Source organism: Lissotriton vulgaris, chromosome 5, assembly GCF_964263255.1.
Source record: "Lissotriton vulgaris chromosome 5, aLisVul1.2, whole genome shotgun sequence".
In the NCBI taxonomy this organism is placed as follows: Eukaryota; Metazoa; Chordata; class Amphibia; order Caudata; family Salamandridae; genus Lissotriton; species Lissotriton vulgaris.
The window spans coordinates 1,871,823,406-1,871,895,494 of NC_141693.1; positions in this window are offsets into that span (position 1 = coordinate 1,871,823,406).

The following is a 72,089-nucleotide window of genomic DNA, read 5'->3' on the forward strand; positions in this document are numbered from 1 at the left end:
TCAATTGTTACACATGGGGAGATAAAGTGATTTACTCAGAATCACAGAATGTTGAACTGATGCAGAAACTCAAACCTGGTTCCTCAAATCCAAAGTCGGCAGCTCTGGTCATAACACAATGTCCCTTTTTGCTCCAAGAGTGAAATGGATTGTGAAAAACACAATACACTATTGCACTCTGTAGAAAATGAACTAGCTTGTTCACACTTACTGTGATAGGAGATGTGTATGATGTATTGTTTAAATTCCAATTATATTCTAAAACTTGCCTTCAGTTTCAAGATCACAGTCTAACACCTTTGAAAATGCTTATTTTAATTAAGTAAAAGATGGTAGAACAACATATTATTAGCTATGTTTCTCAGTGGGAGATACTTTAGGATTCAAGACAGTCGGGTTGTTCCATGGGTGTTGCTGGGTTGTTCGTAGCAACATCCATGGCTTTTTGACACAGATTTATGAGAAGCAGAGCCAAAAACGTATACCTCCCAAGGGGAGGTGTAAGGGAGGAACAAAGAAGAGAAATATCTTTCTTTCTCCTTGTTTTTCCTCTTTCTATGTGTGCTAAAGAATGCAGCACACATAGAAAGAGGAAACAGTCTCTTGTGATTGTTTATGTGCAGGAAGGTTTCCCTTCCAGGACATAAATAAAAATCCCCACACTGCAGGCACCAGTGCACCATGGTGCAAAGGTGCCTGCATTGGCATAGGGCAGCCCTTTGCGCGCAGGGGAAAAGGACAGGAATGTGCTGTATCTCATAGTTATGGAACATTCCTGCCCTTATCTTTGTTGTAGGGCAGCGCAGCAGCAAGGCCTGCGGTGCTGCCCTATGTCAAAAACTCACAAAGGAGGACCTCAATTACTGCTTAATTAGCTAACCAGTAGTGGGATGAACTGAACCTACTGCTGAAAACTGTAAACCAGTTTAAGTACATAACTTCGGCATGTGTGGAAATAATAGACCTGGACATGGTCCAGACAAGTAATTTTGCCAGAAATAAGGATATATATTTTACAACAAGATCACTACAAGCAGCATAGAGCAGTCTTACCTTGCTGACAGTTGTTTTACAGTCATGTTGGCTTGCCCTTACAGTCAGGTACAGCGAGTCCACAAGCACAGTATTGCCCCACACAGAGGAAAATATTTAGAGTTGACATTGGTCATAAGTAATAAGCAAAACGGAGCAGTCGCTGAAGTAACACAGTGAAAGAATGGGCTGGTTGTGAACAAGATATATACAGTGCAGTATTGCAGGTTAAAAAGGTCATTCAGGTTTTATCCATCCCTGAATACACGAATCTCCGATCGGCTGGGGAATTGAATTTCCTTTAGGTATGAAGCAGAGAGAAAAGGGTCAGGAATTTGACTAGCTCATCGACGTTTTAACCCACAAATTTGCAGAATGCTAATGGTCACGGAAGGTCTTCCTCAGGATGAAGGGAAAACAGGGACAGCCCGAAAAAGGAGTAATTCGGACTTCAACTGTCTTCACATTATGATCCACTGTAAATCCGATTCATGAAGGATGAATCATGAGGGGTCCTGGTTTGGATAATTTGACACCAGGACAGGGCTGTCTAAGGATGTGATGAATCATATCAAAAGGGCCGCACGGTGGGCAAGATGTGTCAAACAGCGACGGGAGAGCTTGCCCACTGTGCCGCCCTTTTGATGTAACTGTAACAACACAAATGTTTGAATAACTATTTCTTTCACTAATGTTTCTTATTCAACAAGAATAAAAGCAATTCTATACCCAACAGAACCAACATTTCTCCTCATCCCTAGGTACTTGGGCTGCACTGGAGGCATCTGTGCTTGCTTGCATTTGCTTTTCTCTGGCTTAGACCTTACTGTGCTTTTTTTGGTGTGGGGCTCATCGGCTTCTATTATTGGTAGATTTGAATATCCTAATGTAGAGGGAACTGGTGTGAGAACATCCACCCTGCATATGGTGGGGGAGGTGCCGCTGCCTTGCTCGCTATCGGAATAGAAGGGCTATCGGTTTTATCTTCTTCATAGATGGCCCATAATTCTAACATTGTCTCTCTTTTGTCCTACATAGTTGTTTTTTGTGTTCAATTATATTTGTGTCAATTGTTCCTTCCTTAGGCCAGGGAAATATGTTTGCCTGCGTGTGTAACTGCTACTCTTGGCAAAACGTATTAATTATTTTTCTCTATTTGGGGAACCTAGTTTCCAAATGCTTTAAAGGGGAATCCATGGCAATTTTTGTAATCTAGATAAAATACAATTCAAATGTTGTTGTTGTTTTGTAGTTTGGTTTGTCTAATCGTAGGGGCAATTGTATGTAGTGTACTCTTTACAAATTACATACTAGGGGCTCATTTCTTTTACAAAACATTTGCATCCAACAGTTTGATCGAATATTTCAATAAAAACAAGACAATATGCATATGTAGTATTACAGCATAGGGCAAATATGCAATATGTTAGAATAACATTTGCACAGTCTCAGTTTTTACACTCAATACAGTTTTTCAATCAAATAATCAATACATTCTCACTTACAAAATTAGGTTCAATAATGGTTGACAGAAAAAAATGTAACTTTGTAAAAAAAAGAATAAGTACACTGTCTGCACAGGTCGTCTGTCCTCTAAACAGGGCAAATTTGCGTAGTACACCTTCCTAAGTGAACTGGATATTCTGCCTATATCCGCCCGAGACAAAGTAGAAACCATACTGTAATAACTCAGGAATCACCGGCCCTTCTTAGCCACACATGAGTTATGGTCAGTTTCCTGGGTGCAAGTTCTTTCCTAACCCACCCTGTTTTATTGCCCAGAGTGCAAGCTAGATGTAGCTCCCACACTCCTTTCAGATATTAAGGGTGCTGAGAAACCTCTTTAGCACTGGGAAAACTGTGAACTAAAAAATGATGAGGCTGAGGTAGAAACTATGGGGATTCTGCAGAACTTTCAATCAATTGTGGTGTCTGCCCACCTTTTTATTGCGGCTGGGCGGGGTCTCCATCCTTCGGATTCAGTGGGGTTCGAGGTCCCAATTAGCTCCTATCTGGCTCGCCAAAATGTTGCTTGGGTTAGAAATCCCTCGAAAAACTGAAGACAAGAGGCATTTGGCAAAACAGGAACAGTTTGTTTAATTAAACATTATGGCCGGGAGAACAGTTACAGGACTGTCTCAGTTTACAATCTGTAAGCGTCCTTCTTATATACAAAAACACGATGAGTTGTAAAAGTTTCCAGCATACCATATAGTGAGGAATATTGGTTGCTGCCTTTGGAGTCATCACGTAAGGGTCTAATGCTTACAACAGATGGGTGTCGACTTTGCATGGATACATTGTGGCCGGTGGATACCATGTCCAGGTGTCTGGCATGGGGAGCGCGTGATCACAATGTGTGATAGGTCCTGGTTGACTATGTGTTCCTAACTCAAGTGGCATCTGACTTAATGGTGTTTTTAGGAGGGCTTGCATACCCCCTCCTGGCATGTGTGCTTTATCGGGTAATCTCCTTTGACCAGTGTAATTTTGCTGTGCCTATCTATGGGATTAATCAAGAGTTTCTTGCCCTAATGTTTGCCTGCGAGCTACGCACCCTCCCACCTGTGACATATCAATCTGCAAACCCAGGCCTAGGTCGCAGGGCCCGCTTGACCACATATTTGCGAGTCGAGGTTGATGTGGAGTTCAGCAGGGGCGATTTTGTTAATAAGGACAAGATTTAATTTTTATCAATAAATGCATTGCTTTATACATTAACAGTTAAGACCCTGATGCATAGAGAGAAAGACTAGGTAATAAAGCCTTTTCCGTGGTGGCAGGTAAACTGGAATAATGTCCCTCTTTCTTGCAAGAATCTGGACAATTTTCCAGTTTTAAGGAAACAACCGAAAACTTGGCTTTTCCTCCATAGATCTGCTCCTGTAACCCCGTTGGTTTTGGCTCCTAGCACCAAGACACACTTTTTTGGTATTTGCATGCTGTACAAAATAAAAATACATACAACTAGCTGTGCAAAAATTGTCCCAAATTAGAATTGATAATGCGGAGGGACAATACTGCACAAATAACATCGAACTGGTAGGTCTATAGGAAAGGACAGACGTAGGTTAAGCAGAACCTTCACTTGAGCAATGGATCATGAAACAAGTATAACCAAGGGGCATATCAAACACTTTCTCTGGGGATCGAGCACACAGGTCCCTGTGCCAGGTAGCTCTCTAAGAGGCTCTCACCAGAATAGTCATCTTCTGTCTCCTGAATTAGAAGGCTAGGGATGTCAGGTTACAGTGTGTGCACAGGATCCAAAATCATGCTATTCCCTGACTACACACAGCGGATGCATAAACTGCAACGATTATTTGTTATGGTAAAAAATTAGGTGCAGCAAAAATGGCGTAAGAAGCATAGGACTGGCAGGAAGCAGATGACAATAGGAAACACCCAGGAGATCAAACGTCAGACATAAAGGAGATACAATTGATCCAGTAAGCAGGCAAGCAAGCATAATGGGGACCTCAAGTGACACTGGAGAAAATGATGGAAATCTATCCTGAATCTACACTGACTAAAATGAGGAGATCTGAAAGGACATTTTCTGGATGATGTGAGAAGAGCAGAATACTTGACCTGACCGAGCTGATGAGCATCTTCATAAATTCAATAATTATGGGCAGCGAGTGAGTAATAGCTCATGGGCTTGGACATCGACATCCCACCACCAAACCACACCAGACCCAGGTGAAGGGAGCGTAACACAGTGGATTCTTCTTTTTTAGTAAAGATGAGGAGCCGGTAAAATAGCGTCAACTATGATGTTTATTTAGTTCATATCACAGGAGAGACGTCTCAGCCATCCATCAAGTTCTTGGCGCCAGTTCTTTTTCATATCAATACATTCCAATGGAACATAAACATGTTGAGGTACCAAAGGAATGTTCAAGTCTGACATTCTACATAAACAGGGATAACACAATGATTACAAATGTCAGTTACCACAGAGAGTTTTCTAGATGGCGAGTGCTGCCCCACACCAGACTTGGGTCTGCACAAGCACATTAGAATAAACATTGCATATGGGGTTGTTCAGAGTTTATAATATGTGGTTTGATTACTGTATGTTGCAGGAGTAGCAAAGCAATCTACTGTGTATCATAGAATACAACTTCAGTCTCCCTGCTCAGAGTCGCATAGCAATAGTAACCCGGTTATGTTTTTGTCACATTTGTTGTATGTTGGTTTTGTGACAAACATAAGCTATTCTTTGATCAAAAGTGAAACTGATGTGCTGTGGTAGAGGGAGATGATAAATTGGGAAATTTCTCTGTTGGCATAGAACTTAAAGGGCTGAATAAAGGACATGCACAGAGGCAAAGGCGCAACTAGAGCCACATTTCGGGGGGGGGGGGGGCAAGGAGGGCTACAAAAAATTTCGGGTGGGGGGAAGGCAGGCTGATTGTTCCAGCAATAGGAAGCGTGGACTCTGAGAAGGGATGTCAACACAACAAAGCCTTGCTAACAAGTGAATGGTCTTATAAAGACCTGTGAAGTACTCAGGTGCAGAAGTGTGTGCCTAGGAAGCCGTCTCCGCCCAAGCTGACACACAAGATGGGGGGGTGGGGTGGGGTGACTGAAGGCCCTTGAGACCAATGGGGGTTGCGCGCCTGCACAGAAGGTACAAGGACTTATCTGCACAGGCAGGCATGCAAGAGACTTATTGCATCAAGTAGGAAGCAAATATGATTGTTAGGAAGTGGAAAGGTCGGCTATATCATGCAGGATATTTTACACACCATGGACCCTATTTACAAGAAAGTGCTGCAGCACGACACTGGCAGTTCCTTGGCTGCGCAATGCTGCAGCACTTTTAAAGCACAGGGATGCATCATATTTACAAAAATATGACGCTTCCCTGTGAATTCCCCTGTGATGACGCACAATCAACTCCCTTGCGCCAAGCAGGCACTCTTGCCCCATGGTACAAGGGTGCCTGCGTTGCGGGGAGATTGTTTCTGTGCAGGAAAGTGTACCTTAAAGAAGTGTTTTCCTCTTCCTATGTGTGCTGCAGAATGTAGCACCCCTAGAAAGAGGAAAAATTAGGAGAAATGTAAACATCTCTCCTCAATGTGCCTCGTGTAGCATACTGATGCATTTCCAGGTTTATGAATTCTCATAAATCTGGAAATGCGGCAGAATACATGGGTGTTGCGTGGGAACACCCACAGCAACACTCATGTCACACCCCTCTCACGCAAAGTTTGTGTGAGAAGGGGGTATATTTACAAGGACAGCAAAAGCCATGCAGAGTGGCTTTACGTGTCTTCGTAAATATGGGCCAGGAGGTTACGCCAGCACAAGGGACTTGTAAATAAGCCCCCTAGCATTTTATTCAGGTCCACAGTGTTATGGTTTTGAGTTTTCTATTATGTGTTGAATGGGGATTTACATAGCGTGCCTCCAGGGTTGTATATAAGAAGAGAACACGGGACACCATACATAATAGAGTGGTTAACTAGATGTAGCGGATGTTTGACTGGAAAGCCTTTTCATGTTACACTTATACCCACAGGATGCACTCTAGATTGGATTATGAATTACAAACACAAGATAAAAAATACAGCATGTCTCATATGTGTGTTTTCTGGGCAGATTACTACCTCATAAATCCCTGCTACTCTTTTTTAGTTCAAAAATAATTTTATTTGCTAAAAGGAGAAAAGAACAAGGTGTCAATATATAATTCAACAAAGAATATAAAATATAAGTACATCAGTAAGCAATGAACCTAATAAAATTGTAAACAATAATAAAGTCCAATCATGAGCATCAAAAACTAAATACAGTGGAAACAATAATTGCAGTAATATGATTATACAAAAGGAAATCCACACAATTGATAATGAAGGAAAAAAGGAATGAGGAGGACATTTAAGGAGGTTTTAAGACTTCTTGCTGTGTGGGACGCGGGTGAAATGAGCGTTTAGCACATACATTAGGATAAAGCGTAATAGGAAGCCATAAATCCATACGTTTTGCTGCCATATGAGCAGGAAAAACAAAAGCAGTGTCCAGTCTATGATTGTGGCAAACATTATACCACCATGCTTTAAAGGAAACATTAGAGAAGTCTTTCCAATTGACTGTAATCTGCTGAAACGCAACAGCTATCAATAAATCAATAATCTTAGCATTAAGATCAATATTCTCCCAACAAGGAGACAGACTACCTAGGAAAATGTTAGTATATGAAAAGGGAATGCTTGTGTGGAAAATAACATTAATTTGGGCCCAAACTTGCATCCAAAAGTCGTGAACAGATTTACATAGGAACAGCATATGGAATAAAGTTGCTTGCGGGGAGGAAGATGACCAGCAGATGTGTGGAGTGGCTGGAAAGCACTTATGAAGGTCAAATGGCGTGAAAAGAAGTCTATTGTAAATGAAAAACAAGAATTGTGTCAAGGTCGCTGCTCTAGAGGATTTGCAAATTTTATTCCAAATCTTATCCCAAAAAGTAATGGGCCAAGATGTGGCAAGATCATGTTCCCAGCATTCTTCTACTTTAGATTTGGGTCTAACGGTATCTGTGGTGTGAAGGTGTTTGTAAATAGAGGAGGCTTTAGGAGTAGTGCACAAAAAGGAATGAAATAATGAAGTGGGAGTGAGTGAAGGAGGAGAGGAGAGAGGGGTTAGCAGGAGACGATTGTAAGTGGCCACTACTGTTTCTTTCAAAAGAAGGTATTTATGGGCAAAAGAAGCAGGCAAACCATAGTCAGTACGAAGTGTAGGGAAGGGAATGAAAGAAGAGTGTGAGAATAACTGGGAAACCCATATGAATCCTTTTTGCCACCAAGACTTCCAGTAAAATGGTTTGTTGTGAATCAAGAGGGAGGTGTTGTGCCAAATGGTAGAGGTGAGGAAATCAGCAAACGTCGCAGGGGGAGCAGGAGAAGAAGATTGAAGTAATTTAGTGGTGAATTTGTGAATGGGAGAGGGGATAGAAGAGGGTTTACGTGAGAATGAAAGATATTCAGCAAGGGAGAAGGGTGAAAGAAAGAGGCGTTCGAGCTTAGCCCACAGGGGGCAGGGAGAGATCGGGTCTTGCAACCAGAAGGAAGCTTGTCGTAGCAAAAACGCCTTGTGATAGGCTGGAAAATCCGGGAAATTAACTCCACCTTCTGATTTGGGGCATATAAGCCTAACTAAAGACATCCTAGGTTTTTTGTTACTCCAAAGAAAGGATATAAGAATTGAGTTGATCTTCCTGAAAAACGTAGAAGGAATTGAGACAGGGATGTTAGATATAGTATTGAGGACTATAGGAGATAATATCATTTTGATTGTATCCAGACGGCCCCACCATGACAAATAGAGAGGATGCCATCTAGATGTTAGTTCCGACAATTTTTGAATACATTTATTTAAACAGAGGGAGACCGTGCCTGAAATAGAGGGAGTAATGTGTAGGCCAAGGTATTTAATGTGTGAAGAGCTCCATGTAAAATTGGAAGTGCTAAAATCAGGTTTAAAGGTATACTTCGTCATGGGTGAGACCCCACATTTATCATTGTTGAGTCTGTATCCAGAAATCTGGGAATAATCTTTTACTTCGGCAAGGAATGCAGGGATAGATTCAACTGGGTTGGAGATAAAAAGTAAAATATCGTCAGCATATGCGGCGAGCTTGACTTGAGAATCTAAAGCTTGAAAGCCATGAATATTAGGATTTTGCTGAAGTTTAGATAAGAAAGGTTCTAAAGCCAGATTGAAAAGAAAGGGGGACAAAGGACAACCCTGACGTACGCCTCTCCCCAAGTCAAAGAAGGAAGAGACTAGGCCATTGGCGCAAACTGCCGCTCGGGATTAGAATACAGCAAAGAAATCAAAGAAATACATTTGGGACCAAAACCGAACCCTTTAAGAGTATGAAAAAGATAAGTCCACTCAACCCTATCAAATGCTTTCTCAGCATCTAGAGCAATTGCTGCGAGGGGATGGGAGAAATTATGGGATTGTGTTAATACATTAAACAATAGTCTTGTGTTATCAGTGATAAATCGACCCTTGACGAAGCCTGAATGGTTCGTGTCCTAAAAGATCTGGGAGTAAAAGGTCAAGACGTGTTGCAAGTGATTTAGCAAATATCTTATAGTCGATATTGCCCAAAGAAATGGGTCTGTAATTTTTACAATAGTGAGCATCCTTTCCTTCCTTGGGTATAAGGCAGATGTGGGCATCAGAGAAAGAACCTGAGGAAGCACCCAAGGTAACAAAAGTGTCTATAAGAGAATGTAATTTTGGGATGAGGAGTTTTGAGAAATGAAGGAAAAATTCAACAGTAAGACCGTCTGGTCCAGGAGCTTTATCTTTTTTGAGAGTTTGAAGCGCTGTAAGTAGTTCTTGTTGAGAGATGTCAAGTTCTAGGTGAGAAAGATCAAGAGGAAAATGGTCAGGTTTGTGTATGGTAGAAAAGAAATGATCAAGAGATTGGGAAGAGGGTTGGGTTTCAGAGGAGTATAAGATTTTATAGAAAATTGAGAATTCAGTAAGAATATCTGCATCTTTGTGTTTAGGAGTAGACTGAGTGTCGTAAATGGATTCAATGTTCAATTTGTTATCCTTGATTTTCAAATAATTGGCTAAGATTTTCCCAGCTTTATTTCTACCTCCCTAACACTTTGCACTGGATTTCAATAAATATAAGGAAGCATCTTCTGTAGATTTTGTGTTAAATTCCATTTTGGCCTTGAGCAGGGCTGTTAGACTGTCATTTGAGTGGGACGTAAAATAGGCGTGCTCCAATTTCTTAATATCTCGAAGAAGATCTGTAGTAAATTTGTGGGCAATTTTTCGTTTCTTTGCCACATATCCAATTATAAAATCTCTGGCCGCAGCTTTAAAAGCATCCCATACGGTATGTTTGGAAATGGATGGAGTATCATTGAACAGAAAAAATTCTTCAAAAAATTCAGTAAAGGAATCAGTGAATTTGGTATCCAACAAAAGGGGTATTATTAAAATGCCACCTCTTGGGGCCAACAGTCTTAGGAAGTATATCGAGATGCACTAAAGTAGGGCATTAGTAAGAGTCTGGGCAATATTGTGGGTAAAAAAAATATAATCAGTCCGAGATTGGGAATGATGGCATGGGGAATAAAAAGTGAATTCTCTTGTTGATGGATTGCACAAGCGCCAAGTGTCAATGAGCTTGTGTTGGGAGATGGCTTGAGCAAAGAGTTTATGGGACTTATTTGGAATGTAGGGGGGTTTGGAATTTCTGTCAAGAAAGGGATCAAGAGGTTGGTTACAATCACCTGCCAGGCTGAAATTATCATCAACAAATCTGGTGATATGGTGAGACAGGTCATGCCAAAAAGCAGGATCGCCGCCAGTAGGGGCATAGACATTTAGAAGAGAAATTGGAACACCTTTAAGAGACAGTTTAACATGTATCCACCGGCCTTCAGCATCCAATTCCTGAGTAATCAGGGAATGGGAGAGAGTTTTCCGACACAAAATAGCTACTCTATTTTATTTGCCATCACCCTGGGAATAATAAACCTCACCCACCCAGCCTCTTTTAAGTTTAACGGATTTGGCATCATATAAATGAGTTTCTTGTAAAAATGCAATATCCACATTTAATCTAGCTAGATGAGATAAGATTCTTTGTCGTTTGATTGTAGAATTAAATCCCTTAACATTCCATGTAATGATTTTCAATGACATAATATAAAAAATAGAAGAAAATGAAAACGAGAAATAGTTTCAAAAGGAAAGCTCATGAGAAAAGATGAAAAAAAGAAAAAGAAATGGTCATAAATGAAGTAGAGAAAGAATAAGAGAAGAGAAAGAAATGTAAGGAAGAAGGTGAGAGAAGGAGAATAAAGAAAGAAAGGCGAGGAAGTAGAAAAAAATAGGTATAGATATATGTTAGGATATTCTGAGCATAGAGAAAATATATTTATGAACGAGAGGAAAAGAGAAAAAGGAAAATATAGAATCACGAGCAGAGAAAAATAGGAAAAAATGGGAAAAGTGAAAGAAGAAGAATATGAGCAAAGGCAAGAGACAAAGGTAAAGAACACTATATTAAAGTGTATCCAAATAGACAAACAAAAAAGAGAAGCCCGATCAGAGAGCAAGGAAATATATGAATAGAATGAGTAATAGAAATGTTGAAGCAAATAGAAGAAAGGTGACACCTGCGAACCAAAGTTAAGTAGGGAGAAAAACATGGAGAGGGAGAGAAAGGGAAAGGCAGACATGTTAGGCAAAGGGAAGAATGTACATACAAAGGATGGAAGCGAGGGAGGATAATCAGGAGGGAGTACGAACGAAAGGTTGAGGGGGGTAGAACCAACTGAAGAAGGCAGGACGTCCAATGTCAGCGGGCCGTCAAGCCGGGGAACGTCACGGAACAAAAAGCGAATTCTGTGGAGACATGAGGAAAACATCAGGAAATGAAACAATAAAGAATGATACATAATAAGAATGGTACATGAGTAGACATCATAAACGGATATAAGGGAGGGATGAACAAGGGGAATTGCAGAAAAACAGAACTGGTATGACAAAACTAGCATGAACCAGCTGAACTGGAAGAGAATAACAGCAACTCAAATAAGTCACGGAGGAAAAGCGGAGGAGGAACCAGAGGTGTCCATATTGGCTGCATTGCAGGAATTCAGGAAGCTCCGAAGTCACACAGGATCTTCGTAGGTCATTGTCTTATTATTGTGAGTAACTCTAAAGAAACAAGGGTGGAAGAGACCATATCTGGCGCCGATGGAACGCAGCTCTGGCCTCATATCCAAAAAAGCTTTGCGACGGCTGGTTGTAGATTTAGCATAATCCTGCGCAAATAACAAGGTGGATCCCGACCATGTAAGGCGAGGGGAAGCTTTGGCCGCTGAGAGGACTTTAAGAAGGTCAGTATATTCCAAGAAATACTTGATGACTCCTCTGGGTCTTGAAGACGTGGAAGCAGGTGAAGAAGCGCGGCCAAGCCTATGGGCGCTGTATGTTAAGCAAAGTATCCTCTGGTAGATGCAGGAGTATAGGAAGAAAGGTTTTGAAGAAGGCAATAGGAACACTCCCCTCACAACCCTCGGCCAGGCCGTAGAGGTGTAGATTGTTTCGCCAATTACGGTTTTCAAGCTCCTCAACCTGCTTCTGGAGAGAAGAGATCTGCGAGTGCATATGGGTGACCTTGGAGGATGATTCCTGGAGAGAAGAGACATTGCGCTCCACCAACGTCACTCTGGTGTCCATCTGCGACCAGCTATCAGTTAGAACTTGCAGCTTAGCATTGGTTTCTTCCATAAAAGGACGAAGGGCTCGTATCTCCTCCAATAATAATTCCATAGATACGGTTGAAGAGGAATTAGACGGTGAAGGAGTATCTTTTTTTAGCCTTTTCGTAGTTGCTTTTCCTGAGGGCTGCACAGCATGTTTCGCGCTGGACTGCAACATGTGGAGAGCAGATGCCTGCGAGGCTTCCAAATGAGCCAGTTCAGAAAACACTTTTGAGTTCTTGATAAAGGTACGTCGTGGAGTCTTGGTAGCACGGCCCGTTGCGTCTCTATCCATGAGTTGAAGACCCCCACAGGTGAGAAAAGTTAGCACTTGGACCTCTGAAGCCGTGAGGATGTCAGCAAGTAACGTTAAAAGTCAATGAGGGCTGCACAAGTACTCAAGAAAAAGAAATACCATGGGCAGGAACGTTAGAGGCAGATATGATGGTCACCCAAAATTAAAGGAAGCAAACCTGGTTACAACATGAGGGCGTGAGGCCAGAATCCCTAAAAACCAATGAGAAGGAACGAGAGCCAGCTTTATGTGAAGAAAGGGAGGTTCGGCATCAAGTTCAGCTGGTCAAAATATTGAAGCTTCATAGAGTAACATGCAATTCAAAATGGCTGCTGAATCAAAAAACACCACAAAACAACGTGCTGTGGAAGTGGTAAAAGTACAGTAGTTAATGGAGGCATTGCAGAAAGAAATGAAGGCCAACCTTGTTTGAGGAAGGAAGAAACATGCAGCCACAATCGCAATCGTCAGGAGAGCGCCGCTCGCGAAACGCTCCTCAGAGCCTCAAAATGGCGGTCGCGGCCGTCATGACACCACGCCCGAAGGAATTTGCCAAAGGTAGAGAAGGGAGTCACCAGAAGCGGCGAAATGGTCGTCAAGGCATTCATGGGCCCCTCCGAAGGCTTTTTCCGTCGTCTCCGGCAAGATACAGGTCAGTGAACCGCTTGTTTACCCCAGCGGCCACGGAGCGCTCACATGAACGCCGCCATCTCCGCCGGGGGCTTAACCACGCACCCAATCCCTGCTACTCTTAAAATTACAGGTCCCTGAGAATTAGGCTAAGCACACATAGGTGCCGATGTACCCTATTCACAATAACAGATGCTGACTGTAGAGAGTGTGACAGAAGAAATTAACTAATATCTTCTGTCATCTGACAATAGGGTCTCAACTAGGTTGCAATGAAAGTTGTAGTGTGCAGATATGAAATGTCTAGGGTGAGATGTAAGAAACTGGAAACATAGATATGCGATAAAGAACGAGAAGTAGCTGGGATTGAATCTGCTGCCATGCTGGGCATTCCACCTACACAAGAAGTCTTGGCCCTCCGATCAGGCTTGTTCAGCCAAATACAGGAGCTGGATTTGTTCCAAACAAAACTTACAAGGCAAAGGTTTTACTGTGAGGGAGATGTATCTCACAGAATGCTGGCTTCTCAAAGAGGAAGCCATGGCTACACATATCTTTTCAGTGGGAGATGATACTGGGGCAGAGCAATACCCACCGGTGCGAATAAATGTTGTTTGCACATTTACAGTCTCAGTTCTCCCAATGGCAGGAGCTACCCAGACAGGCTATACTTAAGAAGATGCAGGACAAGTTAACTTTAGACCAGAGGAACCTACCGGGCCAACCGATAATTTTACCTGAAAATATGTTTACTATATGGCAACTAACTACAGGTCAAACGCTGGCCTGAGCTTTATAAGACTTGTGAGGAACAGCAACCTCCTCAGGTATTGACTGAAGCCATTGATCTGGACATACTGCCCAAACTGTCAAAGTTTTTCAAATGGAATGTTTCAATCAGCCAATTCAAACAGTGTTTCCAAAGTCTTTTCCCCTCTCAAATGGATCTGATGTTATTCATCAAGAATTTCAAGAGTTGCTGACCTGGAGATCATTAGAAACATCTCTTCTTGGTCCTCAGGGTTGTATGAGCAAAATCGTGATCAAAAGAAAAACAAGGAATTGAGACCGGTGATCAATCTTCCTTATTTCAATTCCTTTCAGTTCCTATTGATCATTTTCACAGGAAATTTCTATAACTCATATGATGGGACATTGTTTATCAGATACCGCATTTCTATTTGGAGAGGTGTGGCACCGCGTCCAAGGTGACTGACTCCAGAATCTGGGGATCACGGTTCGATCCCCGGGGCCGGCGGCAGATTAGCCCAGTACCATGTGACTCTGGGCAATAGCTTGCTTAATCTTCCCGATGGCCCCCAGCGCCTAGAGACCCTAACGGGTGATGGTTTGCGCTTTACAAATGTGGATTATTATTATTATTATTATTTAGCTCCATAGTGTTTCATTAAGCTTCTAAAACGCATAATATCTATTCTCTCAGAGAATCAGAACTCTGATTTACATAGATGACATATTAATATTGGCTCAAATCATGCCACCTGTTCTATCTCATCTTCAAGCAACCATTTCTCTACTGGAGTATTTGGGATTTGTAAGAAATATAGAAACATCAATTTTAGTATATAAGAATCAACAGAATTTATGGGTTTCGTTGTGAATTCTTCCTCCTCTACTCTACAGCAACCAGAATCAAACAATTCTATCCATCAGAAAGGAGCTGGCTATGGGTCTCCTGTTGTTTTCCATATATGAGGTTTTTCTGGGACCCCCTAATTACCAAGCTCTCCAGAGATTAAAGAAGCATCATCTCGGCAAAGGTCTCAGGCATTCAGATCTGAATCCTTTGGATTAAGAGTCAAAAGAAGAAGATGTTTAGTGGCTAGAACATCTCAAAGTCTAGAACAGAACAGCAACCTTCAGTTCTGCTCCTGATCTTCATTTGCAGTCTGACGAAAGTTCATCAAGATGACAAGCTTGCTGTGGCCAATTCTTGACTGGCGGGGCATGGTCATCGCAGGAGTGTTCTATGCACATCACTTGTTTAGATCTTCTTGTCGGCTCATTTGCAATTCAGATAGTCAGAGAATAACACCAGCTGTTCAGTAATTCTTAGGGATATCTTCACTGCACTTGTTCAAAGATTGGACCCTCTCTGGTCAAACAGTTGTGTGAATATTGCCTTTTTCACCATATGTCAGTTTGGCAAAATACTTTTGCAGTTATCTCAACAAGATCACAGATTGGAAATGTTATGTTATGTTATGTTATGATATGTTATGTTATGTTATGTTATGTTATGTTATGTTATGTTATGTTATGTTATGTTATGTTATGTTATGTTATGTTATGTTATGTTATGTTAAACAGTTTTCTATAGCGCACAGCTGCCCCAGCAAAGGGGCGTCTCGGCGCTGCAAGAGGTCGAAAAACACACACAGCAGGTCAAGTCGTAATGAACGTCACCAGACCAGTAGACTATGCTGAAGGGAAGAGGAAGGTTTTAATAGCTTTCCTCAAGGCGAGCAAGCAGTCCAAACCCCAAATTTGTACAGGCAGCGAGTTCCATAGCCTAGCGGCCAGACAGCGGAACGAACGCCCACCTACACGGCATAGTTTGACCCGAAGGGCAGAAAACAAGTGTTGCCCCAACGAGCGAAGCTACAGGGGGGGACATAAGGAATCAGAAGGTCGCTCAGTATCTCAGGGCTGGCCGTTTTCAGGATCTTGAAGAATAGACATAGCGATTTAAAATGAATCCGCTTCTCCATAGGAAGCCAATGCAGCCCCGAATAGTGGCACCCACAGGACAAGATCGCGGAAGACCCACCAACATTCTAGCTGCAGAGTTTTGAACACGTTGCAGCTGAAGTATCTCCGCCTTATTAGCCCCTAAAAGAAGCGAACTCGCATAGTCCAAGCGCGATAATATAGTTGCCTGCACGATTAGCTGTCGTACTGACGGATCAAAAAATTTCAGAAGAGATTCAAGACCTCGTAGCAGACCGACACAGGTGGCGGCTACTTTCTTTGTGTGGGTCTGGAAACTAAGGGTATAATCCGTCCAGACACCAAGATTTTTAACCAAGATCTGAAAGATTACAGCGATTGAAGGATTCATGAACCATTCTCCCAACACATTGAGGGGCTTATTTACAAGCCCATTGCACCGCCGATGCGTCCCTTTTTTGACAAATTGATGATGCAATGGGCTTTCCCATATTACAAGGCCACACAAAGTCACCCTGCGTAATTGTTCATGTCCTTGTAAATATGGGTCCTTTTCAAGGATTACTCTCTGTGGAAGGGGTGTCCCATGGGTGTTACTGTGGGTGTTTCCACACAACATCCATGGAATTTGTTGCATTCCCAGATTTATAACATTTTGTAAAACTGGGAATGTGTCAAAATCCCATGCCTCCCCAGGAGCGGTGTAGGAGTGGCACAACGAAGAGAAATACTTTTATTTTTCCTTGTTTTTCCTCTTTCTATGCATGCTGTATTTTGCAGCGCAAATAGAAAGAGGAAAATAACATTCATGATTGTTTTTGTGTAGGAAGGCGCCCCTTCCTACACAAAAGCAATCATTTCTGCAGCGCAGCACCCTTGCAAAATGACGCAAGGGTCCCTGCTCTGGCGCATGACAGCCAATTGTGCGCCAGTGCAGGAGAAAGCACAGGGATGCATCATATTGTTGTTAATGAGACGCATCTCTGTGCTTTGAAAACGACACAGCACCATAGCCGGGCTGGCAACAGAAACCCGTCCTGGCAATCCGCTCGACCAGCTGGTCCCTGCAACGGCCAGTCTGACCATGCACAGCACGGCACAGCTAAATGACTTGCATTGCCGCACTGCATCCTTTTTTTGTAATGAGGCCCTTATTCTTTTTGGGGGACATTTTCAGTCAACCAATTCCATCAAGAATAAACAACCAATTACCTTAATTTTCCAGTTGGAGACAGGATCCATCAGTGGTCGCATTGGATCTGTTCCTACATCCTTGGAACAAAGGCCTTTCTTGAGCATTGTCTCCTTTTCCAAGGATTGCTCAATATCTGTCTAAAGTCAGAAGAGAATCAACTACCATAACGATAGTAACTCACTGTTGGCCATCACAAATATGGTTCCAGATGTTACAAATGCTGGTAGAGTCACCTCTACTCCTACCCAATATAGAGTATCCTCTTCTCAACTTATTGAACCATTCTCACAAGCGTGTTCTGTCAGGTCAGTTTCAGCTCCTGGCTTTTGTTCACACTATGGCAAGAAAGACAACTGAGGGAGCGTTCCAATACCATTGGATCGTGCAGAAAAAACTAAGCACGTAATGTGTATGTTTTAACAGCTTTTTAAGAAATGCATTTATTTCTGTGCATGCATTTTAGTGTTTTTTGTGTATGTGTACAAGGAAGAAGGCTTGAAAAAAACAAGTACTCCTATGGAATACTTGAAAACAAAGAACAAAATAGCTCTAAAAACCGGGAGTAGTATAAGCAGGGCCGGACTGGGAACCACAACCGGCCCCGGCAAAGTGCTCGGCTGGCCCCCCTTCCCCACTCGGGGGTTGGAGGGGCCGCCAAGCACTTTGCTGGGGTCAGTTTTCGGACGATTTTGGTACAATGCCGATTTTGCAACTATGCTGCAAAAGCGGCCCTGTAACAAAAACGGCCCCCACCCGTACGGCGCATCGGGGGATGGGGGGGGATTGCCCGGTGCCCGCTAAGGCCAGTCCGGCCCTGAGTATAAGAAGGCATATATCTGGCCCAAGCGCTATGGGAGGGGAAAACGTAAGAGAAGGGCATGATGTCCGCATGCCATGATAAATGGCATCGATGAAAACCAGAGCGATGCTGAAGTTTACCAATGGTAGGAGATGGGTGGCCTGTAAGCCCATAGACAGAACACAACACGTCTCTTCGAGACAGCGTATGCGCTGTCTAGCCAAAACCTAAAAAGTAGTGCATGAAAATGTAAATGTAAGGTGTTTTATAGCGCGCTCAAATACTACCAGAGTATCCTGGCACGAATGACCGCTGGGGAACCCGTCCTGGCTTTCCCTGTGAGATGGTCCCATGCTGGGTATCTCCAAGGTGAAGCCAGGCATCCCCGGCGTCTGTGGGGGGCCGTTGTGGAGATGAGGCAAGCTTAATGCCCAGAGTTACCGAGTGTGATCACTGCCCAAAGTGGGCACCGAGGCGAGAATTATCAGTCCGCTGACCCTGGTCCTCGACCCTGCCGCGTCGGGAATCGAACCCTGGTCCCGGGCCGTTCTCAGCCTCCGGGTCTGCCGCCTCTAACCAGTGAGCCACACCTCTCCAAACACAAAATGCGTCGAGGCTCCATTGGAGCAAAATATGTTACGTTTTTTCAATTTACAAAACAGAAAAGTGATGTGTAGTATGCTTTAATCTTGGTCACTGGTGATTACTCAGGGCCGCATTCCAGTACACCAATTATTTTGCCCATTATCCCACTCCAGGCAAACTAGTCTGGGGTTGCTTGTGTTCCCATCTAGAGGGGACCTTTGCTGGCAGTTCTGGCTGGACTGTTGCTATTGGAGCAGGGCCAAGTCACAAGATGAGAAAGTAAAGCCTACAAGCTGACAAAATAAAAGCAAGCTAATGAGAGTGACAATAAAGCAAATCAACGCTAAGCAGTGGTCGGGCTGGGAGCCCACAGTAAGCTGACAATTGGTATTTTCACCAAAAGACAACATTCTTGTCTGGTAGGAGGGACCTACAAAAGGGGTTAATCAGAGAAGGCCTAATGATCCATATGGCAGCCTGCACAATGCAGAAAGCCTGTCAGGTGACAAAGGTTTTGGAGTTGGCCACATGAGCAGTATCTGTGCTGATATTTAAAGAAATACTGTCTATTGCTATATAAAATACACCTCATGAGTTGAGTGTGGAACAAAGTGAAAGAGCAATGAGGGTTGGAAACCTCAGTTGAAACTACACGATTTGCATAGCCCCAGATTTTACTTAGTCCTGCTAGGCTGAAGGAGGCCAAAACATTTCAGCAAGAGTTCATGCCGAAACCTCTACAGTGCATCCAAATTCTTCCAAAGGTGGACAACCACCATTGAGGCGATCCCTAGTCAGGTCATGGCTCAAACCCAAGCCGCCCTTGACAACCTACACTTGCAAGGGTGAGAGATGGAGCACAGCATAGCTAATCAGCTAGCCCTGTGTTACTCTTCTGCCCTCACTCCTCCTTACGAGCACAATGTGTTTCTTAGTTCCTAGAGGCCCTTGCTTCTTCTAGTTTACATAATGAAACATCCTCCTGCCATGTAGTAGTGAATGACATTTCAGAGTGAAATCGATTGAATGTGGGGAAAGGACACAAACCGGTCTTCCATCATTTCGGCTGGCCACTAGCATGGCTCTTATTTTATAGGTCCCATTTTATTCAGTCTTAAGCTAGTTCTTCTCTGATCCCGGAGCCTTGCGCATGCTGATTTTAAATATCTATGAAAGGAAGCCTTTATTCTGATCTCCTCTGCCTCATCCCTTTCCACCTTCCTTCTGCCCACTCTTACCTCCAGCAAGTGGCAATAGTAGCCAAACACATGTCATTTCCTGTTCAAGACAAATCGTGGCTAAGCATCTATGAAAATGGGCTGCAGCCAGCAAGTGAGTTGATTGGATCTACTGAACACTGTAGCTCACTTTGGTCGCCTTTGTTTGTCCATGAACACTGCCCTTTGAGGCCTGTTGCAACATTTTAGGAAAAAAATCGAACCCCTGCTACTTAAAGGCTGGTAGCAATGGCTCAGGTTAGCTTACCTGATTCCCTGGCATGTGGTCTGAAGATGCTGACCCATATCGTTCTAGAGCTATCACCCACAACATGCGCCTGGATACCCCCATGGTTGACTAGTGCACTACACAAATAGACATACATGTGTTCTGCAAGTCCTGAGTAATGATTCCTAGTTTCTAATATTCTTTCAGTTCATTTCCCATGCTGACTGAAACAGTGTTATTCCCCTCTCAAGGGGGGGCCCTCCTTTGTTTGTCTACTCTGCCCTTTAGTACCCCCAGATTTTTTACCAGCAGCCAACCACGTTGGAACTCCTGGCAGCTGCATCTGGAACAGAACTGGGGAAGTGGGGGGTGGGCGGTATAGGGGCAGATTAAAGAAAAAAAGAAAAATCCCACCTACCTCCTCTGCAGGGCCACCATCTCCGTATTTTCTCAGGAAGCACACAGGCTTCCCTAAAACAATCACGATGCTGCTGTCACCAGGTTGACAGCAGCATCGTGATTGGTCTGAGCACCATTGGCTCGGAGCTCAGAGCGGGACTGACAGCCTGTGCTGGGTCTCCACCTGGGCTGTGCACTGCGGCCCGGTGGAGAACATGCTAAGTGCGCATGACTGTTTGGCCGGCCCAAGACGGCTGGCCAAACCGTCATGCGCACTTAAGTGCATGAACGACTCTTCCCCCTGCTGGCTGTGAGACATCTCAGCTTCGCCCACCCCAAAAAAACTGCCTCAGTAAGGAAAAGGAAAATGATAATAACAAGGCGTTATAATAATTTTATTTTTCATTTTTTTCACTGCCGAAAAGCAGTGATGCTCCTTAGAGGAGGAACCACCACGGCCTCCAGGCCTGCTGCACCAGGTGTCTCTGCTCTGACTCTAGTCTTCCTTCTCCTTGCTCCCCTTCTATCAAATGTGTGCTTCTGCGCACTTAGGGGTATATTTACAAGGAATGGTGCAGCATGGCACTGCAAGCAATTCAGCAGCGCCCAGCTGCATCGCTTAAAAAATGCAGGGATGCATCAAATTTATAAGATTATGGTGCACCCTCTTGTTTTCCCTTGCACTGGTGCTAAATAAAGATGCCTAGCGCCAACACAGTTGCCCTTGCGCCATGTTGCATGGGTGCCTGTGTTGCAGGGATGATTGTTTATGGCTCAATGGTTAGAGCGGCAGACCCTGATGCAGAGGTCTAGCCAAAGGACCAGGGTTCAATTTCCCGCCTCGGCGGGTCTTGGGCTCAATTTCCTCGGACCTGATAATCCTCGCCTCGGTGCCTATTCCAATCATGGAGTCCCACTCTGCAACTCTGGGCAATAGCTTGCTTAATCTCCACAATGGCCCCCACAACGCTAAGGAGGCCTGGCCTCCACCTTGGGGGTGCCCAGGAGTGGACGCCTCACAGGGAAAGCCAGGATGGGTTCCACAGCGGTATTCGTACAAGCGCCTTGAGACCCTTACGGGTGAGTAGTGCGCTATACAAGTATCAATTTTTTATGTGAATTTAAAGGTGATTTGCTCTTTCTATGTGTGCTGCAGAATGCAGCACACATAGTAAGAGGAGAAATAAAACTATTTCTCCGCGCGCTAATCTAATCCTGCTTTTCAGGAGCTTTAGTATTTGCCGCTGCCTCAGATTTACACATCATTGTAAATCTGGGACAGCATCAAAAAGCAAAGGGCGTTGTGGTGGAACGTACACAGCAACACCCTTTGCACCCCCCTTTCACGCAGAAAACTGCATGAAAGGTTATGATATTTACAAAGCGATGTTAAGCCATACTAAGTGTCTTAAGGCTGCTTTATAAATATGAAGCAGGGCATTGTGCCACCAGAGCATCATAAAAGGTCCGGTGGCACAATGCCCTTGAAAATATGCCCCTTAATCTGGCCCTGCTGCTTCCTGTGGTCTGTCTTGGGTACTGCCCCTCATATGCCACATAAAAGTGTCCCCAGGTTCTTTTGCTTATCACTCAGGACCCCACTTCCTCTCACCCAGGATTAGTTTGTTTTAAGTCAAGCCTGGGCAACGCATGCGCTGCTCTGCGAGGCATGCTGTATTGAGGTAGGGACTTGAATCTCCGCCCTCGGCTTTTCAATCCGTTTCTGTTACTGTCCTTGCAAAATCATTGCTTTTCATTTGTGAATAGGCTTTTTAGTCCAACCTTGGTACCGCCTTGTCTGCATTTTTCACCTACTGGACCTTTTACTTGTCTTGTTACACGGTCTGCTTTATTTTGGTTGTGAGTACTATTTTGTTTAAGGATTTACCCCTATTCCACCCATTACGTCGCAGCACACCGCCCGCTTTTATTTTAATGACTATGGTGGTCCACTTAGAAGCCGTGCTTATTTCTTTATTTAATTATTTTTTATTTGTTTACTAGCGCCCATGCGGCTCTATCACATTAATAGAGACCGCACCCCTTTCTTTAGGCAAGCCGCGTTGAAAGAAAGGTGCACCTCCGCTATTAAACTGAAAGCGCAGCATGGGGGTCCTTTAATAAATAAAGCATTTGTTTGTCAAGTTGACAAACAGATGCATTTTTTTTGGTCAAAGCTCACATGACGTGGTTTCACTTTAATTAACTTTCACTTAACGTGAAGGCGCTGCATGGGTTACTTTGACACAAAAAAATATTTGCAATGCAATAGGTCTCGCATTTGCGAGAGTTTGAGCTATTGGCATTGTAAAAGCCAATAGCTCAAACTCTCGTAAATGCGAGACCTATTGCATTGCAAATGCTTGTTTATTACCAGTATTGTGTCTCTGTGCTTGCTGTCCCCTCACAAATCCCAGTCCCAATTCATCCGTCTGTTCCGATGTTTTTTTTAGCTTTAATTAAGCACCCCTACCTTGTTTCACTCAGGCAGTGCTTAATTTGAGCAGGTGCTTTCAGGTGCTCAGCACCGGCACTTCTTTCACAGGGCCGGGGTTACGATTTCTGGTCCTGCAGTTGGTGGTCTCAATATTATTTGCCCAATTTAAAATAAAAAGAACCACATACCTTGCATGATGACGGGCTGGTATGTTTTCTTAGGTAGGCATACATCTGTTCAGGCAAGCATGATTATGTATCATCACTTTAGTGATGATGTCGTCACGCCTGTCATGAATCCAAGACATCATCATTACCGCATAGCTTGCATTCTATTCCCCGAGTCTGCTGCTATAGAGTCACCTGCAGTTTCCATGCGCTGCCTCCAAGCATGCTAATTGCTGAGTGTGCTTGAGCCCAGTAGGTGCAACAGCCATACTCCCATCTCACAGGCATTGCAGCATTGCGGCTAGGGACAGTGCTTTTGCTGTAGCAGGCAGGGTCACAGCAAGCTGAGCAGTGGATGCCAATGCCGTTGTCATAACTCGACCAAACTAATTACAGGCAGCATTAGCAGTGGCATGACCTGCTGTGCTCAAGCAGCCTCCTGACCTGCAACAAACCCAGTCAGACCGCACTGATTAATATGTTAAAAAAAACATTTTCATTTTGTTTACTTTTTGTTTTCGCAATCATCTGTCGGTGTAGGTAAAGAAGTAACTCGCATGTCTTTTGGGACGGACAGCAAAGCATGGTTACAGGATAGAGACTGAGGCAGTGCGGGTGTTGAAAGTTGGGCACACCGGAGGTAGAAGTGGGCTGTAGCCTCCTTGGCAGCATTTTCAGCCCCGGCACTTCATTTTTTATAAATTAAGCACTGCACTCAGGCTTCCCCTTATCTACAAGGTCTGTGTCCGCCAGACATATTCCACCCGCTCCTGCTGCTTCTTGGACCATCCCACTTCGCAGTTCCCATCCATGTGTCTGCTCCCCGTATTCTGTCAGCTATTCCTTAATACCCCAATTCTCTCTGAGCCTGCGCCATGGTGGCTGTCCTCAAACACCCCGGTCCCCGTGCACGTGCCGCTCCCCGTGTTCTGTCAGCTGTCACTCAGCATCAGCGCCTCCTCCCACCCAGGCCCGCTCCCGGACTTCGCCTGTCCTCTATTATCACACACTGTGCTAGTACAAACAGAATCAGTGTAATTAGCGCCTCCTCACGCTGCCCACTTAAGCCATTAAAGCTATTTTTACCAACAACATTGATGAGAAACAAGCAGGCCTGCCCTGCCTCTCTCCCCACAGGCCAATCTCTGCCCACTGTCCCACTCACCCGCCACACTTTCCCTTCTCTCTCTAGTAACACATGGAGGTCGATTCACCAAAATGTCGCTGGCATGACACGTCAGGCAAGCACTGTCAGAGAAAGTACAGGCAAATGATATAGCTCCTTCCAAAGACCGATATGGTTTCAAAGCGCTGTCTGATCCTTGTTGTGTTTGTGGCAACCTTGCCTCGTGTGCATGTTTGGTGGAGTGTGCGTTTATGGTGTGACCTATGTGGAAGCCATGTGCTACTACAGATCTAGTCCCACAGCAAAGGCCCTGAATCCAAGTGGGGTGGGTGGAGAGAGTTGACGGGGGATTTAAATTGCAAATCTTGAGACAAACAGTCATTTGCGAGGCATGTATCGATTTTTTTTTTCATTTTTAGCGAAGATCTCAGATTCGGGCAGAATTCAGAGTGGTAAACATTAATTCCCCACGTACCTATCCGTTTTTGGAGTGAAATCTTAGAGTGAGTTATTTACCACACCATAAAACCACCTCAAACTTCTGTTTTTGTAATTATCAGGTGCATGAAAGATATGGGGTGGGTGAAATGTTTCATTCTCTTGTAACTTGGAGTTCTGGCCAAATTCTGGCAATCACCGCATGGCGGAATTTTTCCCTGCCAGGCTCCAGAAACGCGAGCTGACAAATGCGAGCAAGATTTTGGCAGCAAAATCATCTCAAACGGAAGCACGCTCTTGCGAATTGCTTGGTGCTGTTCGCACTGATTTTTCAGCACTACTCCCACTACCAGAGGTAAATTGCAGCACGAGCGACGCGACCTGCATATTTTTTGTCCATTAGCAGAACTCTATAGAATCTCGCAGTTTTTATGTAACTCCACGCAATCCTGCGGAGTCAAATTCTGCAAGTTCTGCTCACTCCTTGTAAATATCTCAACCTTTACCCACCCACACAAATTCAGGACCTAAGCACGATGCAGAATAGTGTGAGGCAGGCAGGGCTCATTGGTCAGTGCTTACCCTCTGCAGTTGGGGTCTGCATCAGTGCATTGTGTGTTGGTTTACCGTGCGGACATGTTATTGGCAATCTTGTTGGTGCTTGGTGTCCTTTAGCTGGGCACAGCCAGCTCTTCTTTAATCCTGGTGATTAGAATGGAGTCTAATTGGAACTGGCAGAAAGTTCCATAGGCTGGCAGACTGTGCCACAATGGAGGCCTCACCAGTGGCGGCTACCCCGTTAAGGCAGAGGAGCGTTGCTATTATCATTTTATGGATGAAACACAGCTGCCTACAACTAAACACCAACAAGACAGAAGTACTCATCATGGCCCAAACCCCGACGCCTAGAAAGACACTTGGTGACCCCCCGCCGTCAGAAACCAGCCCACCCGCATTGACCATGTACGCAACCTGAGAATCATCCTGGACTCCAAGCTCAAAATGGACCACCAGATCAACTCAGTCTCGTCCTCCTACTTCCACACCCTCCACCTCCTACATAAGACCTTCAAATGGATCCCCCTCAAACACAGAAAGACCTTTACTCACGCCCTGGTGACCAGCAGATTCGACTACGGCAACGCACTCTATACTGGAATAAACAAAAACCTCACCCGCAAGCTACAGAACATCCAGAACGCCGCCGCAAGACTGGTCCTCAACCTGCCAAAACACTGCCACATCTCCCAGCACCTGCGCACACTCCACTGGCTCCCCTTCGAGGCAAGAGTCACCTTCAAGATGCTCACCCACGCACACAAGGCCCTCCACGGCACCGGGCCAACATACCTGAACTGCCAAATTAATTTCCACGCACCCCAAAGGACCCTACGATCAGCCGAACTCTCCTACGTCGTGGTCCCACGCACCACAAATACCAGATTGGGAGGCTGCTCTTTCTCCTTCCTCGCGGCCAAGGCCTGAACCGCCCTTTCGCTCCACCTCAGACAGACAAAAGGCATTACAGCCTGCCTGGAGAACGTGCCCAGTCCCTGGCTTTACAGAGTTGGGATTGGTCAGGGGAGCGTGGCTGCCTGCTTCCTGTTTCAGAGGAGAGACAACGGAAATACGTGGCGGCAAGGTACGTTTTTCTTCTTTTTTTAAATTTATAATCCACCCCTCCTGCCCTGCCACCCAGATCCGTGCCGGCCACTACTGGACCCCACTAATGTATTTTATGCACCTGGGATACATAAATGAAACTTTTTGCATTGCAATGAATGTAGATGCAGCTTTTTGTCAATGCGTCTTCATCTTCATTTAACCTGCAGAAACATTGCTGAGTTCTGTTCTGCTTCTGGTATTTCTCTAGAGGTGAGGCAGAGTTTTGACTTTTTGGGTTTTTCTCAAGGAACTTCAGAATATGGTGAAGTAAGTGCCCTGAATGTTTTTGCATGTGAGGCAGCTTAGAACAAAGGGTCTTATTTGGGGTTTGTGAAAGCAGATGGAATGCCCTAAATTGGCAGTCCTCACGCCTAGCTAAACCCCGGACCTCATGCTTTAGAGTTGGGGGAAACCCAGGTTACCATCTTTGAAGCCTCCGTAGGCTTCATCGAAGGTAACCATTGATTCAGTGGGCCTTCTGCCACCAGACTGCTTGGTCACAGTGACGATCTCCCTGCACTATTGAGGATGGGACTCAGGACCGGGCGGGGCGTAGTGGGCATCAGGCATTTTCCCGGGAGGCTGGAAGGGTGGGGGATGGTTTTGCAGAACTGTTTTTTTTTTTTGTTACTATGGGCCATTTTGCAGTGCTATTGCAATATAGTCCCCATGTAACAAAAGCAGCAGTACTTCACACTTGCACCTCCACCAGCCCCACCTCCTCCGGGTCGAGAGGCTGGTCCTACAAATTTGTCAGGGCTACTTTGGGTTCTTTTCGAGGAATGGAGGAAACAGACTGGGAAAATAATAGAGGCCCGACTAGTAGGGGAAGAGCTCCTTGTGCACAAGAGCCGTTTAATTTTTGTTCAGAGAAAACAAACTCCAGATTTGGAACAGTTTGCCGAGGTAGTACTTTGAACATTGCCCCCAGTTGACAAATTTTCAATACTGTTAAAGATCCTTCAGCGTAAGAAGTCTTCTCCAATGCAGGCGAGTAACTGGAATAGGCAAATATGTAAAACCCAGCAGAGTGTAGAAGTGGTCTTGTGTGCAGTGAATCCATTGGGTGTATGACATTTTGTTCACGGAAACACTGCCGTCAAAGAACTTTGTGCCCGCATGTCCTTAAACTGTGGCAGTGGAGGAGCGTGGCCCCCCTGCTGCAAGCGTAGAAATAAACCTTATCAAAGAACAGATTAATTAATAAAATGGTCATTACAGTTTTATGATGTCAGCACTGGCACTGGCAAGAGATTCCTGCTGTGCTGATTGATATGTTTTTTTTGTGTTTTAAGCAACAGTATTTCAATAGGATTCAATGAGAAAGGCAAATACAAGTATGTACAAGACATTACAAGGTCGCGAAAGAAGGAGAGACTCTCGGTATCAATTTTGGAAAGAGCATGTAGCATCATATATTAAAATCACATCTTATACAGGACAGTTGTAAAAGCACTGTTGGCATAAAATGTGATGGCAACCCAAGGGGGCTTTGTGCACTTGATGCTCATGAAACAAAGAGTGACGGCGCGAGTGACAGGTGACATAAATGGAGGCTAGCCATTGGAAAACAGAGGCGTCCATCATTCTGCGAGGCGACTCGTGGGCGTTTCTGAGAATTTTTCTCATCCGGCCCCTTTTGTCACGTCAGTGCGGCGGTGGGCGGGGTTTATTTTTTTTGTAGTCCATGTTTATTTTGGTCATTCCGCCGCCGACCGCCGCCGGAGGAAGTCCAGGTCCAGGTGAGTGCTTTCCGTGTGCCCGTTCGTTCCCGCACCCCCCTCCCGCTGTCCGTCTTCCCGTTCCTGCCCCCCCTCCTTCTGTTCGTGTCCCCGTTCCCGCCCCCCCTCCCGCTGTCCGTTCCCGCCCCCCTCCCGCTGTCCGTGTGCCCGTAGGTGCTTGTTCTGTTATTTGTATTACCAAGAACTTTGAAAGCCCACCCGTTGCCCATCACCGGTTGACTTTATGTGTGCTTTCCGTGTGCCCGTTCGTTCCCGCACCCCCCTCCCGCTGTCCGTCTTCCCGTTCCTGCGCCCCCTCCCGCTGTTCGTGTCCCCGTTCCCGCCCCCCTCCCGCTGTCCGTGTGCCCGTAGGTGCTTGTTCTGTTATTTGTATTACCAAGAACTTTGAAAGCCCACCCGTTGCCCATCACCGGTTGACTTTATGTTCACACTCGTTTGCCTTCTATTCGATAGCTTGCATTGTCCTTTCCCCTAAGCGTAACTTGTGCGTGTCCTTCACTGCTAGCTTTTAGGGAGCTACTTAAAAAAATATATTTTATTAAGAACCCCGTGATAGCGCATGTTTTTTGGTTCTCACTCGTGCTTCTCTCTGCTCTGTATTTTGCTCTTCCATCTGTATGTATGCACCCATCATGCCATGCTGTTGCTCTGTCGCTTGTACTTCTTTCCCCTGCGCATTGTGTTGCTCTCCATTGTGCTCTGTGTTGCTCCTCCTCCCGTGTGTGCTTCAGTTCCTTTCACCCAAGTGCTGTGATATAAATGAGTGTGTGTGTAAGTTCACTTGCTCACTATTTATTTTTGTTTTAATCTCAAGACCATTTTCGGATTGGTAAATTAAAAAAGAAAAGGCGCTCGTATATTTGTAGAGTCGCACTTGCGCGATCGTGCCTGTGAAGACTAGGCATGAGTGCAGTCAGGGGCTGTTCACACCAACATGGCATTGTTCTTGATACTTCATTCACTGGGCTGATTGACTTTGGCAGGTTGGACACGTCTATCCCACAGCTGTTTCTGAAATTGGAGCCTATGATAAGTGCATTTCACATATCGGGAGCAAATGGCTCCCCTGTGCTGTTGGAAAGGATGCATGAATTAGTGGTATTGATTGAATTTTGTTAGTGATACTGGCTGCATAGCCATATTGTTAAAAATATACGTAGCTTTGTATCAATCTACTACAAGTGTTTTTCTCACCACATGCCATTGGCTGTGTCCTGCTTCATTCCACTCTAGAAAGTGCTTCCATTGGGATGCACGAGGCATCAGAAAAGTGCAAATACTGAAAAGTATATTAAATCATTGTTTTCAAGTTACCTCTATCTCCTGTGTGCGCTATATGCAGAAAGCCATCCTTTGTTTTGTTCCAGTATTGGCAAATCCAGAAGGACTAGCTTTAATGTGCTGAATAGCATTTGTGTATGCAACGCATGCAAACTGTGTTTGTTCGGGTCTGTATTTGCTCATTTAAGCCAGACCTATTGGTGTTGACAGTACTTATTTTTAGTTGCTTCTGCCACACTTACGTTCACAACTCATCCTGTACTAAGATGGTTTTAGGTTTGCACTGCTCCAACAATTTACCTTCTGCTTCATTGCTGATCTGCTTTCTCTTTGGGCTTGATGTAGTGGTTACAGTATAAAGCTGTTCTGCTGGCACAATAATAGTTTTCTTTGAGTCGTATAAATTAATCGTATGGAATGTCGCCTTAGTAAATATAGATCACTTTACTCCACTCAACGTACCTTCACACAAACAAGGGCAAGTGAGATGGAAACATTAAAATAATCGGTATGGGGGTTCATATGTCTCATCTTTAATCTGCCGGAGTGCAGAGTGACTAGGGAGTGCAGAGTGACTAGGGAGTGCAGAGTGACTTGGGACTGCATAGTGACTAGGGAGTGCTAGGGACTGCTAGGGAGTGCAGAGTGACTAGGGAGTGCTATGGAGTGCTAGGGAGTGCAGAGTGACTAGGGAGTGCTAGGGAGTGCAGAGTGACTAGGGAGTGCTAGGGAGTGCAGAGTGACTAGGGAGTGCTAGGGAGTGCAGAGTGACTGCAGAATGCTAGGGAGTGCAGAGTGACTGCAGAATGCTAGGGAGTGCAGAGTGACTGCAGAGTGACTGCCGAGATTAAGCTAATGGCAATGTAAATGACAATGCCATTTATTTATCTGTTTTCAAAACCAACACATAAATACAAATTTTGTCATTTACAATGCAAATAGCTCTAACTTTTCCAAAGGCGAAACCATTGCATTGTAAATGCTTGTTTCTATTGTCTCCAACATTAATGTTCACATGTAAAGTCCTAATGTAAATCACATGAATTATACTTTCAATTTTTTGGGATGAACTAGGGAACAAAGAACGAGAAAACACATGAAACTCGTGGGAGAGGACTTAAGTCTCATTTCTATACCACCTTAGATGTATTTGACCCACAGAAATGGGAAAAAAGGAATAACTGGAACTAAGGGAACAGTGAAAGAAAAAGCCACAATAAATAATATTAAGTACCTTGTAAATTGGAAGAGAATGCTTCCATATTACATCATGAATAGGGTCTAAGAACAAAGCACAAAGTTTACATTGCTAAACCACCACAGCGTACAGCCATTATATGTTAAAAGCTGGAAGAGCAGGGTCTACAGGAAAATCAATGCGGATCATAAGGGGGGTGATAGTATAACCCCAGATAAATCAATGCTTAAAGAACTCTAGAACTGTGAGGTATAATGTTACCTGTCTTGGCTTATAATGTCCCTCTAGGTGTCCAACTCTTTAAACTACTTGAGCAGAGATGTTGGAATTGGTAGCCTGTCAGGTCTGGAAAGATGAAAACATGAGCTAGATCAGGCAAATGAGCCTCTTATCCAGAACAGCGAAAGGTTAAATAGTTGTCAACAATAAAGGTAGGCTGTAGCACAATATCATTTTAATAGGTTAAACCTCAATGGGGCAAATAGCGATAATATCTCCCCTCAAACTCGGTGCCCCCGTGACTCGTGAAGGGTCCTAAGAATGATTATGGTACCTAAAGTATCCAAAGCGGCAGGTTATCTGTGACTCGTAGATATTACCTCCCCCCCCATCCAGAGGAACAAGAACGTTATAACGGGCCCCCGGTAGTCTTGTGCTCCTGATCCAAGAATCCAAGCAAAAGGGACCACCCGGAGGTTAAAACAGGCAGCACTATGTTAAGCGTCCAGAGTCCGGAGAAAAGGAATCAGAAACAAAGTTTAACCAACCCTCTTACCGATCGTAATAAACCGTCCTGTGGCAAAGATTGTCCAGGAAGCCCTCGTCTTGACCGCAATCCGTATTCCGATGAGCCTAGACATGGTGGCAAGACACCGCTGTATTTATAATGAAAGTGATTGAAGGCAATTGCCAACACCTGTAATTGACGTGCGTAATTAACTGTACAAAAGCAATGGTTCGTCATCAATGAATGGATAACAAATATTCGTTTGGGAACCAAAGTTGAGAGTGCGCCATGAGTCGCGCTGTACGTAGGGTTGACGGCGTTTCGATCCTATCTAGTCAGGATCATCATCAGGACTGGGTTGCCAGTTTGGGAAGTGCTGAGTGGGAAAGGAGACGAAGAATGAGGGTAGCGGCCGGGAGAAGTTGGGTGGAGCTAGCGCGGTGTCTCTGGGGGCAGAGGTGAGCAGGGGGATGAGATGTGAATAAAACACTGGTGGGCTGGGAGTAACAGAGGGCTAGGCCCAAGGCGGGCAGAGCAAGAAGGGATAAGGGGCCAGTGGGATCGGGGGGAAGAAAGGTTAGAGGGAAAGGCTGGAGGGTGGGGGTTGGGCAATGGTGCTGGGGATCTAGTTGCATCCAGTTGGGCGTCACAGGCTGCGTGGGACCAGGTGTGATGTGTAGACTCATGGTGGTGGATATATCCTGGGTGTGGGAGGTACCAAGGATGAGGGTGGCTGTGTGGTGATTCGGGGGGGGGAGCGGGTTGCGCTGGGCTAGGGAAGGGGGGCTTGGTAAAAGGGAAGGTGAAGGACTGGGGAGACCAGCGAGTCAGTGGGAGGGTCACTGAGGGATGTCAGAGGGGTCAGGGCGGGACACGCGGAAGGAGAAGGAAGAAGCGGTGTGGCCGGGAGACCTTAAAAAATTACATGTGGGCAATGAGCAGTATACTCTGTACTGTCCAGGTACTGTCTGGTGATGCTTGAAAAGGCTATGTAGCGGGTTCTTAGCGAGTGAGAGAATCTACTCAGTGCACTTGGAGTAATCCAGGTACTGTTCGTTAATGCTCGAAAAATCTCGATATGGTGTTCCTAGGGAGTGAGAGAAAGGAGTTGGAACTGGAGGGAGTGCGAGCTGCAGGGGAGGGGGTGAGGTGCTAGGGGCGAGCAAACTTACATTGAGTTGGCACGATAGGAGAACAAAACTAGGTGGAGGTGCAGTGTCAGAGCCCTGAACTGCAGTGTGCCTCCAGCCTAGTCAATGCGGAGTTGGGGGGCAGGGTCGGACCACCGATCCACTGCCGTGGTCCCATAGTAGGTACCTAGAGCTGGGAAAAGAGGAGTCGGGTTGGCATCCGAATGGTAACTCAGCCTCTGGGGAAGGTAGGAGCAGCTGGGGGCTTGGCTTACCTAATTAAAGAGTTGAGATTGCCGCCAAATGAATCAAGGGGCCGTCGGGTGGCTGTAGAGTCTCGTTATTTGACTGCAGTCACACCCAGTATCCAAGTGAAGTGGCGAGGCGATGGAGTACAGTGAAGTCTAGGGGGATGGGCGTGGCCTACGACGCAGGGTGGTGCAGGTAGGGAAGGAGGGGTGGGGAAAAGGTGGCGTGCTTCAGAAGGGAGGCAATGCAAGAAAGACTAGGCGTCCGAGCTGAGAATACTCCGCAAGGGTCTGGAGTAGTCAGGCGTGTAAAGTAGGACACACGCAGCTGGCTAATGAAATGTGCGAAATTGGGAGTCAGGTTTCCGACTTGTGAATTAAAAGCAAACATTATGATTATATGCATACAATTCGGATTTTACGGAAAGTACAATGTGTCATGGAAAGACATTTTCAAACACAATGGCTATGCACACAATATTGAAGGGTACAAAAAATACATTGTAGCAATATGCTATTAGTCGCTGCAATGCTAGTGGATTGGAGATACCAGGGAACGGTAGGTGTCAGATTAGAGACCCTAGAGAGTGGCAAAAAAGGGCCTGTGAGGGAGGCTAGTGGCCAGGGTGTCAGAGGAGGCAGCAGTATGGAAGAAGCCTGCCTGGTGTGGGGGAATCAGCAAAGGCCATCTAGCGCAGATAAGGGGGTCAAGGTTGGGAGCCAGGAAACCTCAAGTGTGACGGGTGGGGGTGTCATACTTGTATGGTGCTGTTCCATTCGTCAATCATGTTTAACCCCTGATTGACGGAGTTGCAGAGTGTGATCCATTTACATTCCCTGTGATTCAGTAGGCTCTGAAGATTACCGCCTCTGATGGGTAGCAATGGTTGTTCAACCACTTGCCATGACATTTTAAGTTCAGTGTGGTTCTTTGCAATGTAGTGGTAGACCATCTACCACATCGCTGCACTCGCGCTGTTACTAGCGCAGAGTATTTTAATGCTTCCTGGTTTTGTATTTGGGTTCGTTTTTCTGTTCTATTTACCCCTGCTTTTAGCCTGCTTGTCTGAAGCCTGCGCCCCTCTCTCCCCTTACCTGCATTTAAAAAACGGCATTCTCTGCCTGAAAAGCACCACCATTTCGGTGGGTCCGGGTCCTGGGGGTCATTTTGGGCGCCATCTTTGTTTGGGACACCTCAGCCAGCGGCGGCCGCCATCTTGGAGCGGACTCGCACGCTCAGGGCTGATTGGAGCGCCTATTTAAAGTCGCTCCCTCACGCGCAGCGTGACGCGCAGGTGGACGCCTTAGCTTAGCCTGAGTCGTGCCGGAGTCCTGCCCGTCTGCACCCGTCAGCGTCCCGGAGGCGCCGGGGCGGCGGGGGACGCCGGTCCGTCGACATTCTGGCTGAGATGATCTGCTACACCTCTGCGATGTTGCGGGATATGCGGGGCCACTCTAGCTCCTGCCGTTCCGTTTTCCCGGGGCGATTTAAGGGTAAACGCCGTTGTCCGGGTTGTGGCTGGACGCCTTCCTGGACCCATGTCAATGTTCCTCGTCCTGCAACGGCTGGCGCACAGCATCTTTGTTTGCTGTTGAATACGAGGTCGGTAGGTTGCCATGCCCTGCATATTTATGATCTTCTTGTTAGGGAAAATCCCCTTTGCCTACTACTTACCGAAACCTGGTTGGGAGAGGCTTCCAACCCGGATGTCTTCTCAGCCATTCCTCCGGCGTATAATATCTTCCGGCAGGATAGAGTGAAGGGTAGAGGAGGGGGAGTGGCGGTAGTGGTGAAAAAGAGCGTTTCCTGCTCAGTTCTTCCCCTTAATTCCATCGGGAGCGCTGAGTCGCTCGCCTTCACGCTCAGACTGTCCCCGGGCCAGGCTCTGAAGGGGTTGTTGGTTTATAGACCACCAGGCCCTTTGGGTTCCTTCCTGGAAGATCTGCAGACAGCTGTCTCTGAGTTGGTGCTGACCTCACAGCACTGCGTCATGGCCGGTGATTTCAACTTCCACCTTGACGTAGCGGACGACCCGGATGCGGTTAAACTGTTGGATATTACATCTCCACTGGGTCTTATACCGTTCGTGTCGGGGCCAACTCATGAGAAGGGGCATACCCTGGATCAGGTGTTTTCGTCTGTCCCTCTTATGGAGGTTGACACCCTGCCGGTGCTCTGGTCCGATCACAGGCTGATCAGATTTTCGGTGCTGGAGAGTGCGCGGCCGGATAACAGTGCCTCGGTCTTGTCTAGACCGGCCTCGAGAGCGCTGCAGAGAGTGACACCTGACATGCTGGAACAGGCGCTTCTGGATCACCCATGCCATCTTTCGGGCGATCTGGATAGCGACACTGAGGCTCTGCAGCTGTGGCTCATTGACAGGCTGGACGATCTGGCCCCCAAGGCAGCCCCCCGATCCACGGTGGCACGGCAATCTGCACCGTGGTTTACGGAGGCTCTTCGTGTGGCTCGCAGCCAATGTAAGGTGGCCGAGAGGGCCTGGCGCCGTCTGTATGATGGGGAGGCTAAACTCGCCTACAAGGCGGCGGTGAAGGCCTACCATCAGGACATTCTGGGAGCTAAGAGGGACTATTTGGCTAGGAGGATCGAGGCATCCGCGAACTCCTGTAAGGAGATCTTCACCATTGTGAAGGAGTTCACGACCCCTAGTTCCCAATCGCCCCCTTTGGTTTCTTCGGACACGTGGGCAGGTGATCTTGCCGGCTTCTTTACTAATAAGATCAAGGCGATTCAGGCCTCCTTTGTGGAAGGACCGGAGGATGGAAGCGGCGTCACCGGGGCTGGGTGCGGACTTCCGCACACACCGGCGGCGGTGCTGTCTGATTTTCCTGCTGTTTCCAGCGATGTGTCCAGGCAGCTGCTGGCCAATTTGAAATCTGGCTCGCCACTAGACCCTTGCCCCGCCAAATTTTTGGCTGGGATGGCGGAGGTGGTGAATCCGCTGGTTAATCCCATCCTCAACGCCTCTTTGAGGGAGGGGAGGGTCCCTAGCTCTTGGAAAAGAGCGATGGTGATCCCCCTCCTAAAGAAACCGGGTCTTGACGCCGAGGCTCTGGCCAATTATAGGCCAATTTCACTTCTTCCGGCCCTCACGAAGATCACGGAAAAACACGTCCACGGTGTCCTGTCGCGCTTTTTGGAAGCTAACAATCTGCTCCACCCATCCCAATCCGGTTTCCGTCCTAATTTTAGTATGGAAACGGCATTGCTAGAGGTCACTGAGATCATCAGGGAGACTCTGGATGTCGGCGGGAGGGCCATGCTGGTCATGTTAGATCTATCGGCGGCCTTCGACACCGTCCCCCATAGGGCGCTCTTAGCGAGGCTTTATGACATCGGCCTTAGGGGGACGGCGCTCAGGTGGTTTACATCCTTCCTTGAAGGCCGCCGCCAGACGGTCTGGGTTTCCGAGAGCTCTGCCGAGATGCCGCCATTGGGAGTTGGGGTTCCACAGGGTTCTGTGTTGAGCCCCACGTTATTTAACATCTTTATGTCCCCTTTGGCGGCCTTGGTGGAAGCATATGGGGCCCAGATCGTCTCCTACGCCGACGACACGCAACTCCTCTTCACATGCGGGAAAGACCAGGAGTTTGATGGAGGGAGAATTCGGGACTGTCTTACATTGGTCTTTGACTGGTTCCAACGGAACAGTCTAAGGGCCAACTCTAGCAAGTCCGAGGTTCTGTTTTTTGGTTGCGTTGTCGATCCGGAGTGGCAGCATTGGTGGCCGTCCGACATGAGCCCTCCTGCACAGTCTTCTTTGGTGGCTAAAAATCTGGGTGTCAAGCTGGACAACCAGCTGTCGCTGCGAACACATATTCTGGGTCTGGCTGGCACCTGTTATGGAATTTTGAAAATGCTCCGTAAATTCCTGCCCCTGCTGTCTGAGGAGCACAGGCGTATTACTGTGCAGGCTCTCGTCGGCTCTAGGCTAGATTATGCTAATGCCCTCTTCCTTGGCCTCCCTGATTACCTAGTTCAGCGCCTACAGGTGGTACAGAACTCTGCCGCCCGGGCTATCTTTGGCCTGCGTAGACGAGCCCGAGCTTCCGGGCTGCTACAGGCGCTACACTGGCTGCCTATCCGGAAGCGGATCCAGTTTAAATCCCTGACTCTGATGCACAAAGCCCTGTTTGGATCAGGGGCTGGATACCTGCGGCGGAGACTGGCCTTCTATCGACCAGTCCGCTCCTTGCGCTCGGAATCCCTTTACAAAGCGGTGGTCCCTCGGGTGAGGAAGGCCCGTACGGGAGGGCGCTCTTTCAGCTGCAAAGCTCCACAGCTGTGGAACTCGCTTCCTCTTTCGCTGCGCAGCACTGCCAATTTGTTCCAGTTCAGGAAGAGCCTGAAGACTTGGCTTTTTAATCTTTAGGCTGTTCTTATTGTTTCAGTTTCAGTTCTTTTTCTTTTTCTTATTCTTTTTGCTGTGTTGTGTTATTTTTATTCTGAGCTGCAGGTGGAAAGCGCCGGGACACTCTTTTCGAGTAGCCGCGCGCTATACAAGAGCGCTATAACATAACATAACATAACATAGTGCAAAACTAGGGGTGCGGTCAGGACCTTGCAGTGGATTCTGCTTTTATGTTGTATTATCCTTTGTTTGATCATTTGGGTGGTCTGACCGATGTACACCAGGTCGCAAGGACAGCGGATGGCGTAGATCACATTCTGGGATTTGCAGTTCGTGAGGGTTTTGAGGGGGTAGGTCTTGTTGTTGATCTTGAATTCCTTCATATTGTAAGTGAGATCACAAACAATACAGGATTGGCACCTGTAGTGTCCGATCAGTGGTGGTAAACCCCAAGCGGCAGTGATAGAGTCTGGTTGTGTGGGTTTAGTCTGCCATGTAATGACATGTACTAGATGGTTGGCAAGATTCTGTCCACATTGGTAGGAGAACAGTGGGGGTTCAAGAAAGAGTACTTGTGAATCTTTGTGGATCTTAGGGAGGACATAAATTACCGGTGTGCGGGGGTGTGAGTTGTTCAAGAATAGAAATTCCTTGTGCGTGGCGGCCGATTGTCTTCGGTTGCGGGTCCATACTCGAGCCATTGGGCAAATATATCGATGCTGTGATTAAGGAATTCGTTCCCCACACTCTAACATCCCCCATGAGGAGGGTCTCTCAGTCATTGAGGATATGCTTGAAACCAGGCCACGACCGACCCTAATTCCTACCTCCTTTATTATGAACCTCATACGCATCCCCCTGGAGAATAACTATTTCCTTTATCAAGACAGTTTCTACCTACAAATTAAAAGTGTTTCTATGAGCGCCTGCTTTGCTCCCAACTTTGCTATTGTTAAACATGGTTGACGAATGGAACAGCACCATACAAGTATGACACCCCCACCCATCACACTTGAGGTTTCCTGGCTCCCAACCTCGACCTCCTTAACTGCGCTATTTTTTGTACCCTTCATTATTGTGTGCATAGCCATTGTGTTTGAAAATGTCTTTACATACCACATTGTACTTTCCATAAAATCCGAATTGTATGCATATAATCATAATGTTTATGAAATGCTTCCTTTTAATACACAAGTCTCTCAATTTGTCACATTTCATTAGCCAGCTGCGTGTGTCCTACTTTACACGCCTGACTACTCCAGACCCTTACGGAGTATTCTCAGCACTGACGCCTAGTCTTTCTTGGATTGCCTCCCTTCTGAAGCACGTCACCTTTTCCCCACTCCTCCTTCCCTACCTGAACCCACCCGCGTCGTAGGCCACGCCCACCCTGAGACTTCACTGTAATCCATCGCCTCGCCACTTCACTTGGATACCGGGTGTGACTGCAGTCAAATAACGAGACTCTACAGCCGACTGACGGCCCCTGGATTCATTCGGCGGAAATCTCAACTCTTTAATTAGGTAAGCCAAGCCTCCACCTGCTCCTACCTTCCCCGGAGGCTGCGTTACCATTCGCTTGCCAACCCGATTCCTCTTTTCCCGGCTCTAGGTACCTACTATGGGACCCTGACAGTGGATCGGTGGTCTGCCCCCCAACTCCGCATTGACTAGGCTGGAGGCACACTGCAGTTTGGGGCTGCGACACTGCACCTCCACCTACCTTCGTTCTCCAATCGTGCTAACTCAACGTACGTTTGCTCGCGCCTAGCGCCTCGCCCCCTCCCCTGCAGCTTGCACTCCCTCCAGTTCCAACTCCTTTCTCTCACTCCCTAGGAACACCATATCGAGATTTTTCGAGCATTAACGAACAGTACCTGGATTACTCCAAGCGCACTGAGTAGATTTTCTCAACCGTTAAGAACCCGCTACATAGCCTTTTCAAGCATCAGCGGACAGTGCCTGGACAGTACAGAGTGTACTGCTCATTGCCCACATGTACGTTTTTACGGCCTCCTGGCCACACCGCTTCTTCCTTCTCCTTCCGCGTGTCCCACCCTGACCCCTCTGACATCCCTCAGTGACCCTCCCACTGACTCGTCAGTCTCCCCAGTCCTTCACCTTCCCTTTTATAAAGTCCCCCTTCCCCAGCACAGCGCACCCAGTGCCCCCTGAATCACCACACAGCCACCCTCATCCTTGGTACCTCCCACACCCAGGATATATCCACCACCATGGGTCTTCACATCACGCCTGGTCCCACGCAGCCCGTGACACCCAACTGGATGCAACTAGATCCCCAGCACCATTTACCAACCCCCCACCCTCCGGCCTTTGCCTCTAACCCTTCTTCCCCCCGATCCCACCGGCCCCTTCTCCCTTCTTGCTCAGCCCGCCACGGGCCTTGTCTGTTACTCCCAGCCCCCCAGTGTTTTATTCACATCTCATCCCTCTGCTCACCTCTGCCCCCAGAGACACCGCGGCAGCTCCGCCCAACTTCTCCCACCCGCTACCCTCATTCTTCCTCTCCTTTCCCACACAGCACTTCCCAAACTGGCAACCCGGTCCTGTTGATGATCCTGACAAGATAGGATCGAAACGCCGTCGACCCTACGTACAGCGCGACTCACGGCACACTCTCAACTTTGGTTGCCAAACGAATATTTGTTATCCATTCATTGATGACGAACCATTGCTTTTGTACATATTGTTTTTAACGTTGTCACCTTGCGTCCTTCGCTGTGTTTTCCCACCTGTCACTTGAGTCGTCACTTTTTGTTTCACGAGCATCAAGTGCACAAAGCCCCCTTGGGTTGCCATCGCATTTTATGCCAACAGTGCTTTTACAACTGTCCTGTATATGATGTCATTTTAATATATGATGTTACATGCACTTTCCAAAATTAATACAGAGAGTCTCTCCTTCTTTTGCGACCTTGTAATGTCTTGTACATGCACGTGTATTTGCCTTCCTCATTGAATCCGATTGAAATACTGTTGCTTAAAACAAATATATACCCAAATCTCAATCTGGTCTATGGGTTATACTCTTGTTGTTTTCTCCTATACTGTGCTGATTGATACGCAGTAGCGTGGATGACGTGAAAAGTGCTGAGTATAGGCTGGCTGTTGCAAGACAGCCAGCACGACATGCGCACTTCTGGACACACCAATTCAGAAGCTGTGTTAACAGCCGGGGATTGCAGACAAAGACTCCCAATATGAAAAGGAGTTCTGGGTTAGCCTGCCACTTCCAATCCTGAAGCTTCTGTCATGAGAGCAGCTGCAGGATTAGATAGGTTTGCGTTGGCATCAGTAGACAGCAGCTTAAGCCTCGGAGATAGAGCAGGGCACGGACAAAGACGATCGGGAACAAAGCCTGCACGGCGCAAGGAAGGTAAGCCCTGCAACTGTACCGACCCAGCGCCTCTGAGCCCCTGTGGACTTCTCGATCGGGTAAGATTGCAGACATTATACGACTATTTATACTCGCATTTGCAGATATAATATTGTCTCGAAATGAACGATAACAGAATAGCTGCATACAGGCTCGCTCCGCTGCTCAACACGCGCCTGTTTGTGCAGTGGGCCAAGTGCTTAATTTGTAAAACAATAAGTACCAGAGCCCACACCAGGAGGCCACAGCAGCTTGCATCACCCATTGCCACTGCCAGCGCTGCCAACGATAGTACATGCACAACTATTAACCATCACACTAACACCAGGGTGACAATTTTGACTGTTCGAGGCCCTCAAAGCTATAAGAAAAAGTTGGGCGACTGGCAATATATATTTTTAATGTATATTAAATGAATAAATACCTGTTGTCCTGCTCATCTCTAAATGAAGCAAAAAGCGCCACCATGTGGCAGCTGTCATATGTGCCTTTGTTTAAAGTTAAATGCCAGTGACAAGCACTGGAAACCACTGGCACAAAGCATGAGCGGATTTTGCGGATTGGCAATCCGCGAATTTTGCGGATTTGCGGATTCGCAATCCGCAAAATCCGCGAATTCCCGCGAATTTGCGGATTTTTTTTTTTTTTTGTGTTCGCCCGTGTTTCTGCCAGTTCGCGAGGGTTTTTACAATTTCGCAATTTGCGAACTTACCTGTCGGGTCGCAAGTTTTGCGAACTTGTTGTTTCTACGTGTCCAGCCTGTTTGGGACACTCTTCTTCATCACTGCCACTCTCTGTCACCACTGCCACTCTCTGACTACTCATGCCACCCTCTGGCCCACCCATGCCACCCTCTGTTTCATCACTACACCCTCTGGTTGTCCAGTGTACATTATTTTCGGCAAAGCAAAGCACACCTTCCCTGCCTCAAGTGACCTGAATTAATTTGGGGCTGATTAATGTGTCACAGAATATTTTTTTAGCTGGCACCTGCTTCCTTAGTGCGCCCTGATTAGTGATCTTTTGCACTTGCTAAGTGCTTTCATTGTTGCAAAATTAGTTACAACACCTGCCCTGCCCCAACTGACAATAATGAATTAGGGGCTGATTAATGGATTTTAACTTCCAGCCTGGCTCCTGCTTGTCTCCCTTAGCTGTAATTCAGGACCTTTGTGGCATATGTGTAACTATTCTGAGGTTCAGAGCAGGGTCACATAATAGTTTCAACTGGCAACTGAACTCTGGAGGGGCCCCTCAGGAAGCCCTACAGGAAATGGCTACTAAAGATGTGCCTGAACTTTTGAACCTGGTAAGTAGTTACTTTCAGTTTTGCCAAGATCGTATTTCTGCAATTTCGCACTTATTCGCGGGGCGCGAACTCACGCTAACAGTGCGAGCAGCGCGAGCAAAATCCGCTGCTCGCGGATTTGCGGATTTTGCGGGAAATTCGCAAATCTCGCGGATTGCGGATTTCCCGAAAATCCGCAAAATCCGCGAGCGGAACGGATTTTCCGCCCACACCTAGCACAAATTAAGCACTGACCCGTTGGCCAGCTATGTTTATGTAAAGTTTTGCTTGGTTAATGGCTTCATGCGTTTACACAGTTTTTTTTCTCCTTTTAAGTGTGTTCCTTTCAATGTTCTTTTTCCAGCTCTTTGTATTAGGGTCGGGTTCCGTCACTTTCAGTGCCGGCCCTCTCTGTGGCCACGAGTATGTTGGAAGTCCAGGCGGCATACTCTGCTCCGCCAGCGGAGTTTTACCAACTCCGTGCCCCACTGGGAACGCGAAGTTGAGGCAAAACTCTGACTCCGTGGCAGAGTAAAGTATGGCCCTCAGCCCCTGCACCACAGCCCAAAAAAGGGTAAAAAACCCAACTTACCTTCTCTTCTGTCATCTGCGGGAAACCCTTCTCCTCGTCATGGTGTCTCCTCCTTGCCGTTGTCCTCATCATCACGTTGCTGTTCGCAACCCCGTACGTTTTATGTCTTGTGTGAACTGTGCATTCTACAAGGTTCCCAGGTCCTTGCGTGACTATTTAGGCCAGTCTTGACTTCTTTCTTATGATCCTGGACTCAGTCATATACCCGTATAAAACCAAGACTATAACACCCAGAAGTCCATGAAAGTAACAAGCGTGGCCTAACTAGTAATGCTTGGACCTGGGAAACATGGCAGGTATGCTTACCCAGATGAAAAGTACTCCCAGAGACAATAAATGAGACATACACTCAAGAATAAATCCAAGACTAATTTACAAAGATAACACCTATTTTAATATAATTTTTATGACCAAGAACTTCGATCTACAGTAAGTACTTTTTAAGATAGCAATTTCAAAAGTTCACAAAATTAATTACTTTTGTTCGCAAGTACGCACCATTGAAAACAATGGGAGAAAATGCATATAAAATCACAAAGTTGGATGTCAAGGTTCACCTTTTGGGATTTAACTAAGTAGCAAGCCAATGTTCCACCAGTGGATTCTTGGGAGCATCCCGGATTCGACCAGGAGTAGGGTGCTGAGATTGTTGGTAGCTGGTGTGCTGTGAAGAAGGGGGCCTCTTGAAAACACACTGCACAAAGGTAAGTCTGAGGGATCCCACTCAAGGGAGCAGGTCACAAGGACCTCAGGACCATGGGAGTACAGTTGGATCATTGTTACCAAGGCCGGTCAGGCCAGTTGTAAAGCAGATAGGTGAGCGGGGCAGTGTGCGTCGAGATGTCCTCTCTGTCAGGAATAGCCAGCTTAAAGAGATGATGTTGGACAGCTGGGCCACTCACAAAGTGAGTCTCAGAGGTCTTGACATCCCTTGACAGGTGCTTGCTTCCTGAGTAGTTAGAGTCTGGACTGGGCTCTTTATCTTGGTGAATGCTGAGGAGAGTCTGGTACCTTGGTATTGGTGAGCATGGCTCTGGTAGATCCTGGTGCCTCCAAAACTTGTTGGGAGTCCAGATCTGATCGTCCGGAGCTGGTGTACTACTTTTGGTTTTGGGTGCTGCATCACCAGGAAGAAGCAGGTCAACAATACAGACTTCTACTCTACTCCAAGGGAGTTCTTAGATGAGTTGTAGAAAGCTGGAGGAGCTCTGGAGGTCTTGGCCTTACAGTTGCAGGACAAGACAGCACACCATGATTTCTGCGGCCTTAAAGCATCAGACAGGGTTTAGCAACAATTTTCTGCAGCAAGGCTTCAGTCTGCTGGTCAGCAGCTCATCTTTCTCCTTTTCTTCTCTGAGTATGTCAAATCTAAGTTCAGGTTACAGGGATGCCACCTAAATACTGAATTTAGGGGTGTTGCAGGGGGAGATAGGTAGTATCAAATGGGCTACCTACCGTTAGGGTGTCTACACATCTAAGTGACAGCTTCCTGTAGGAAAGGGCAATACCATGACCCTAAATGGCTATTTTTCTCACAAACCAAGATGGAAGGAAATGAAAAGTGGGGACCACATCACCTGCCCCACCTTAAGGGTGATGCTACATGAATTGGGACCTACCTCCAAATGTAACACATTTTCCCTTCTGTCCTCCTGCCAAATGTGGAGAAAGAAAGGGGGGTTGGCATCCTCCACTATCTGAGGCTGCATGGGTCACATTTCAAAGGTGGCATTGCCTTTGAAGCATTCCATCCTGGAAGGCCATCCTGTGTGGAGGAGTTGTGAAGCATTTCTGTTCAGAGCAGGCTTTGTGTTCCCATCCTCTGAGAGCGCTCATGAGGTCAGAAACGTGTCTGGTGGTGGCAGGCTGGCTAAGACTGGTCAGAGACCACATCAGTGCTTGATAGGTTTTCAGGTGACCCATTAAAAGGTCTCCTGTGTGCATTTAATAATAAATCCAACACTGGCATCAGTGAGGATTTATGAATATGAGATGTTTGGTATCAAACAACGTAGGGCACAGTGAAGCCATCATGTAAGGAAAGTCACAATGACAAGTATCCAGCCCACATACTCTCTGTAGCGTTCCTGTGCACTTACAATATATAAGGTGGACTTGATATTGTAGGGTCAAATCTGCTCATGCAGATATGTCCACACATGGGATATAGTGCAAGTTACAATAGGGCTATAAGCCCACATAGAAACTGCACAATGCCTTTATTGATTGTTTATGTGCCTGAAGGTGTCCTTTTCTGCACATAAACAATCATTAAATATTGACCATTTGTTAATTCTATCACATAGAAGTAGCAAATCGACATTATAGATTGTTTATGTGCAGGAAGGAAAGCCTTCCTGCATATAAACAGTCATTCTCTGAGATGCAGGCACTCTTGCACTATGTCACAAGAGTGTCTGTGTTGGCACTAGGCAGATATTTTTCAGTGCCAGGACTAGGGAAAACACACGGGTGGGGCGTATTGTTGTAAATACGGCACTTCCCTGAGTTTTGGAAATGGTGTGGTGCTACAAAATTTGCCACAGCTCCGTGCTGCGCTATACCCTTGTTGATATGCCCCTTCGTTTCTCTAAACTTTTCAATTTTGCATATATGCTTTTTTTGTACCATACTGAAAAGTAATAAACTTTGTCGAAACATAGTATTTTTTACTGGAAGGGTACTTTTGCACTACGGTGCAAGAGTGCGTGCATTTATTTATTTATTTATAGTCTTGTATCGCGCCTGAATCAGCCCCGAAGGGGTATCTCTGCGCGTAGCTTCTGCATGAGTTGAGCAAACTGTAGTGAGGAGGATAACAGAGAGAGTAGCCAGATTATTCGTGTGCGAACAGATGAGTTTTTAGTTTTTTCCTAAAGGAAAAAAGGTTAGGGATTTGTCTCATCTGGGGTGGAAGAGAGTTCCACAACAAGGGGCCTTTAAGGGAGGGTGCTCGCCCCCCCTGTCTCGCTCTGAAAACTTTAGGCACATGCAGTAGCATGGTGTTGCTGGAACGCAGAGCACGTCCTGGAGAATAGGGAAGAAAAATCTCTTTTAAATATTTGGGACCAGATCCATATATGCACTTGTGCATAATGCAGCAGATTTTGAAGTTTATTCGCTGTTGCACTGGGAGCCAATGAAGGTGGGAGAGAAGAGGGCGGGAAGGGGTACGGGGAGGAGCATTCAGTATGAGTCTTGCCGCAGTATTCTGCACCACCTGCAGTCTGCGTAGTTGTTCCTGGTTGGCGGAAATGAGTAGACTATTACAATAGTCCACTCGTCCAAGGACTAGTGCCTGCACCAACGTTTTCCTATGAGTGTTAGGTAGGAAGGGGAAAATACGCCGTAGGAGACCAATTGTACGGAAACACGTTCCCGTGACCTGACTGACGTGATCTTTCATAATCTGAGCTTGGTCCAGGCGCACTCCCAGATTTTTGATGGTCAGTTTGGGCGCTGGGACAGGTCCTAGCTCAAGTGGCCACCAATCCGGCGACCAGAGCAGGGTGGCCCCTCCAAACAACATGACCTCCGTTTTGGACACATTGCATTGGAGGAAGTTCTGGGCCATCCAACCCGCCATTGCTCTCATGCCGTCTTGAAAGGATTGTACACGGTGTAAAGATAGAAATCCATTCACTTTCCAAAAGAAAAGTTTCCCTTTATTCAGTGACCCCCAACCAAGCAGAGCATGGTACTCCACATCTCCTCATTCATCTGCCCCAAAGTCTCTGGTAACCTGGAACATTCGCAATAAAACATTCCAGGAACTTGGAGCACGAGACTAACATCCCAAATCGCACACACCTTCCCCCTTCAATTAAACACAAAAAGAACTTCCAGATACAAGGACTCATAGCAAGGGGAAAAGAAACATTCAATCACTCACTCTAACAATGAAACATCTTATGGTTTTCTGAATAAGTGCAGCAAGGAAGGAAGGAAAAACATGAAGAAAATAACTCATTAAATATGAATTATAGCTGCACAATTACAGTATGGATGCCCACCACGATGTAGCTTGTATAACAGGGTAAAGTAAAGTTCATAACATGCGACTTCAACAACAAGGTCATTCTATTGCCTAGACGCTGATAATTTCTTGCGAGATTTGGTAACAATTTGTTTTGTTCACCTCTCTTTCATCCACTAACCACAAACCACAACAGAAATATTACATCCCATGCTTCTACTAAAGTTGGAAGAAAGGGGAACACCATTTGCCTCTACATCTCTCAAGTTACAGCACCTCACTTCCATCCTGTGCTTCATAACATCATCATTTAAATCAAGGTCCATCCAGCGACAGCGCCGCCGCTAAAGCTGAGGTACGTCACTAAGCATGGGCGGAAAATCCGTTACGCTCGCGGATTTTGCGGATTTTGGGGAAATTCGCAATCCGCGAGATTTGCGAATTTCCCGCAAAATCCGCAAATTCGCACGCAGCGGATTTTTTTTGCGGCGCGCGGCGTTGGTGATACAATTTTTGCGGGGCGCGGCGTTTATCATCGTTTGCCGAGTTGTTTTTCTCGATAGTTTGCGAGTGCTGCGCCATTTTGGATCTTGCTGTGTGATCCCGCGGGAATTCGCGAGCGCGATTACGTCATCGCGGCTTGCCAGCGATAGTTTGTCAACGCGAGTACGGCGAGATCACGTCTCGCGGTACTTCGCAATTGCGAGATTTGAGATGCGGCGAGCAGCAACAATCTCGCAGAAGCGAAAATATCAAATATGCAATTCTGCACAAGAAATCCACCAGCAAGCAGCATAAACCTTCTTGAAATGATGATTTTTATCTGAATAACTCCTTAGGTTGACATTTGCCTGCACTTTTTTAGCGAGGAGTCCATTTTGGGGAGGGGGGAGGGGGTGGGAGGAAGGAAGTGTCCCACAGTCTTCAACTTCCTGTTCCTGTCCAGCAGGCTCCTCCCAGTGCTTTGTCCATCTCCTGGTCACTTTTCATTTGGATCTGGAGCTGGAAGGATTACTTTTTGTGGATGCTGCTGGATATTTGGATTTGAGGCCTTTTTGACTTTCTTTGGATCACTGTTGGATTAGAAATTTTACAAGTAAGTTTGTTTGGGGCATTACAGTTGCTGCAACTAAAATTTTGGAATTTTCGATTTTTGGGCTGTTTTGGGGCCTTTTGCCCAGGGGTACTCAGTGGTGGGTGGACTGAGTCTTTCTGTGGGTTGTCTTGAACTTAAACATCATGGAGGGCATGGATGGATTGGGATTGTGCTGATTTTTCAGTGATTTTCGTTTTTTGGGCCTGTACTTGTGGCCTTTTCACCAGGTGGTATTTGAGTCTAGCATGGGCCTAGTCTTTCTGTGGGCTGTCTTGAACTTAAACATCATGGAGGGCATGGATGGATTGGGATTGTGCTGATTTTTCAGTGATTTTCGTTTTTTGGGCCTGTACTTGTGGCCTTTTCACCAGGGGTATTTGAGTCTAGCATGGGCCTAGTCTTTCTGTGGGCTGTCTTGAACTTAAACATCATGGAGGCCATGGATGGAATGGGATTGTGCTGATTTTGCAGTGTTTTTCGATTTTTGGGGGTGTTCATGGGGAGGGACAGGCCATGTGGCTGGTGGCCATTTTGAGTGCTGCTACAGGCACTGGCCATGTGCTGGGAGAGGCAAGTGGCCATTTTGAATGCAGGCTTTGTTGTTAGGCCTGCAACCATTTTGCCTACTTTTCAACCTTTATGCCCAGGCCAGGGTAGTGAGTCTTGCATGGGCCTAGTCTTTCTGTGGGCTGTCTTGAATTTAAACATCATGGAGGGCATGGATGGATTGGGATTGGGATGATTTTTCAGTGATTTTCGTTTTTTGGGCCTGTACTTGTGGCCTTTTCACCAGGGGTATTTGAGTCTAGCATGGGCCTAGTCTTTCTGTGGGCTGTCTTGAACTTAAACATCATGGAGGGCATGGATGGATTGGGATTGTGCTGATCTTTCAGTGATTTTCGTTTTTTGGGCCTGTACTTGTGGCCTTTTCACCAGGGGTATTTGAGTCTAGCATGGGCCTAGTCTTTCTGTGGGCTGTCTTGAACTTAAACATCATGGAGGGCATGGATGGATTGGGATTGTGCTGATTTTTCAGTGATTTTCGTTTTTTGGGCCTGTACTTGTGGCCTTTTCACCAGGGGTATTTGAGTCTAGCATGGGCCTAGTCTTTCTGTGGGCTGTCTTGAACTTAAACATCATGGAGGTCATAGATGGAATGGGATTGTGCTGATTTTGCAGTGTTTTTCGATTTTTGGGGGTGTTCATGGGGAGGGACAGGCCATGTGGCTGGTGGCCATTTTGAGTTCTGCTACAGGCACTGGCCATGTGCTGGGAGAGGCAAGTGGCCATTTTGAATGCAGGCTTTGTTGTTAGGCCTGCAACCATTTTGCCTACTTTTCAACCTTTATGCCCAGGCCAGGGTAGTGAGTCTTGCATGGGCCTAGTCTTTCTGTAGGTTGTCTTGAATTTAAACATCATGGAGGGCATGGTTGGATTGGGATTGTGATGATTTTTCAGTGATTTTCGTTTTTTGGGCCTGTACTTGTGGCCTTTTCACCAGGGGTATTTGAGTCTAGCATGGGCCTAGTCTTTCTGTGGGCTGTCTTGAACTTAAACATCATGGAGGCCATGGATGGAATGGGATTGTGCTGATTTTGCAGTGTTTTTCGATTTTTGGGGGTGTTCATGGGGAGGGACAGGCCATGTGGCTGGTGGCCATTTTGAGTGCTGCTACAGGCACTGGCCATGTGCTGGGAGAGGCAAGTGGCCATTTTGAATGCAGGCTTTGTTGTTAGGCCTGCAACCATCTTGCCTACTTTTCAACCTTTATGCCCAGGCCAGGGTAGTGAGTCTTGCATGGGCCTAGTCTTTCTGTGGGCTGTCTTGAATTTAAACATCATGGAGGGCATGGATGGATTGGGATTGTGATGATTTTTCAGTGATTTTCGTTTTTTGGGCCTGTACTTGTGGCCTTTTCACCAGGGGTATTTGAGTCTAGCATGGGCCTAGTCTTTCTGTGGGCTGTCTTGAACTTAAACATCATGGAGGGCATGGATGGATTGGGATTGTGCTGATTTTTCAGTGATTTTTGTTTTTTGGGCCTGTACTTGTGGCCTTTTCACCAGGGGTATTTGAGTCTAGCATGGGCCTAGTCTTTCTGTGGGCTGTCTTGAACTTAAACATCATGGAGGGCATGGATGGATTGGGATTGTGCTGATTTTTCAGTGATTTTCGTTTTTTGGGCCTGTACTTGTGGCCTTTTCACCAGGGGTATTTGAGTCTAGCATGGGCCTAGTCTTTCTGTGGGCTGTCTTGAACTTAAACATCATGGAGGCCATAGATGGAATGGGATTGTGCTGATTTTGCAGTGTTTTTCGATTTTTGGGGGTGTTCATGGGGAGGGACAGGCCATGTGGCTGGTGGCCATTTTGAGTGCTGCTACAGGCACTGGCCATGTGCTGGGAGAGGCAAGTGGCCATTTTGAATGCAGGCTTTGTTGTTAGGCCTGCAACCATTTTGCCTACTTTTCAACCTTTATGCCCAGGCCAGGGTAGTGAGTCTTGCATGGGCCTAGTCTTTCTGTGGGTTGTCTTGAATTTAAACATCATGGAGGGCATGGATGGATTGGGATTGTGATGATTTTTCAGTGATTTTCGTTTTTTGGGCCTGTACTTGTGGCCTTTTCACCAGGGGTATTTGAGTCTAGCATGGGCCTAGTCTTTCTGTGGGCTGTCTTGAACTTAAACATCATGGAGGCCATGGATGGAATGGGATTGTGCTGATTTTGCAGTGTTTTTCGATTTTTGGGGGTGTTCATGGGGAGGGACAGGCCATGTGGCTGGTGGCCATTTTGAGTGCTGCTACAGGCACTGGCCATGTGCTGGGAGAGGCAAGTGGCCATTTTGAATGCAGGCTTTGTTGTTAGGCCTGCAACCATCTTGCCTACTTTTCAACCTTTATGCCCAGGCCAGGGTAGTGAGTCTTGCATGGGCCTAGTCTTTCTGTGGGCTGTCTTGAATTTAAACATCATGGAGGGCATGGATGGATTGGGATTGGGATGATTTTTCAGTGATTTTCGTTTTTTGGGCCTGTACTTGTGGCCTTTTCACCAGGGGTATTTGAGTCTAGCATGGGCCTAGTCTTTCTGTGGGCTGTCTTGAACTTAAACATCATGGAGGGCATGGATGGATTGGGATTGTGCTGATTTTTCAGTGATTTTCGTTTTTTGTGCCTGTACTTGTGGCCTTTTCACCAGGGGTATTTGAGTCTAGCATGGGCCTAGTCTTTCTGTGGGCTGTCTTGAACTTAAACATCATGGAGGGCATGGATGGATTGGGATTGTGCTGATTTTTCAGTGATTTTCGTTTTTTGGGCCTGTACTTGTGGCCTTTTCACCAGGGGTATTTGAGTCTAGCATGGGCCTAGTCTTTCTGTGGGCTGTCTTGAACTTAAACATCATGGAGGCCATGGATGGAATGGGATTGTGCTGATTTTGCAGTGTTTTTCGATTTTTGGGGGTGTTCATGGGGAGGGACAGGCCATGTGGCTGGTGGCCATTTTGAGTGCTGCTACAGGCACTGGCCATGTGCTGGGAGAGGCAAGTGGCCATTTTGAATGCAGGCTTTGTTGTTAGGCCTGCAACCATTTTGCCTACTTTTCAACCTTTATGCCCAGGCCAGGGTAGTGAGTCTTGCATGGGCCTAGTCTTTCTGTGGGCTGTCTTGAATTTAAACATCATGGAGGGCATGGATGGATTGTGATGATTTTTCAGTGATTTTCGTTTTTTGGGCCTGTACTTGTGGCCTTTTCACCAGGGGTATTTGAGTCTAGCATGGGCCTAGTCTTTCTGTGGGCTGTCTTGAACTTAAACATCATGGAGGGCATGGATGGATTGGGATTGTGCTGATTTTTCAGTGATTTTCATTTTTTGGGCCTGTACTTGTGGCCTTTTCACCAGGGGTATTTTAGTCTAGCATGGGCCTAGTCTTTCTGTGGGCTGTCTTGAACTTAAACATCATGGAGGGCATGGATGGATTGGGATTGTGCTGATTTTTCAGTGATTTTCGTTTTTTGAGCCTGTACTTGTGGCCTTTTCACCAGGGGTATTTGAGTCTAGCATGGGCCTAGTCTTTCTGAGGGCTGTCTTGAACTTAAACATCATGGAGGCCATGGATGGAATGGGATTGTGCTGATTTTGCAGTGTTTTTCGATTTTTGGGGGTGTTCATGGGGAGGGACAGGCCATGTGGCTGGTGGCCATTTTGAGTGCTGCTACAGGCACTGGCCATGTGCTGGGAGAGGCAAGTGGCCATTTTGAATGCAGGCTTTGTTGTTAGGCCTGCAACCATTTTGCCTACTTTTCAACCTTTATGCCCAGGCCAGGGTAGTGAGTCTTGCATGGGCCTAGTCTTTCTGTGGGCTGTCTTGAATTTAAACATCATGGAGGGCATGGATGGATTGGGATTGTGATAATTTTTCAGTGATTTTCGTTTTTTGGGCCTGTACTTGTGGCCTTTTCACCAGGGGTATTTGAGTCTAGCATGGGCCTAGTCTTTCTGTGGGCTGTCTTGAACTTAAACATCATGGAGGGCATGGATGGATTGGGATTGTGCTAATTTTTCAGTGATTTTCGTTTTTTGGGCCTGTACTTGTGGCCTTTTCACCAGGGGTATTTGAGTCTAGCATGGGCCTAGTCTTTCTGTGGGCTGTCTTGAACTTAAACATCATGGAGGGCATGGATGGAATGGGATTGTGCTGATTTTGCAGTGTTTTTCGATTTTTGTTGTGGTGTATAACTGAACTGATGTTCCTCTGTCTTCCATTGTTTTTAGGTGCACAAGACTCAAGAGAACCACCAGTGCCAGGAAGAAGTCCTGCAGCGGTGTGTGTGTGCAGCATAACGTCACGCGACGTCACGTCTGGCCTCAGACAACTCTACAATTCGTGCAACTGCGGCCTGCTGTCTGACCTGCTCTGAAGAAGATGGCCCCAAAAAAAGTTCTCCGTAGCTCCTCTAGCGAGAAAGTTGCTAGTAAGGAGCAGAAGAAGCAGAAGAAGCAAGTTACCAAGGAGGCTGGTGTTCATTGTCTTCCACATCCCTAGCAAGGAAAAGATCAAGGGGGGTGTCTACATCTTCTTCAAGCCCACCTCCTTCTGATGCAAGTGATCCGTCTTGGGAACCACAACTGCGGTCTGACAGTGAGGCACACCATGATCTGACAAAGGTACCTAAGCGTAAAAGGAAGGTCGTCGAAAAACTCATAGCTATGGATTGTGATGAGGCTCAACAAGAAGTGACAGATACTGCTGGTGATGAAGCCTCTCACGATGACGACGAGCCAGTCATCACAAAGGTCACTGCAGCCCCACCGGGCATGCAGCAAAGAGACATTTTGACCCTATCCCGAGAAGCTGCTGAGCGTGATGATGATGTCGACGAGGAGGCAATGGAAATGGAATCATTAGATTTGGAGTTAAGTAGTACACCAAAACCTACCGCTTCCATATTTCTTCCTCGCAAGAAGGTACCCACCTCGACCTCAATTCGTGGTGGTGAAAGTGCAAAACGTACTGAAGTTCGGCAATCCACATCCTCCACTTCATCTGGCATTAGCAGCAGGACCACCACCACCAGTATCGCCGCCTCCTCCGGCCCCCAAAGACATTTCAAGTCTCCAGTTTGGGACTTCTTTAGTGTTTGCCCAAAAATGGAAAACATAGCCATTTGTAGCATTTGTAAGCTTCGAGTTGGTCGTGGTAAGCTTGGTTCTAACTATGGTACCGGAGGCCAGAGAGGTCATCTTAAGAGAGCGCACCCTGTCCAATGGTTTCCGCACCTAGAGGCGTTTAAGCAAGCCGGAATTGCACGTAATGAAAACGTTGATTTTTCATCTGATGATGATGAGGAGGAAGAAGACGATTCAAACACTTCACTTACACCCAGTACCCCTGTCAGCAGCACACCCCATGTGAGGCACATTAAGAGTGTGGGAGAGAGTGAGACATCAATGCAGAAAAGTTCATCAGCGAGCGTAACTGGGTCGAAGATATCATCATCATCCCGTAAATCCTTGGTCCAGGGCAACATTAAAAAGATGTTGTTTACAGAAGCGCAATATGAACGCAACCACCCACTGACGCGTCTGTATAACACTAAGCTGGCTAAAATGCTAGCTCTGGACCTTCTCCCTTTTTCTTTTGTAGAAGGGGTTGGTTTTCTAGAATTAGTGGCAGCGCTCTGCCCTAAATGGAAGGTTCCTAGCCGGTTCTATTTTGCCCGAGTTGCGGTTCCAGCACTACATGAAGATGTTCTGAAGGTGATTGGGGCAGCTTTGCAGAAGAGTGCTGTTCACACTATACATCTGACAACAGACATGTGGACCAGTGGCGCAGGCGCTGATTACATGTGCATCACTGCACACTGGGTCTCTTTTTCAGGGGCTAAAGCAAAGCTAAACGCAGGTTTTGACGCGGACATTGTTTTTAAAGCTGCTCGGAAACATGCAACACTAGCCATGTTTGGTTTGGAGAAACGTCAGACAGCAGATAACATTTTGGATGTCTTTAACACAAAGGTCCTTAACTGGCTGTCCCCACTAAAACGCCAGGTTGGTTGTGTTTCCACGGACAATGGCTCCAATATAGATAAGGCCATGAGGGACTGTGACTATTTCAGAGTGCCGTGTTTGGCGCACTGTATAAACCTGGTTGTCCAAAAATTCTTGGGTAATAAAGGCAGTGCAGCGTACAGTGTACTGGACACCTGCCGAAAAATGTGCAAGCATTTCAGCCATTCTTTTAAGGCCCGGAAGCAGCCGAGGAGCCTGCTATATCAACGTCAAATGCCAGTGAAAGCACTCATCCAGGAGGTGGTAACAAGTTGGAACTCAACCTTCTACATGCTTGAGCGTCTGTATGAGCAGTATAAGGAACTTGATCAATATTTCCTTACAGAGGGTACAGAGGAGCTGAGGATGGGTGCGGCGCAATGGAACATAGTTCAAAGCCTGACACGCATGCTTCGTCCTTTTGAGTTCTTCACGTGTGCAGTCAGCAAGGAGGACTCTAATTTGGGAAAAGCTATCCCATTGTTGTACATGCTGGAGGACCAACTGAAGGAGGTGTGTTCTGTGTTTGAAAAAGATGAAAAAAAACAAGACTTTGCTTCTGGCTGAGAAATTATTAGAGCTCCTACAAGGTGATGAACGTCTTAAAAAGATCCACTCAGAAGAGCATTACATTTGTGCTACTATTCTGGATCCACGCTACAAAAAGGCGCTGGCAGGCCAAGCATTCTTTCCTTTTGATGATGAACATGTTCCAAAGTACAAACGTTGGCTAGCCTCGTCAGCCAAGAGGTTTGAAAGAGAACGGCTGGAAATTGAAGGAAATGGCAGTACATCAGCAGGCCATCCCCAGTCAAAACAATCCACTTCTGCACCTGTGGCTGTGGCACAAGTGACCTCTCAGCCGTTAAAGACACCGGCAACCGGATCATCTGCACGAGACACAACAGAAACATTGGAGGCTGAAGAGGATTGGCTAGCTCTGCGTGGGTTTGGTTCTCAAAAGGTCAGAGGCACAGCAAGAGCTAAGCAAAGTGGAGGAACCTTGGATGAGGACCTTGAGTCGATGGTGAAGGACTATCTGAATGACTCAACAGAGGTCTATGTTAATTCTGACCCATTGGCGTATTGGCATGGGAAAAAAGAATTGTGGCCACAGCTCACCAACCTGGCTTTAAACTACTTGTCTTGCCCACTCGCAAGCGTGTCTTCTGAACGGGTTTTCAGTGCTGCTGGTGGCATTGTAACTTCCAAACGGAGCCGCCTCTCGCCCAAAAATGTGGAGAGGTTAACAATGATCAAGATGAATCAGCACCTCATACCACCAGATTTCAGAGTACGAGAAAGTGTGCCGGATGAAGAGGAGGTGGCCAGCAACATAGATGATGGAATTTCTACTCTGTCAGGTGACACTGAGCTCACCCTGCCTGAATTCGCAGAGTATGATGACGAAGCCTTATTCTTATTCCTGGACCGTGATACCGAGCCCTGAAAACGAGACAACGAATCAATAACTTTCTTTTTCGTCCTTATTCACTTTTATTCCTGTGTGTCTGTCTTTCTTTGTTGTGCACAGTTAATATATTTCAAACTTTAATCAGATAATCACAAAATCAAGCCCATCAGCAGAACTGTCTTCACTGGTTTGCTAATTGATTTGAAGTTGCCGCAGTCTGCATTCCTCAGGTTCACAAGTTCAGAAGAACATGCTCCTCTATCCTCCTCCTCCAGACTCCTATTTCCATCAAACCAGAGGGCTGGTTTACGCCCAATGAAGAAAGACTCAGCACTTGTGGGGGTGTTGTTGTACCTCTTTGCAGGTGAGTTGACGGCTCTGGGACCATTGTTGGGAAGCTCTAATACCGGATAAAAGTGGTTTGGACCAAATCCCAGGCGGAAATGTTTTTGTGTTTTTGATGGCTTGCTTGCCTTTGAGGTGCTCTTAGGGGGGGTTCCGTCTGTTTGTGGGTGAGTTTCGTGGTCTGGAAGCACTGCTGGGACACTCTAATCTTGATTGCATTTGCTTTTCAGGAAATCCGTCGTGGCAACCCCGACTTATGGCCTAGCCACGCAGCGCGTTTGGACCGAAGGCCGAGAAATATTGCAAGTATGAGATTTTGCTTTTGGCCTGTTTGGGGGTGTTATGCTTCTTGGCGGGTGGGTTGGCGGCTCTTGGGGCATTCCTGGGAAGGTCTAATACCGGGTAGAAGTGGTTGGGACAAAATCCAGGCCGATTTTTTTTAGGCTATTTCTGACATTTTGCTCAATGTAGCGTTTTCAGGGGCCTGTTTGGGGGGCTTCCTGGTGTTTGTGGGTGGGTTTCGGGGTCTGGGCGCACTGCTGGCTATATATACTTTACTTTGCAAGAGGTTTGAAGCAAATCCATGGTGGCAGAGGGGAGTTAGGGCCTAGCTGCAGAGCGCGCGCGGAGTGATTTGGGAAATTTGTGAAAAACTGACAGTCCCAATTTTTGTACTTTTGCTCTTTGGCTGTTTGGGGGTCTTCTACTCGTTTTCTCCTGGGTTGATGGCTCTGGGGCCATTGCTGGGAAGCTCTAATACCGGATAAAAGTGGTTTGGACCAAATCCCAGGCGGAATTTTTTTTGTGTTTTTGATGACTTGCTTGCCTTTGAGGTGCTCTTAGGGGGGGTTCCGTCTGTTTGTGGGTGAGTTTCGTGGTCTGGGAGCACTGCTGGGACACTCTAATCTTGATTGCATTTGCTTTTCAGGAAATCCGTCGTGGCAACCCCGACTTATGGCCTAGCTACGCAGCGCGTTTGGACCGAAGGCCGAGAAATATTGCAAGTATGAGATTTTGCTTTTGGCCTGTTTGGGGGTGTTATGCTTCTTGGCGGGTGGGTTGGCGGCTCTTGGGGCATTCCTGGGAAGGTCTAATACCGGGTAGAAGTGGTTGGGACAAAATCCTTGCGGAAAAGCCTTTTGGCACTTTTTGTAACTTAGGGTTCGTTAGGGTTAGCCCTAGCAGCAGGATTGCATGTGTTTCGGGGTGTTCTAGATTTTTGCAACTGAGTTCTGGGGTCTTAGAGCACTCGTGAGAATGTGTAATTTTGGTTGCAAGTCATTTGAAGAAAATCCATGGTGGGAAAGGGGGGATTTGGCATAGTTAAAGAAAGCCTTTGCCACTATTCTTAACTTAGGGTTCGTTAGGGTTAGCAGTATTTCTATTGCATGTGTTTGAGTGGGGGGATTTCGAGTCTTGGAGCGATGCTGGCTATGGATACTTTTGCTTGGTTGCTTGCAAGTGGTTTGAATGCAATCCACGGTGGGTAAGGGGTAATTAGGAAGAGGGTACTTCGGCCTACTTTTACTTTCAAAGTAAGTTTTGTCACCAGTTTTCTGCTAGGCCTCTTTTTTTGAGATTTGATTGGGGGTCTTCTACATTTTTGCGACTGGCTTTAGTAAGGGTCTGGGTGGGAGCACTGCTAGGAAGATCTAATTTTGTTCTAAAACACAGTTTACAGTACATCTAGCTTGAGGGGAAAGATCCGCTACATTAATTTGCCCCTACTTATTTATCCTTCAAAAGGTGACTCAGACAGAGTACGCACTTTCAAAAATATTGTACTGTCTACTAGGAAAATCAAATTGTGACTTTTTGCACTCCACAGCCTACATACCTTATATTTATTTATCAGTGGTGTTGTAATATTATATCACTTCCTGTTTTTCGTTGAATAATTACAGGCCGGGTTTCAGTCTCTGCAATGGGGAAAAAAGGATGGAGTCAGGCTTCACATTAGCGAGCCACAATTCAGCATCAGGCAGGCAGTGGACAGGGTGTCTTTTGGTGACCAACATCGATGGACGAAGCGTTGGCTGCAATAGAGGAGTGGCGCTAATAAGAGGATTTTTTTTCTGCAGACAACTTACTTACCACTTCCAACAGGACAACTACAACAACATAGATACAGTATCCCTTGCCTTTTTCTCTGACTGTGACTTCATTTCTTGGATCTCTCTCTGCTTCTAAATTGATCCCTTAACACATCACTTAGTCCACTCCACTATCACATCTGCACCACACATAGTCATTTGTAAGTGCTCCTACGTAATTCGAAAGTCGCAGCACGCCCCAGCCCGTAGAGGACTGGGATGGCCCCAATGATGAAGCATGTCACCAAGGGGCAACCCTGGTGAGTGAGGGGACACCTAGAAAAAAAGCAATTTCTCCTTTTCTATCTACTATACCTTCCAGACCAACCCCATTGAGTGTTGTTGTGAATGGATTTATAGTAAACAGCAAGGCTCCCTGGTATCTGGCTACAGAGACCTTATGTTGAATATCGTTATGAATAATTCCACACAGGCCCTGTACTGTCGCATTCTTTCTTCCACAGTTGTCGAAAGTACTACTTACTTTTCACTGACATGCATTGCAGTAGTGCATGCACTTTCAAAGATTGATGGATAGGTTTGTACCCAAATAATTGTTTATGTTCAATTGTTTGTCTATGCTGTGCTTTTTTTACAGGGTGTCTTCTGGTGACCAACATCGATGGACGGAGCGTCGGCTGCAATGGAGGAGTGCCGCTAATAAGAGGATTTTTTTTCTGCAGGCAACTTACTTACCACTTCCAACAGGACAACTACAACAACATAGATACAGTATCCCTTGCCTTTTTCTCTGACTGTGACTGCATTTCTTGGATCTCTCTCTGCTTCTAAATTGATCCCTTAACACATCACTTAGTCCACTCCACTATCACATCTGCACCACACATAGTCATTTGTAAGTGCTCCCTACGTGATTCGCAAGTCGCAGCACGCCCCAGCCCGTAGAGGACTGGGATGGCCCCAATGATGAAGCATGTCACCAAGGGGCAACCCTGGTGAGTGAGGGGACACCTAGAAAAAAAGCTATTTCTCCTTTTCTATCTACTATACCTTCCAGACCAACCCCATTGAGTCTTGTTGTGAATGGATTTATAGTGACCAGCAAGGCTCTCGGGTATCTGGCTACAGAGACCTTATGTTGAATATCGTTATCAATAATTCCACACAGGCCCTGTACTGTCGCATTCTTTCTTCCACAGTTGTCGAAAGTACTACTTACTTTTCACTGACATGCATGCAGTAGTGCATGCACTTTCAAAGATTGATGGATAGGTTTGTACCCAAAGATTTGTTTATGTTCACAATTGTTTGTCCATGCTGTGCTATTTTTTCTTGTCTCCCAAAACCTTTCCCAAAAACCCCCGTACCCATCCATTTTTCAAACCCTAACCCTCTTCCCCGGGCTGTGTGGTTTTGATTGATGTGTGACTAAATTACAGCAATAAATCCACACACTTGCTGGGGAGGATAAGGTGATAGCAACAGGCTGGTGAAGAAATCCGAGGATATATTCTTACTCTGCTTGACAAAGACCCATGGCTAATGTCAAAGAACTTCAACCGAATTAGTAGTTATACTTTACCATTTGTTAGGCTACAATGTGGCACTGTTCTAGTGTACTTCTGTCACCTGCTATATTCTCAGTTGTACCGTTGAATTGCTCAGGAGGACAAACCAGATTTAATTTTCTTTTTTTTCATAGGCATGCAACTGCCACTGTGTCACACCACTAGTACCACCGCTATGAGGAAATTTTATCCGACCAAGATTGCCAACCTTATTCGCTGTTTCCCGTAGAGCCAGCCCTGGGTCTAGCCCTACTTTCAAACACAAATTACAGGTAAGATAAGCGTTTGGTGGTTTGGGGGTATAATGGAGTATTAGTAGGAGAGACGAGAGACTGACGGTAGTACTACTAAAGTCCTAGGACTCTTGGATTCACTTCACTTACTCTGTGAGAGGCACTTAGTGTTGAAAACATTTGGGCATTTACACTTAAAGGAAGAAAATGGAACTAAACTTTCAGGAAAACAAAGTCACTGTTAAACCCCCACCTACCAGGCAAGCAGTAAGGAACGGGTATGCTCAGATAAAGTTTGAAAAAGTATATTTATATCCCTAACAAAATAATCTCCCGCAAGACCCTCCCTAACCCCAACGATTGTCCTTCAAAAGTCCCCAAAAACCCAACTCCCAATTCCCACCCCCCAAAAGTCTCTAAAAAAGGGGCAAGGGACACTATGGGTGGCTGCTGTCTACTTTTTGGGCCAGGGCATCATGCTCCGGGAGGAGCAAGGCGTGCTCTACGCGGAGCCCCTCCAACTCGTTTGAAAAGTGGTGGAGCTCCTGCTGGAGGCGGGACACCATCAGGGTACTGCGGCGCAGGCGTGCCTTCAATGCCTTGCAGGTGCAACGGCTGTGAGAGGAAGCTGTTGTCCTTGCTACTCGGCGGTGGCGTTTGGCTTTGGCAGCCCGGCTCAGTCTGGGTGGACCACTGTGCTGGGTGGCAGCCCGTGGGGGCACGGAGGCCGATGCAGACGACGTAGTTGTTGTGGTCGACTGCACACTTTCTTCGTCCTCCAGGGCCACCAGCCGCCGATATTCGGCCACAGTGGCATCGATCCTCCATTGCCGGGCCGCTCTAGCCAGCTCCTTCCTCCTTGTTCATTTGGAAGGAGTAGTCTGTAACCAATGCTCTTTAAGATTAACTCAATCATTCAGCAGAAATTTGTGTTGCACTACAATTAGCAACTTGCAAGCACATTACATAACTATTGAGGCCAGTATCTATCTAACCTCACACTTCTTCATCCTTGCTTTAACATTAGTGGGAGTTTAAGGAACAAATTCTACGAGCACTATGGACTTCCATTGGAGTCGACTATGAAAGTACACCAGTCTTATTCTTCTTCTTGTCTCTTGTTTAGGAAAATTGGTACGTTATCTTCTGCAAGCCGGCATAATGCCAGCGCAGTAAACTTGCACCCGAGAAAAAGAGACGCACGCCATGAGGAGTGACCTAGACTTGCGTTGCGTTACTGTACCCGTCCAGTACATGCAGGTGGTGAAGCTCTTACTTTTCTATTACGGGTGGCACTGAGAATACTCTGTTACAACTCAAGGGCTACTGCTTAATTCATTTAACTTTCACCCTACAGTGGAAATGAGTACTAGAAATGGAAAATTGAAGAAGATAAAAAATCGGATTATCTATCACTTCACATGGGATGTTTTTGCTTATATATGGGATGACTTTAGGTGCTTTGCTTTTTATTGAGTGACCAGTGATACATCCACACATGAATGACTGAGTACTACTAAACTTATTAAGAGAAGTAGGGAGTGGCCACCCTAATAACCGGATCTATGCTGTGCTTGCAATACAAACTACTGCTACTATTGATGGTAGTATTTGGACAAAATTAAAACTTCTTTTCCTTGCCTTTCCTACACTGGAACGGACGTGCGGGTGCAGTATTACATGCTCTTCAAAGTTACACTTAGTTCATCCACTGACCGTCTACTCTCTGTAGATCATGGGTGCTCACAAACTTTCTCTCAGGGGCTAAATTTACAGTGTAGTTTGTGGCCGAGGGCTGCACTGGTGGGGGCGGAGTCAGAGGGGGCGGGGCTAAAGCAAAACGAAAACTTGTGACCATGAGGTTGCACACAGGTCCCTGCAGCAGATGCCTTCATCCACTGAGCCACCAGACCCAGCATTTACATACATCTCTCTCACTCATGCTCTCCCTCCTGCCCTCCCTCTCCATCTCTCTCTCCCTCCTGCCCTCCCTCTCCCTTCCCCTCTGTCATCTCACTGTGTGTGTGTCTGTCTGTGTCAGCCTTCAGCCCGGGCTGAGACAGCTTCCTCAACGCGCACACACAGACAGCCACACCAAAGTACTTAACAGGTCTTTAAAAGACCATTAACATATTATTGAGGCTTTGTTTGTTGTAGCGCCCCTGCATCTCCACCCTGACAATCACTGCTTGCCCGGCCCCACAGAGCAGAGGCTTTGTTCTATTTCACCTCTTTGTGGCCCTGCATCTCCACTCTGCTCTGTGGGGGCCGGGGGAGCAGTGATTGTCTGCAAGGTCTGCACACCGCCAAGGAAGGCTTGCCGGGCCGCCACCGGCCCGCGGGCCGTACTATGAGTACCCCTGCTCTAGATACACATATGCTATCTAAGAGTCAGATAGTAGCATGATCCAGGTATATGGACACATACAGTTTCTGTGTCACCCACCCAGGCTGTTGTCCTTCCACCAATCATTGCTTCATCATTCACCCAGCCATGCATCTCATATTCTTTCCTTCCCAGCCACGTCTTCAATCTCAATAAGTAAGGAATATATAAGAGCTTACCTCTGCCCGCCACCACCACCGTCTGAACTCTCACAGCCGGCACTGGAACCGCCGCATCCTCCCCTGAGGAATTGCCCTCCGCCTCCGTGTCGAGCACCACCACCACCTCCGCGTTGGCCCCGCCACCAGATGTTCTACCTACAAAGTACGTTTAAGAATGTTAGAATAAACCACTCACTAGTATTTGGTCAAGGAATGAAGACATGTGAAAACAATGTAATGCAGCACTTTTTGGCACAACTGATGAAGGCTGGCTTTTTAACACGCACCATTTTTTTCCACACAGACAGAAGATGGACTTCTAACAACAAGATCAAGTTGAAACAAGGTGAGAGCTCGGCTCGGCCACAAGAAATGTCTTCAATTAATCGTCACCACTAACCACTTTTACATTCTCAGTTAAACGTTTCGTTTTTTTATTATGACTTCATTTTAATAAATGTGTTTACTTTTAATAAAGCTTTTAAACTTAGAGAGACTCTGTGTTTTTTGGTCCAGAGTGACTAGAGTGACTGAGCGAAAGGTTTTGCAATTTTTGCAAGCATGAGTCCGTGCCTCTGACACTTCTTGACTCTGACTCCGTACTCTTCAGCTACGTTGGATAATAATCATCATTGGGGATCAATGATCGATGAATTCGGGAGGTAAATGACTGTGCCACACTATGTAGTAGTCAGTCAGTAAGGACATTGGGGGTTCAAAGTCTGTTATCACAGAGGTATGTGGAAACTCTAACAGCGCCTATTATAATTCATAAGCAATGCACTATTTATTGTCCATAGTTCTGTTTCTGCAGAAGAATTGTCCGCGTCACTGTAGTGGTATGGATTGTTCTCCTATCCAAACCAAAAGGTAGTATCTTATTATTTCTTGGTGGTCATTCACATTTTATAGTTGGGAATTTTCAAAGCAGATAGAACACTTCAAAAGACATTATGGACAATCCCAGAGGACTGCACTAAGTTGATAGAGCTATTGCTGACTAGAATTGGAGTTTCGCCAACCGTGCAATCTTAGTTAGCTACACAGACAGACTAATAAGAATAATCTAGTAATACCACAGGGAGTCATAGTAGAGGCAGGATAAGAATTTAGATACAGTCTACAAGAAGATCAAAGACGATTTTGAAAAAATCAAATGAGGAACGCTAGGAAAAATAGGTACTAGTCTAAAATGAAAACTTACTGGGGCCAGCAAAGGAGCCCTCGCCTGCCCGATCCTGGCCCTGTTGAACAGCATCCGCCGCCTGCTGCTCCTGTGTCCTCCCCTCGCCCCTGGGGGGAGCTGACGTACAACATGAAAGAAAGAACAGAAAACATGGATGATTGTTGCTTGTCAATGTCAACCAAATCAAACATTTCAAAAGAACAATAACAAAATATTTCCGCGAAATTATATTGATTAGGGTTAGTTTTCATTTATTTGCGGACCTGTGACTTCAAAAGTCACGTAACTCACTAAACAAAGTACTGAAAGGTTCACCTAGGACTGGCAGGCAGCAGTCCGCAGGCAAGACGCAAAGTGACAGACAAACTCCATTGTGATTTCAGTCAGATCAGTGACAACACTAACAGTTGCCTGCTACATTACCAGTCATTTAAATAGTCAAACTATCAATCCACCGCCACTATTTTTCTTATTATCAGGGGTACAAAGGAAGGGGCAGATTTAAGCCCCTTGCGGCTCTTTTGCTCCGTTCTTGCGTGACTTTTGTGACGCAGCAGCTAAACAAAAAAGGGCGCCATGGTGCGGCGTATAATATTATAACAACGTGACGCATTTGGGAGATGCATCCCGTTATAAAGCCCTGCGCCATCAGGGGGCGTTCCGGCGCAAGGGAGGGCATTCCTGTGCTGGAACACATCCTAAAACTGGCTGAGGGAAATCTACAAAATTTCAATCAGTCACCTTTAGGACAATGATGCGTCACACAAACCCTGCACCTGCTTGAAGCAGACGTTCGGCTTGACCCAGCATTGGGGAGATAGGGTACCCCAGAGCATTGCTGGAGCTGCGCCATCGTTGCGACGCAACTCCAGCAGTAAAGCTTCGGTGACGTTTTGGGCCCATGGTGCGCCGCATTGCAAATACGGCGCACCATGTTTGGTGGTGGTAGCGGGCCGCACAATTAATGGCGCATCCCTGCTACTTTGCAGGGATGCGACGGTAATTGCAATTCTGCCCCTTAGGGGCATACTTACTTACGCGTTCTGGCGCATCTCCAGAGATGCGCCAGATCAAATGCGTCACGCAAAACTACCCTTGCGACACGGCAGATGCGCCTCATTTACAATGCGGCGCGCCCTGGCGCAAGGGTAGGCACTTGCGTGACGCATCTCGTCACGTAAGAGCGGCGCATCGCTGGAGTCACGTCGCCAACGCAATGCAACTCCAGTAATGCTCAGGGCCACCCAATACTTAACATGCTGTGTCAGTCCTTTCGCCTGCTTCAAGCAGGCATAAGGAATTGAATTGACGCAGCAGCGTCGCAGAAGTGCCTGCGTTAAATCTTGTAGATTTCACGCAGGCAATTTTGCGAGGCGCACAGCCGCCGGACCGCCCACCCTGCGTACTAGGTACTAGGAACGCACCCATTGTGGTGTCCATGGCTTTATAACGTGACGCATCTCCCTAGATGCGTCATGCTGTAAATGACTCGCAGGGATGCGGCACGTTTACGCCGCTGTTACGTCACGCAAGGCAACGTAAACGTGGCGCAAGGGGCTTGTAAATGTAATCTGCCCCCTAGTGTCTAGCATTACGCAGTTCTGTAAAGTACACTCATACATAATAGTTACTCAGGCCAATGAGACCACAAAATAGAAAACAAATAAGCATAGTAGCAACGCCACTGAGAAGGAGAGCAGTGCACCTGAAATGCACAGAAGATTTTGAAATATAATTTAACTACAATGTAATCGTCATCAGCGGCATTATTGGCTTGCTCCATGTAAAAAACAAATATTTGCAATACAACAACACAGAGCAGGAGAAAACATCATAGTAGTGAGTGATGAAATGGCTACTACTACTCACCAAGCCCGGGGATCTCCAAGCCGAGCTGGTCCAGCAGGTCGCGCTCCCGGTCCAGGAGGTCCGTCCAGCGATGGATGACCTGGCTGTAGGTGCGCTGGACCCCGTAGAGGTGGGATATGGCCCAGCACACCTTCTCCCACCGCTTCCGGCGCTCCCGCATGTTGTAGCCGCCGGCCGCGATCCTGCCGCCTCCCGCGATGGTCCTGGGCAGGCGGCGCTGGACGAAGTAGACCAGCGCGCCCACTTCCTCCGGGCTGAAGATCTCCCGTCGCATCACCTGCTCCCCCCTCAATCGACCGCATGGTGTCCTGGCACGGGGTCCAGGACTCCTCCTCCCCGCCGCCGCTGCCGCCCTCAAGTGCCTGGGCAGCTTCACGGCGCCTGGCTTCACCATGGTCTGGGCAGGTAAGGTAGGAAGTAGAAAATTAGGAAGGAATAGGATAGGGAAGAAGAAAAGAAAAGAGTTTAAAAAAGTAGTTTAAAAGTAAAGAAAAATAGCAGAAAAGACAAAAATATACAGCTAGGAAAAGAGAGGGATAGATAAGAAGCAAAATCGTAAAAAAAAAACTGAAAACAAGCAAAGGATGGCAAAGATAGCAAGAGGATTAAACACCATGCCCAGACACAGGAAATGAATGAAAAACAAGATGGCCGGCGCCCGTTCACAAGCGCGAAAGTAAGTTTGCGCGAGATTTTCCTCGCGATCTCGTGCGAACCTCTACTCGCTAATGCGCTTACTGCGCGAGATTATACATAGCGGGCGGAAACGGAAATACGTCACGCAAACAAAATGGCCGCGCCCGTACTCGACCTTGGGGTAAATTTGCGTGTTGCGCTGCAAGCGGCTCGCGAATACTGCAAAAAAACTCGCGAAACAACAAGCCGCAAAAAAATAAAAAGCTCATTCGCACGAATTGGCGGCTTCCGCGGTCGGTTTCGCACGACGCCGCGCCCCGCGAATAGCGCGAAAAAACCGAAAAACGATTTTTGCAAAAGCAAAAGCAGTGAGCAGGTGCAAAAGGTCAACCTCATGATTTGTAACGATTCCCTGTAGTGCTTCCTGAGGGGGCCCTCCAGAATTCGGTTGCCTGCTTGCAACTATTGTGTGACCCTGCTCTGACCTTAACTGTATGCCACAAAGGTCCTGATTTACAGCTAAAGGAGCAGAAAAGCAGGTGCCAGGCTGGAACTTCAAATTCTTTCAGTGACACATTAATTAGCCCCTAATTCATTATTGTCAGTTGGGGCAGGGCAGGTGTTGTTAATAAACTAACCCCAAATTAATTCATGTCAGTTCAAGCAGGGCAGGTGGGCTTGCTTTTCCCCCCATCTTCTACAGTGATGATGAACCAGAGGGTGGCATTGATGTAACAGAGGGTGGCATGGGTCAAAGAGAGGGTGCCAGTGGTGAAACAGAGGGTGCTGGGAGGCTGTGATGATGAACCAGACGTAGAAACAACATAGTCGCGACCGTTGCGAGCCGACAAGTAAGTTCGCAATTGCGAACTAGTACCAAATCCTTGCGAACTGGCAGAAACACTTGCGAACACAAAAGAAAAAAAAATCCGCAAATTCGCGAGAATTCGCGGATTTTGCGGATTGCGAATTCGCAAATCCGCAAAATTCGCGAACGCGAGATTTGCAAAATTCGCCCATGCTTATACGTCACCCCACTGCTCTGTGAGCTGTTCTAATAGGAAAAATAAAAAGATAATAACGCAATATTATTATTTTTTTTGGGTGTTGGCTTAGGTGCAGTGCGGGCATGGCTGGGATGGCCAGGGCGGGAGGAGGAGTGGTGGGCACTCTCTAAGTGCTCATGACGGTTTGGTCAGCCATTCTTGTGCCAGCCAAACAGTCATGCGCATTTAGCATGTTCTCCACTGGCTGTCTTGCATAGCATAGATGGAGAACATGCATAGGCTCACAGTCCCGCACTGAGTGCTGAACCATTGTGCTCCGACCAATCAAAACACTGCTGTCATGCTGGTAACAGCAGTGTCGGGATTGGCTAGGGGCACCTGGGGGCCTGTGTGCTTCCTGCTTTTAGGAGTTGACGACCGAAGAGGACCGGCCTGCAGGTAATTGATTCGTTTTTTTATCCCCTTGCCCTGCCACCCTCATTATGTAGCAGCCGCCACTGGGTCCATCAACCAACTTTTATCATTCTTCAAACAAGAGTCACCATTCTTTCCAACCTTCGAACCCCCATAGTTTTCACTAGCTTGCGCAGGTGCAATACCTCTCCATTACTCAACTTCGCAGAGTTAGTCTTTTAATGCTGCAACTGCCTTTTAACTTTTCTTCTTTATTCCTTTACCTTAACTAAATCCCCTACCTTAAAGTTCACCCTCTTCACTCCACGCTTCAAGTCATAATTGTTTTGTACAAACAACAACTGTAGGAAACTGGCTCAGTATATAGTGTACTAAACTGAAGTACACTGTTCAGAGAGTCCAATGAGTCCCAGATTGGTATGCAGAGGCAAAAGTAGATAATACTAATGTTCTGTTTGTGGAAGTGTGGGTGAGCAGTTAGGCTTATCAGAGGGCAGTGCTAAGCATTTTTTGTACTCCAAGAGGCAATAATTGAGACATACACTCAAGAATAAATCCAAGACCAGTTTACAAAAATAATACCTATTTTAATATAATTTTTAAGACAAACAACTTCAATCTACAGTAAGTACTTTTTAAGATAGCAATTTCCAAAGTTCACAAAATGAATTAATTTTGTTCGCAGGTACGCACCATTGAAAGCAATGGGAGAAAATGCATATAAAATCACACAGTTGGATCTCAAGGTTCACCTTTTGGGATTTAACTAAATAGCAAGCCAGGACCAATGTTCCACCAGTGGATTCTTGGGAGCTTCCCGGATTCGACCAGGAGTAGGGTGCTGAGATTGTTGGAAGCTTGTGCGCTGTGAAGAAGGGGGCCTCTTGAAAACACACTGCACAAAGGTAAGTCTGAGGGATCCCTCTCGAGGGAGCAGGACACAAGGACCTCAGGACCATGGGAGTACAGTTGGATCATTGTTACCAAGGCCGGTCGGGCCAGTTGTAAATCAGGAATGTGAGCCGGGCAGTGTGCGTCGAGATGTCCTCTCTGTCAGGAATGGCCAGCTTAAAGAGGCGATGTTGGACAGCTGGGCCACTCCCAAAGTGAGTCTCAGAGGTCTTGACATCCCTTGACAGGTGCTTGCTTCCTGATTTGTTAGAGTCTGGACTGGGCTCTTTGTCTTGGTGAATTCTGAGGAGAGTCTGGTACCTTGGTATTGGTGAGCATAGCTCTGGTAGATCCTGGTGTCTCCAAAACTTGTTGGGAGTCCAGATCTGATCCTGGTGTACTACTTTTGGTTTTAGGTGCTGCATCACCAGTAAGCAGCAGGTCAACGATACATATTTCTACTCTACTCCAAGGGAGTTCTTAGATGAGTTGTAGAAAGCTGGAGGAGCTCTGGAGTTCTTGGCCTCACAGTTGCAGGACAAGTCAGCACCCCATGATTTCTGCGACCTTAAAGCATCAGACAGGGTTTAGCAACAATTTTCTGCAGCAAGGCTTCAGTCTGCTGGCCGATTCAGAAAAGGGGGTTGCGATGGACAGAGTTTCGGAATTAAGCAGAATACTCCTACCCAGTCAACAGATCAGGGCTGGATCCATCACCGTTTTTTAGCTCACTGCACCATCCCAGCTCAGAACCTGGCTACATGCAAATTAGTCTGTCCCTGTCCCAGTGCATCAATGGAACAGGGCAAACCAAACTACCAAGCCAATTCTTTCACTGGGAAGGAAACAAGCTTCCAGGGACCGGTTTCTGGCATTACAGCCGTCATCGGCCCGGCTTTCTTGAATCCTGATGGTGCAATGAGCAAGGGACTCACATCTGAGTATACCCTTCCACGCTTATGGTGGACAAAACGATTCAGAAAAGGGGGTGGTGATGGACAGAGTTTCTGAATTAAGCAGAATACTCCTACCCAGTCAACAGATCAGGGTTTGGTCCATCACCGTTTTTTAGCTCACTGCACCATCCCAGCTCAGAACCTGGCTACATGCAAATTAGTCTGTCCCTGTCCCAGTGCATCATGGGAACAGGGCAAACCAAACTACCAAGCCAATTCTTTCACTGGGAAGGAAACAAGCTTCCGGGGACCGGTTTCTGGCATTACAGCCGTCATCGGCTCGGCTTGCTAGAATCCTGATGGTGCAATGAGCAAGGGACTCACATCTGAGTATACACTTCCACGCTTATGGTGGACAAAATGATTCAGAAAAGGGGGTGTTGATGGACAGAGTTTCTGAATTAAGCAGAACACTCCTACCAAGTCAACAGATCAGGGCTTGATCCATCACCGTTTTTTAGCTCACTGCACCATCCCAGCTCAGAACCTGGCTACATGCAAATTAGTCTGTCCCTGTCCCAGTGCATCATGGGAACAGGGCAAACCAAACTACCAAGCCAATTCTTTCACTGGGAAGGAAACAAGCTTCCGGGGACCGGTTTCTGGCATCACAGCCGTCATCGGCTCGGCTTGCTAGAATCCTGATGGTGCAATGAGCAAGGGACTCACATCTGAGTATACCCTTCCACGCTTATGGTGGACAAAACGATTCAGAAAAGGGGGTGGTGATGGACAGAGTTTCTGAATTAAGCAGAATACTCCTACCCAGTCAACAGATCAGGGTTTGGTCCATCACCGTTTTTTAGCTCACTGCACCATCCCAGCTCAGAACCTGGCTACATGCAAATTAGTCTGTCCCTGTCCCAGTGCGTCATGGGAACAGGGCAAACCAAACTACCAAGCCAATTCTTTCACTGGGAAGGAAACAAGCTTCCGGGGACCGGTTTCTGGCATTACAGCCGTCATCGGCCCGGCTTGCTTGAATCCTGATGGTGCAATGAGCAAGGGACTCACATCTGAGTATACCCTTCCACGCTTATGGTGGACAAAACGATTCAGAAAAGGGGGTGGTGATGGACAGAGTTTCTGAATTAAGCAGAATACTCCTACCCAGTCAACAGATCAGGGCTTGATCCATCACCGTTTTTTAGCTCACTGCACCATTCCAGCTCAGAACCTGGCTACATGCAAATTAGTCTGTCCCTGTCCCAGTGCATCATGTGAACAGGGCAAACCAAACTACCAAGCCAATTCTTTCATTGGGAAGAAAACAGGCTTCCGGGGACCGGTATCTGGCATTACAGCCGTCATCGGCCTGGCTTGCTTGAATCCTGATGGTGCAATGAGCAAGGGACTCACATCTGAGTATACCCTTCCACGCTTATGGTGGACAAAACGATTCAGAAAAGGGGGTGGTGATGGACAGAGTTTCTGAATTAAGCAGAACACTCCTACCTAGTCAACAGATCAGGTCTTGATCCATCACCATTTTTTAGTTCACTGCACCATCCCAGCTCAGAACCTTGCTACATGCAAATTAGTCTGTCCCTGTCCCAGTGCATCATGGGAACAGGGCAAACCAAACTACCAAGCCAATTCTTTCACTGGGAAGGAAACAAGCTTCCGGGGACCGGTTTCTGGCATTACAGCCGTCATCGGCCCGGCTTGCTTGAATCCTGATGGTGCTAAGAGCAAGGGACTCACATCTGAGTATACCCTTCCACGCTTATGGTGGACAAAACGATTCAGAAAAGGGGGTGGTGATGGACAGAGTTTCTGAATTAAGCAGAATACTCCTACCCAGTCAACAGATCAGGGCTTGATCCATCATCATTGATCAGCAGCTCATCTTTCTCCTTTTCTTCTCTTAGTCTGTCAAATCTAAGTTCAGGGTACAGGGATGCCACTTAAATACTGAATTTAGGGGTGTTACAGGGGTAGATAGGTAGTATCAAATGGGCTACCTACCGTTAGGGTGTCTACACATCTAAGTGACCGCTTCCTGTGGCAAAGGGCAATACCATGACCCTAAATGGCTATTTTTCTCACAAACCAAGATGGAAGGAAATGAAATGTGGGGACAGCATCGCCTGCGCTTCCATCCTGTGCTTCATAACATCATCATTTAAATCAAGGTCCATCCAGCGACAGCGCCTCCACTAAAGCGGAGGTACGTCGCCCCACTGCTCTGTGAGCTGTTCTAATAGGAAAAATAAAAATGTAATAACGCAATATTATTATTATTTTTTGGGTGTTGGCTTAGGTGCAGTGCGGGCATGGCTGGGATGGCCAGGGCAGGGGAAGGAGTGGTGGGCACTCTCTAAGTGCTCATGACAGTTTGGTCAGCCATTCTTGTGCCAGCCAAACAGTCATGCGCATTTAGCATGTTCTCCCCTGGCTGTCTTGCATGGCATAGATGGAGAACATGCATAGGCTCACAGTCCCGCACTGAGTGCTGAACCATTGGGCTCAGACCAATCAAAACACTGCTGTCATGCTGGTAACAGCAGTGTCGGGATTGACTAGGGGCACCTAGGGGCCTGTGTGCTTCCTGCTTTTAGGAGTTGACGACCGAAGAGGACCGGCCTGCAGGTAATTGATTCGTTTTTTTATCCCCGTGCCCTGCCACCCTCATTATGTAGCAGCCGCCACTGGGTCCATCAACCAACTTTTATCATTCTTCAAACAAGAGTCACCATTCTTTCCAACCTTCGAACCCCCATAGTTTTCACTAGCTTGCGCAGGTGCAATACCTCTCCATTACACAACTTCGCAGAGTTAATCATTTAATGCTGCAACTGCCTTTTAACTTTTCTTCTTTATTCCTTAACCTTAACTAAATCCCCTACCTTAAAGTTCACCCTCTTCACTCCACGCTTCAAGTCATAATTGTTTTGTACATACACCAACTGTAGGAAGCTGGCTCTGTATATTGTGTACTAAACTGAAGTACACTGTTCAGAGAGTCCAATGAGTCCCAGATTGGTATGCAGAGGCAAAAGTAGATAATACTAATGTTCTGTTTGTGGAAGTGTGGGTGAGCAGTAAGCCTTATCAGAGGGCAGTGCTAAGCATTTTTTGTACTCCCAGAGGCAATAAATGAGACATACACTGAAGAATAAATCCAAGACCAATTTACAAAAATAACACCTATTTTAATATAATTTTTAAGACAAAGAACTTCAATCTATAGTAAGTACTTTTTAAGATA